Here is a 65,817-nt window from a genome sequence, read left to right on the forward strand (position 1 = left end):
CCAGCAGCACTTCAGAGCCGAGCCATGGGGCCAGCGACCACCTCCACCGTGGGCCCCACCCACGGGCAGCGGACAGCTCAGCTTACACCTACTGGGGACCCCGACTGGCACCCAGGGGCTTCCAGCTGCGCAGCAGGGCCGGGCCGACTCCCGGAGCCCTTGAGGGGTGAGGGGTGAGGGCTTGGGGTGGTGGCTGCTAGCAGGTGTCCCTGGGCTCCCATGCGCCGGCCGTGCGTGTCCTTGTGGGGGCACCGAGGGAAGCCCGGGGCCAGGGCCGGCAGCCCTGCAGCCTGCCACCCACCTGGCCCCAGACGGCACCAACACCCCGAGGCTGAGGGCGGGTGGCCGGAGGGGCCCTGTCCTTCCTGCTCAGGCGGCCTGGGGTCTCCCCCGAGCTCGAGCCGCACGCCGGGGGGATAATGCAGAGAGAGCACTGAAGGTGCTCGGAGGTGTTGGCACGCTCGGTCTGTGGCGGGACGCGGGGCTGCTCGGCCCCCAGGGTGGCCCGCAGGGCATTCGGCTCTGTCCCGGGGGACCTGGCAAAGTTCCGCGGCGTGCTGCCCGGCAGCCACTGTCGTGCCTGTGCCCTCACGCCTGCATGGCATGAGCGGCCAGGCGGGCCGTGCTGGGTCCCAGGAGGGGCTGCTTGGCCCCCAGCCCACCGGGACGGGACATGGGGATGTGGTGGGCGCCGAGCCCCTCTGAGGAGCCATCCCCCTGCCTTCCGCCCTGGGCCGAGGGGCAGGAGAGCGTGGGGCTCCGTCTGCAGAGTCGCGCCGAGGACAGGAGCTCCCCGACCTCAGGCCCTTCCAGGCTGCCCGCTGGTTCCCAGCTCCCGGACAGGAAGGGACCAGGCGCCTCCTCCCTTAGTGCTGGCAGGTGCACGGCCCCAGTCCCTGCCCGACCCGCCGAGCAACCACCATGGTCACCAACAAGCGGCTGTGTCAGGGGCGGCCTGGGCCGTGGAGGGCAGCGCGATGAGCGGGGGCGGATGGGTGACGCGCCCGGGACGACCCGCCAGCCCCCGGGCCCCGACTCTGGCCGGTGGCCTCCCTTTCTTTGCTCCCCTGTGAAGCAAGAATGTGCGAGAGAGCTGGGCGGCGGTGCGGGTGGGTCTCACGCCCCTCTCTTCCTGCGCAGCGCGGACGGGGACTTTGCGGTCACCCACCTGACCAAGGCCCACCTCTTCTACGACGGCCGGGTCCAGTGGACACCCCCCGCCATCTACAAGAGCTCGTGCAGCATCGACGTCACCTTCTTCCCGTTCGACCAGCAGAACTGCACCATGAAGTTCGGGTCCTGGACGTACGACAAGGCCAAGATAGACCTGGTGAGCATGCACAGCCGCGTGGACCAGCTGGACCTGTGGGAGAGCGGCGAGTGGGTCATCGTGGACGCCGTGGGCACCTACAACACCAGGAAGTACGAGTGCTGCGCCGAGGTCTACCCGGACATCACCTACGCCTTCGTCATCCGGCGCCTGCCGCTCTTCTACACCATCAACCTCATCATCCCCTGCCTGCTCATCTCCTGCCTCACCGTGCTCGTCTTCTACCTGCCGTCGGAGTGCGGCGAGAAGATCACGCTGTGCATCTCCGTGCTGCTCTCGCTCACCGTCTTCCTGCTGCTCATCACCGAGATCATCCCCTCCACCTCGCTGGTCATCCCGCTCATCGGCGAGTACCTGCTCTTCACCATGATCTTCGTCACGCTGTCCATCGTCATCACGGTCTTCGTGCTCAACGTGCACCACCGCTCGCCGCGCACGCACACCATGCCCGCCTGGGTCCGCCGGGTCTTCCTGGACGTCGTGCCCCGCCTGCTCTTCATGAAGCGGCCGTCCGTGGTCAAGGACAACTGCAGGCGGCTCATCGAGTCCATGCACAAGATGGCCAGCGCCCCGGGCTTCTGGCCCGAGCCCGAGGGGGAGCCCGGCGTCCCGAGCGGAACCCAGAGCCGGGGCCCCTCGCGCTCCCCGTCCTTCTGCGGCCCCGTGGACGAGCCGGCCAAGCCCCCGCCGGCCTGCACGTCGCCCTCGGGCCAGGCCCCTGCTCTGCGGCCCTCAGAGGCGGAGGAAGCGAGCCCCCGCCCCTCGCCTGACTCCTGCCGCCCCCTCACCAAAGCCCGGTCCCTGAGTGTCCAGCACGTGTCCGGCCCTCCCGAAGGGGCGGAGGACGGCGTCCGCTGCCGGTCCCGGAGCATCCAGTACGGCGGTCCCCAGGACGCCGCCGCCTCTGAAGCTGGGGGCCCCGTGGCCGGCTCCCCCGCCTTGCTCAAGGCCAGCTCGGCCGAGCTCCCGGCCCCAGAGCAGCCCTCTCCCTGCAAATGCAGGTGCAAGAAGGAGCCGTCCCCGAGCGCCGTGCCCAAAGCCCGGGGCACCAAAGTGCCCCCCCGGCACCTGCCCCTGTCTCCGGCCCTGACGCGGGCGGTGGAGGGCGTCCAGTACATCGCGGACCATCTGAAGGCCGAGGACACAGACTTCTCGGTAAGTGTCCGCCTGTGGCTCAGTCCGGAGGCGTCCCTGGCGCTGTCCCTGGGGGGACGCTGCTTCCTTTCCTCTCGGGAGGAGGGCGTGGCCCCCGACACCCAGCACTGGGCCCCGGAGCTCTGGGGGGCCTGCAGCCCCCCCACCCGTCCTTTCCCTCCTCCCTGAGCATCCAATACCTGCGGGTGGCCCCTGGGGCCCCGTGTGGCTGGTGCGGGCAGGGGCGTCCTGTGTCACCAGGGCGGGGAGCCTGCAGGCACAGGGAGGCCTGGCCTGGGAAGTCCCTGGCCACCGGAGTGCCTTTGGGAAGGTACGAGGGGGCTGTGCCCCGGGGCAGGGGCGGGAGAGGGGAAGGGCAGGGGCTGTGTCTGGGGGACAGCCCGGCCTCGGGGGCCAGCACCCCGCATGTCAAGCTGGGGAGAAGGGGCGGTAATACGGCCGAGCTGCAGGAGCTGGGCCCTGGGGACCCGGGGCAGCAGGAGGGACGTGGGGTGTCTGCAAAGGTCCAGGCTGGGGGGCAGCCTTCGGGTCGGGGGGCGGGCAGGGGGAGGGAGAGCAGGCTGCCCTGGGCCCAGCCCCTGCCCCGCGGCGTCCCCCCGGTCCTCGTCGGCCGTGTCCTGCCATGACGACGCTGCTCCTCCTTGTCCCTGCATCCACCGCGGTCACAGCCCCGGACCGCCCAGGGGGCCCTGCGAGCGGCCGAGCCGCTTCCCCAGACGCCCGGCTGGACCTCAGGAGGCAGGGGAGCCATTCTGGAGGTTTCTGGAAGGTCTGCCTGGGAGAAGCTGCTTCTCGACCTCATTTTGCTGCAGCTCTTGAGCAGCGGGCAGCGGCCCTGAGCCACTCAGGGTGTGACCCGGACCCCGGGGAGCCTGGCGGGCGGGCGGGTGGCGCTCGGCGGCCGGGCCCAGCCCCTCGTTTGTGTGCGGGGCACGTGCGGCCGCCGCGACCTGGTTCTGGCTTCGGGCGGCGGAGGCCCCGGGGAGCGAAGTGCGGCCGGGGACGGGCCTCGGAGGCTCGGGCGGCTTTGTCCACGAGGCTTTCATCCTCGGGTGGGGGACGCACGCAGGGGACCAGAGACAAAGCGGAGGCCGCTGCAGCTCGGCCGCCCCGGAACGGACGGTCCTGCACGGACTTTTTATTTATAAGTGACCTTGCCTGCTCTCCGGTGTCGGCTTGGTTTTAAACCATCGGGGAGTCTCGGATTCCATGAAAAAACAGCAGAAGGTGGCAGCGGAGAGCGCTCTGCACCCTGCCACCCCTTCCGGAGCCCCGAGCTGCGTCCTTTCCCATCCCCCGGGGCCCGGGAGGCTGAGGAGGGGGCTCGGGAGCCAGGGCCGAGGAGCGCCCGGCCTGGTTGGGGCCTGGGGTGTGTGACCGTGGCCCGCCCCAGCCCCCCTGTGCCACGGGGTCCGCGGGTGCACGTGGGCGCACCGCGGCCTTTCCCCAGGGGGGTGGCCCAGGGCCCCTGCTCAGTGGGCGGCATGTGACCTCCCCGCTTGCCCTCTGGCCTCGGCGTGCAGGACCCACCTCAGGCCGGGCCTCTCCCTCAGCTCCTGGCAGCTCTGCCCCACGCGGGGCCTGCCCGCTGTGCCTGCCCCCCCACTTCTGCTCGTGTCCCCCACCCTGGAGGCGCTTTAGGGCCAGAGCTAGGAGACCCGCCGACCCAGGAGGGCCAGGCTGTGTGGGCGTCCCCCGTCTGGGCCTGGCTGTGCTCATCTGCTAACTGGGGGTCGCGGGCGGCTTCCCACGGGGCCCCTCCCAGCGTGCTGCAGTGAGAGCGGATTCCACCGTGAGGCAGCCTGGACCCCGGGGCCCGGGCAGGTGAGGTCAGGTGGGCCCAGCTCCGACCCCCGGCCGGGGTGGCGGTGGACCCAGCGAGGGCGGGCCTCGGCTGGGCAGCCACGTCCCTGAGCCCCTCCGCCGGCCACCTCAGAGCAGGGGGTCGCCGCGCGGGGTTGGCCCGTGTCAAGGAGGGGACACGGAACCCGCCTCAGGGTCGTCAGGCTCTAGGAGGCACCCGTGGCAGGAGGCCGGGGGCGGCAGGCGGGCGGTGACCCGTGTGTCTGTTTGCAGGTGAAGGAGGACTGGAAGTACGTGGCCATGGTCATCGACCGAATCTTCCTCTGGGTGTTCATCATCGTCTGCCTGCTGGGGACCGCGGGCCTCTTCCTGCCCCCCTGGCTGGCCGGCATGATCTAGCGGGGCGGGGCGGGCACCCGCAGGCCCGGCAGCGGCTTGGGGAGGTCACCGGGGGTCTGGGTCCAGCCGTCCAGGGACTGCTGTGTTCTGTGGGGTCGTGCCATCTGCCAAATTGTCCCCCAGTTTCTGCGTCCTGCAGGGGGGCCTTGGCAAGGGCCACTGTCCCCGGGGGACCCTGCTGGCCTCTCGCCTGGACGGCTGAGTCCCACCCACGTCTTATTAAAGTTGATCCGGAGCATGGTGATGGTGGCTTCCTGCCCAGGGTGCGCGTCTGCCCGGCGGTCCCGGGGCGCACTACTCCCAGCCCCCCAGCCCCGAATGCCCCTCTTCCCTGTGGGCTCCGACCCCGGCCTGGCACCCTCCGTTGGACGACCCCAGGGCCTGGCGGCAGACCCTCACATCTCATCCTGGGGGGCGGGGGGAGCAGGGATGTTTTGTGTTATTCTGGGTAAATTAGGAACCAGGCGAGTGTTGTGCTGAGGGTTGAGTCCTTGGGCCTGGGCAGGCCTGAGGGGTCGCAGGACGTCTGCCATCCTGGGTCCTGGGAAGTCCTGGGCCGGGGTTGGCGGCCAGAGTCCCAGGGGCTCCGGGGCACGTGTCTGAGCCTCCCAGGCTCCCTCTGTGCACAGCCCCCTGGACGCCCGCCCGAAGCATGGACACGGCAGCGTGGTGAGGGGTCGCTGGGGACGGCTGACCCGGCTGACCCTGGGACCCTCGGCAGTGTGGGCGCCTGAGAAATGTCACGGGGGTGGGGGCGCCCCACGGTGGCCAGCACAGCCGAGGAAGCCCAGGGGCCCCCAGCCTGGGACCTGGTGCCATCCCCCTACGACCCTGGAGCCATGTGGGGTGGGCTCTCCCGGGTTCTTCAGAGGCCTTAAGCCCTGAGTACCAGGGAGGGGGGTGAGGACGTTCACGGGGGACAAGGCCCAGGAGGCTGAGGAGTCTGGGCCCCCCGTTGATGCTCAAACCCCACCTCCCCAGACCCCCTTACTTCAGGGGTGCAGGTGGGAACTGGGCCCGCAGCCCTCTCCCTGCCCAGAGGTGCCCGGGTCAGGAGAGCGGAGCGGATACCGACGTTCAGAGCCCAGCGCAGACTGAGCGTCCGATGGACCTGGCTGCTGCGGGACTGGGGTGCGGGTCGGCTGGGGGCAGCCACACCCTCGCCCCCCCGGGGCACCTGCGCAGCATGGACCCCAGCTGGGGCCCGGAAGGTCCTGGAGCCCAGGGGCGGGGCAGGGAGCCCAGGATCCTAATCCCGCGAGGTTGCCTCCCAGCCCCAGGGCATGTGGGTCCCCAGGGGGCCGTGACCTGCCCCTGCCCCTGGGCGGCTGGTCCCCCGGAAGCACCTCCCTCCGTCCACGCGGGCGGGGGCTGCGGGGAGGGGCCCGGGCGCTCGGCCGCCCATGTGCTTTCCTGGGCGGGAGGGGAGCACGGTGCTGCTGCAGGCGTCTCTCTCCTTGTTTTTGTTGTTTGGTTCTGATTTTTTGACTCAAAAATCGACGTCTGAGAATCCCCTCGAGAACACGCAGGTTCCCGTCGCGCCCGGCGAGCCGCAGCCACCATCCTGCGTGTGTGCCTGCAGGGCTCTTCTCTGCATGGAGGCAGGCTTCCCAGGTGGCCGAGCGCCTGCTCTCCAGCCCTCCCGTCAGTGAGTCTCCCACTCAGTGCGACACGGAGGCCCCCGGGCCCGGGGCACAAGGGACACTGACGCCGCCGTGGCCGGGAAGGCGCAGCCCTGCGGTGACCCAGCGTCTGTCCTGTCTGCCCTGAACTCGTACCAGAAGCTGCAGGGCGGCGTCCCCGTGTGCGTCCCCCGCTCCGGGTGTCGCGGCTCAGCGGCGTGAGCGGGTTCTCCTCTCCCTTCCCGTTAACCACGTGTGGATATGGGGATCGGGTGTCACGAGGACATCCGGGGCCTTAGGGGCCAGGAGAGGGACGGCCCGGGGTCGCGGTCCCCAGGAGCGGCACTGGCACTTTGGCGGTGGCCGGGCCCCACCCCTCCCCGAGCCACTGTCGCCTGCCCACTGCGCCGGGGCCGGGTCCAGGCGACGAGGGGCAGCCCGTGACCGAGGGCCCTGCGCTGCCCAAAGCAGCCGGTCCCACCGCCCCCGGCCGCCCTGGCTGGGGCGCTAGGGCCGCCCTCGCACAAGGCTGCACGCGGCTTCCCTTGGTCGCCCGCACGGCGGAGGCGGACATGGCCGTGGGCACAGCCGTTGTGCTGCTCGGTCACGGGTGCAGGTGACCATGTGCCTCTGCTTTCCTGGCCCAAGTGTCTTCAGGTCCGCTTGTCCCCACCCTGGACGGCTCAGGGCCAGCAGGGCTCACCGGCCTCGGCACGCAGAGCTCAGGGCGCCGGCGCCTCCAGGAGACCTTGTGGGCCCCGCGGTGGAAGCTGCTCCCGCCGGAACCCTCGGGCTCGTGTCCCCGGGTGCGCCTCTGCAGCGCTCACCTGACCCTCCTACGGCCTGGGCTCTGGTCCTTTCGAGTCTAGAATTTTCCCTTCTTCTGAATAAAAACGGGAACTCGGGGCCGGGTTTCCTGACCTGCGCTCGGCTGGCACCACACGGCAGTGGCATGGCTCAGCAGGTGCCGGCAGGTCGCCGCAGCCTGGGTCCCGGGCGCACCGCCCGACGCCGCAGCTTGACGGCTCTCCCTCACGGGCCGACCGGGCGCCCTCCCCGCCCTGCCCGCTGTTGACCTTCGCGCAGCCACCCTCAGTGGGTCCCTCGGGCTCTGTGGCCCTGCCGAGAGCACAGGCTGCTGCGTCTGCATCGTGCTGGTCGCTCCGCGGGTCGCGGGTGGCGGGTGGCCCCGCGCAGGGAAGGGCGTGCACCCGCCGAGCGGGCTGTGGTCGGTGGCTCGCCGGTCGCTGTGTCCCGTTGCCTGCCCGCCCCCGCCCCCCGCGGCTTCTGGCCTGGGGGACGCGGCTCGCCGCGCGGTCACCTGCATTCCTGCAGCTCCGCCGTGAGGCCGCCTCTTACCGGCCGTGCGTCACCGGCTCTGCTGCGTGTTCTTGAGCTGGGCCAGCTTCCCGGCGTCCCGTGCGGCCTCCTGCCGCAATCCCACTCTAGACAGTTCGGTTCTACATTCTTGACACTTGTTTGGGGCCCAGCGCGTGCTGGACAGGGGGGTGTGGCTTGCCGCGGGGAAGGTTCCAGAAATGCCAGGCAGGTGGGTCGGGGAGGGGTCTGCTGTGGGCTCTGCAGACCCGTCTCGGGTCTACTTTCCCTCCCGACTCCTGAGCGGGTGCTGGTGTTGCAGGGTCGCTCCAGGGTGGCCGCGTCCTCTCCGCCCGTTGCTTGGTCACACGGAGGGGGGCTGTCCTCCCGGCAAACGTCCCCCTTCGAGTCTGGCGCTGCCTGTGTTCTGGGTCCACCTCTTCTGACGATGACGGAGCCGTTCGGCTTCCTCTGGGGTGAGTTTCCACGTGTCACGGCCAACCTGGCTCAGGTCCGTGGACCTGCGGACGCCGCGTGGCTACCACCCGAGCCGACAGACGGGGCATCTCCGTCCCCAGGAAGCCCCGCCCCTCCCCGGGAGACCGCGGCCCGGCCGCCGTCACTCTGGAAGCTCGCGTGTTCTAGAACCTGGTGGACGATCCTCCTTTGCGGGTGGCCCTTCGGCCCAGCGTGTTGGGGCCGGTCCCCCGCAGCTGTGTGTGCGATGGCTCGAGTCCCCGCACACGCCGCCATTTGTCCATCCGCTGGTGGACACGCGGGTGGTCTCGTGTGCGGCGCTGTGGTGGCTCATGCTGCCTCGCACACTCACACACGCGTCTTTGCGGGGACGTGTTCGCGTGTCTGGGCCGCACGCCTGGTGGGATTTCGGGGCCGCGGGAGCCTGGTGCTTCGGTCTCAGCGAGGAGCTGAGAACCCCCGAGCGCCCCCGCGGCCACCCTGACCCCCACCCCTGGGCCAGTGTCGCGGCTGCGGGCCCCTCCCTGGGGCGCGGCGCGGCTCGCTGGCCGGTGGGTGTGCAGGGCGCCCTCTTCGTGGTTGTGGATACTCCGTCCTCGTCTCTGGCTGTGTTTTTCACTCTCTCCATGGCGTCTTGAAGAAAAGCTTTTAATTTCGATGAGGCGCATTTTATGACTGTTCCTGCTGTGGTTACCGCCTACGGCTCCTAAGAAATCTGCTCATCCCGAGGCGGCGTGTGCTTGTGTGTTTCCTTCCAGAAAGTTCTGTGTCAGCTTTCGTGTGTCCGTTTGCGGCGTGTTTGGAGTTAGTTTCCGTGCGTGGTGTGAGGGGAGCGGGGGTCGGTGCTGCTGACTCCGCGCCCAGTTGTCCCCGCAGCGCCTCCGAACGCCAGCGGCCGCCCCGTCCAGCCCCTGGCCTTGGGGGCGGGCGTCCGTCCGGTCCTGGCCGCTCCGTCCCGCGAGACGCAGAAGCTGGCTCTTGCCTCTCGACGCAGTCTGGAGAGCTCACGTCTTGATGAGTCGAGCTCACTCACATTTATTGTGACTTCCGCGACGCTGGGACAGGTTGAAGCCGTTTCTGTTTTCTGTTCACACGTTCTATCCCGACCCGTGAGAGAAAACTTGGCCCTGTCGGCTAATCCCGAGGGCTGTCCGTTCTGTTTTTCCCTCCTGGTGGCTGCTCCCAAATGTCCTAAGAGTAATAGGTCGATCCCACACCGCCCATCGCCAGGGGAGCCAGCGCTTTGGTTGCTTTCGGGGACCTGGCCGCCCACACCAGCCACGCGGAAGGACCTAGAACCGTGGTGACCTGTGCGTGTGGAGAGCTCCACTGTTCACCTGGTAGCGAATCCCATCACGTGTTCCAGTGCCTGTGGGTCTGCTACGTATGGGGTCTGATTCCTGGTTATTCGGCCCTTTTTGCAGAAGCCCCCCAAGTGGGCTGCCGAGGAGGGTCTCGTTTCCCATGAGGCTCCGAGCACTCGCGCATGTCCTCGCAGGCTTCTCATTTCGGTGATGATTCCAGGGGATCTGAAATCTGAGTCTTGCTTCCTCAACACTCTGGGTCATTATGCTCCCGGGACATCGAGCTGACTCATTCTTCTGCAGAAAGACGTCTAAGGAGTATTTCCATGATCTTTGTCGTGTTTTGCATTAGAGAATCCAAGGGTGGTTTATTTGGGGGGCGGGGGTCAGAGGGAGAGAACCTCACGCAAACGCCCTGCCCGACCCTGAGACAGGACCTGCGCCGAAACCAAGAGTCAGACGCTTCACCGACTGAGCCACCGAGACGCTCCTAAAATTCTAATTTTAAGTCACGTCCTCGCCCAGCCTGGGACTTGAACTCGCGGCCCAAGTTCGGGTCCCAGGCTCCACCTACCTACTGCGCCAGCCGGGCGCCCTCTAAGGGTGGATTTTAGGAATTGACCCATTTGGCCTTTGTGAAGTCTCCGATCTTCTCCAATCCTCCGGTTTTTAAAAATCACGTATTTCAACATTCCCGGTCCTCATTCACTCCCCGCCCCTTTCCTCTCGCCACATAGATGCTGACACATTCTCCCTTTTTCAACTTTTTCTGAACCTCGGGGAGACGTCTTCCAGCTGACTTGCCGCTCAGGTTCCCGGGCGGCCGTCACCGCCCCGCTGGCTCATTGCTGGTAGCTCTGGCTTCGTGTCATTACCGCCCATCCTTCCCTCTTTGAAGGTGTGATGTCCAGGTCCGCGGGCAGAAGGGGACGTGTCCCTGCCACTTTGTCTCCTGGACCTGACAGTGGTGCCGCCTGTGAACACGTGTGGGGCAGTACATTCGGGCACACGTGTGCGTGCGTGTGCGCAGGGCTTGGGGTGCTGCAGCGGCCCACGTGACACGTGCAGTCAGCACACGGGGGTGCAGGAGGGCGGGAGGGCGGGCGGCAGGGATGCTGCGTCTCCAGTCCAGCGGCACGTCGGGGCGGGCAGGGCGGGGACCCGGTTCCTGCTCGGGCTGGGCTCTCTGCTGGACGCCAGCTCCCGGAAGAGGCGCCCGGCTCCGCTCCCCGGCCCCCCGACAGCGCCCTTCCCGGGGGCACCCACAGCCAGCCCGAGGCTCCCATCGCTGTGAGATGGCGGCCCCCACGCTTCTGTCCCCATGAGCCCCAGACTCCCACCCCTTCTGCACGTGGCTCCCGGGGGGCACCCACAAGCTGCTCTCCCGCCCAGACCGGTCTCAGGCCGCTCCCGCCCCCCAGGGCTCGGCCCCCTGCCTCCCTCCCCAGCCAAGCCAGCAGCCCACCCCCACCTCCGTGTCAGGGGACGATGGGCGAGGTCCCGGAGGTCAGACCCATGGGCCACGTAGAACACACACCAGGTGCCATCGGGTCCCCGCTCAGAGTCCAGCCCCCCCTCCCCCGAAGCAGCCCCCGTCGGGAGCTGACCCCCCCCCTGGCCGTGGGCTCAGCCTTCTCTGTCCCCGAGCCACCTGCCGTTTCTGGGCGTGCTGTGGTCCAGGCCTCCCGGTGTCCCGCTCCCGTCCCCGCTCCCCCGTTTCTGCCTCTGCTCCACCGTCACCTCGGATGCCCACGTTGGCCTCCGCAGCTAACGGACGCCCCTCCCAAGTTCTTCCGTGTATGTAGGGAAAGACGTGGTGGTAATAGGCCCACTGCAGGTGGGGGGGTAGGTGTGGCCCTGGGTGCTTCTGGCAGCAGCTGTGATGTCCAGGCTGCGGGGTGGGGAGTGGGGAGGGGGTGGGAGGGACGAGGCACGGAGCCAGCAGGCCGGGGTCCCCATGGGGCCAAGTCCTTGGGAGGTGAGCTGGACGTTGTGACGGCTGCTAGGGAGGTGGGGAGCCCCCGAGGCCTGGCTGGGCCCAGGAGGTGACGTCAGCAGGTGTTTGACGGAGGGCTGGGTGCCGTGCTCGACGCCCCCACCCGGGGGGTCAAAGTGCAGCTGAGAAACCGTGTCCGGGCCGGGCCTGGGGCCGCACCACCAGGACACGGGGGCTCAAGGGAGACTGGGGGGAGCCTTGGACTCCACTTGGCAGGGCCGAACTCTGGGCCCTGGGACACCCCGCCCTGCAGTGAGCAGCCCCGTGGTGACAAGCATGTGGCGGTTTATCTGAGTGCGGAAAGCGTACAGAGGAGGGGCTCCCCACCGCCCTCCTCTCGCTCCAGGTCGTCCCGGGACGTCTCGGTGCTGGAGTCTGGGGAGAGGTGCAGGCTCACTGTGGGGAGCACGGGGGCTGTCCTGGCAGGAGACAAGGGAGGGCAGGGCTGAGGGAGGTGCCAGGCAGCTGGCCCCCAGCCCATCCGGAGCCACAGATCCGAGCTCCCGGGTCTCCGTGGGTCCAGGTGGGCCAGGAGCCCACAGCATGAATCTGCTCCTCAGGGTGCTGCTCCCACGGGCCCCCGCCCCCGGGTCAGGCGTTCCTCGTGCCCCCCGGGTCAGATGCTCCACATGCCCCTCCCCCGGGTCAGATGCTCCACATGCCACCCCCCGGGGCAGGTGCTCCCACGTGCCCCCCCGGGTCAGGTGCTCCCACGTGCCCCCCCGGGTCAGGTGCTCCCACGTGCCCCCCCGGGTCAGGTGCTCCCACGTGCCCCCCCCGGGTCAGGTGCTCCCACGTGCCCCGCCCTCCGGTCAGGCGCCCACTGTGGTGCACACCCAGTCTACCCTCCTGATGCACTAACAACCAACATGGGCCCTCCTGGCTCCCCCACATCTGCCCACGGGCTTGCAAGTCTCCCCCAAGGCCCCTGAACCCCCTTGTGCCCAGCCAGCCAGAGGCCCTGCTTCTCGACAGCTGCGTGTTTATCTGTGCTGCACCCCCACCCTGCAGCCCCCCTAGTCTCCCCTCCCCTGGGTGGGGGCTCACCCGTTCCTGCCAGGGGTCTCGGAGGCTCGCTCCCTTTCGGCCTAGGGCTGCCCATGGGACCGAGGGTTCTGGGCTCGCCTGAACAGAAAGGGGGTGCGCTAGAGCCAGGAGGTGCAGATGGGGCTCTGTTCTGGGGTGGTGCCTGAGCCCCAACAGACACCAGCGGTCGGCTCAGTGGCCCAGGCTGACTGTGGGGAGCCGGGTGGGGGGCCCGGTGGGGGTTCTCACCCAGCACTTGCCAGCCTCTGGGAACTACGAAGGGCCGTGGAGGGCAGGGGGTCCCATCCCCCAGCCCAATGGCTAGCCCGAGGGGGGGCCCTCCTTGCCCGCAGCGCCCCAGCGGCCCCCTGCCCCTCTATCTTCAACCCTACCCGGGCCCACGAGTGGTGTCCCCCCAGGGGCCCTACGTCCATCCTAGCACCTGGGCTGTGAGCAGCGCCGCAGCCCCAGTCAGATGGAGGGACGCCCGACAAGGTCACTGGACCGAGCCTCCTGCCGCATCAGAGCGAGGAAGGAGGGCGCGGAGGACACAGGCGGGAGGGGACAGCAGGGCAGGAAAGGGCCCTACTCCGGGGCTTCCTGGGAGAACGGGGAAGGGGCCTCCTTGAGAAGCCAGGGAGCCAGGCAGCGTCCAGCCCTGCCCCGAGCGCCCTGTGTGGGGGCTCTGGGGCCCTGCGTCCACACCCCGGCTCCGGAAGGGAGGGGAGCAGCGCACAGGATGAGCACCCCGTACGGGGGCGAGCTGCGGGGCCCTAGACCCTCCCCCAGGGGGTTGGTACCTCTGTCCTCGGGGCGGGGACTGTCCTGTCCTCCTTGTCCAGGGAGCTTGGGCGCCTCCAAGATGGGCCGGGGGGGCCTGGCGCTCTCGTGGAGGAAGGAGTGGAGCTTCAGCACGTGAGCTGGGGGGTGGGGTGCGGGCATCAGCGGGGTGGGGCAGGGGTGGAGGGCTCCCCGCTTGCTCTCCCGGACCCCGCGGTGCACGGCCTAGGAGAACGGCCACCCAGGAGCCTGCTGGTGTGTGCAGGGGCTGCGGGGTGGGGGTCACGGGAGGTTGTGGGGTCCTCCCGAGGGGGCTGCACCACTCACTCTGGATGGCAGACTCGCAGGCCCGGCTCAGCAGCTGGGAGATGGTGGCCAGGGACTGTGGCTCACCCTGCAAGGGAGGACGGGCCACGTGGCCAGCTGCCCCCCTGCTCCCCAGGAAGTGCCCAGACCCTGGACAGGGGCCGCCTCACCTTCTCTCCTCGCTCCCCTTTGGGTCCCGGCAGCCCCTGCGGTGGAGGAGAAGGAGAAAGCCGGTCGGCGTGGTCAGCGTGGTCAGGGCAGGCGGCCGGGCTCCCCTCCGGGTGGGGGCCTGCTCCCCGCGGGCGGCAGGAGGGCCAGGCGGCACAGCCCACCCAAGCCCGGGGCGCAGGCCAGAGTCCACCAGGCCTGCGAGAGGAGCCCCCACCTAGCCCGCGGCCCCCGTCTGTGCCCCGACCTGTGCAGGGGCGGCCCCAGGGAAGCCCCAAACCCAGGCTCCTCGCAGGCCTTGCTTTACAAAGCGGCCTGAGTGGCCGGAGGGAGGCGTTTGCTCACATCTGCTCCCCGCCTCCTCCCCACTCCTGTCTTTGCTGGGGGGCTGCTGAGAGTGGGCAGGGGACTTACCGTGGGCCCCACGGCCCCCGGGGGGCCTCTCTCCCCTGCGGTGCCCCTGGCTCCCACCACGCCCTGGAAGCCCTGCAGAGGTGCAGAGGTGGGGATTCGGCCGCAGGCCCCGGAGGACGCGGCTCCTCCTCCCTCCGGCCCTGGCTCCCTGTGGTCTGGGGTCCCCGCGGCCCTGGACCAGGACCAGCCCCTGCAGGCCGCTCATCACCCGCCTCGGAGCTCGGCCAGGCCCCCTGCACAGGGCACAGCCCCGCCCGCCCTGCCCCTCCGATGATTCTTCACTACCACACCCCTGCCCAGTGTCACAGCTGTCCTCTCGCCCCGGGGCGGCCCCAGCCAAGGCCGCCCTGGACCTCCCCACTCAGGGTAGTGTGGACCCGCTGGCTGGGGAGAACGAGGAGGGGCCCAGCTCACGTCCTGAAGCCAGCCTCACCCATGCACCCGGCCCGGGCCTACCGGGAGCCCGGGCACCTTCCCGCCGTATGGATCTAGTGCAGGGGGCCTGGGGCCACCCGCCCTGCCCCGTGGAGGCCAGAAAGAGCCTCGCTGGGCTCCCCAGGGCTCCTGGGGTCACCTCCAGGGGTGCCTGCACTCTGGCTGTGGCCTTGCAGACTGCTGTGTTCACCCCGAGGAGGCTGGGGGAGGAGCCTACCCTCGGGCCGGGGGGTCCAGGCAGGCCAGCGCTCCCCTCCAGGCCTCTCATTCCCTGAGAGCAGAGGAAGGGGCAGGCTGGGGCGGGGAGCGCTGGGCACCCCCACACGCCCCTCCCGCGGCAGCGCCGGTGACCCCCACGAGTGACCGCACCAGAGAACCTGGACACCCGGCCACCCGCCCCTTGAAGCCGTGGCACCCGCGAGCCTCCCCCTGAGAGCCAGCGAGGCCAGCCCAGCGCAGCGCCCGCCTCCTGCCCGGGCAGCGAGCACACGCCACCCCCCCTGCTCCCCAGGCCACCGCCCCCACGGCTCTGTCGGAGCTCTCCCACCTTTGGTCCCTGGAGGCCGACCTTCCCGGGGGCGCCCTGGTGACCGGGGTGGCCCTGGAAGGGAACGGACACGCTGGCCAGGCTGGGGCCCCGGTCTGAACCAGGCTGGGGCCCCGGTCTGAACCAGAGGAGGAGGCCCTGTCCCCGAGACCCAGGTCCCCGGCCCAGGCCCACCCCACCCACGTGCCCTGAGCGGGGTCTGGTGCCACTACCTGCAGGCCCGGGAGCCCATGGTCCCCCTTCTCTCCTTTGACCCCCGGCGGGCCCTGGAGAGGAGAGAGCCTCAGCGGCTGGTCCGTTGGGGAGGAAGGGGGTGGGGGAGGGGCAGCACCTACCACAGGTCCCTGCACAGTCCGGCCCTGGGTCCCTGGCGAGCCCTGCTGACCTCCAGGACCCTCCGGTCCCATCTGTCCGGGTGGCCCAGGCTCTCCCTGCAAACGCAGGTCGGGGAGGGGCTGAGGAGGCCCCGGGCCCCCCTCCCGGCCTCAGTGGCCCTCCTGACCCTCCAGCTGACCCCGGACCCAGACCCGGGCTCCTACAGAGACGTCGTCACCGTCACCGCCCACCCTGGGCTGCGCCACCCCCTCTACAGCCAGGAACTGAGCGAGGCCACTGGTCCGGGCCACAGAGCCGGGGAGCCTCCTCCCCCTTGGCGGCCGGGGGCCCGGGGGCGCCTGGACCCTCACGGAGCTCGGAGGCCCGAGCACTCCGCCCCCGTGCAGCGGGACGGGGCGCCCGCTAGCCCCACTGTGAGACCGCGGGGAAGACAATGCTTCGAATCGTTGCGGTGACTTAAGCACATCAAGGTCCCGACCTCCGTGAAGACTGCACGGTTGTGCGTGACCACGCGCGAGAACACAAAGGCTGCGGCCCTCGGCGCCCGGGGGCGCACGCGGTGTAGGCGAGGCCGGGCAGGCCCGGGGACGCCAAGGCCATCCGCACCCGGCGGCTCCAGGAGAAAAACCATCTGGCCGTGTCCCAGCAGCCGCGGAAGCACCGAATCCTACTAAACATCCGCACTTGAGGTTTTAAGTCTCCCGATAAGACCAGAGCCCACGGACGAGCCAGGCACACTCCGGCCCGGCCGCCCCGGGCAGCTCCACACAGACGCCGCCCCGACTCCCGGCACACGGCGGCAACGGCCACGAAGGACGCGCGCCGAGGGTTAGTAGGAACGGTGACCCGGGGCACAGGGCTCAGAGGACATTCGTCCCACGAGAAAATCCCAGCAACTTCCAAAGGGTGTTGGAGCTGCTTTGGGAGAAACGCCAATTAAAACGGCGTCAGCACATGTCACCTGTCAGAGTCCCAAGGGCAGGGACAAGACGACTTGTGATTGCCGGGCTGGGGGGCGAGGGCCCGTCCCGGGGAGGACGCCCGGCTTCTAGCTGTGGGGCTCACTCCTGTATTCTCAGGAAGGTAGGGTCCCCGCAGGGCTCCCCACAACTCACCCTGGGCCCCGGGAAGCCCCGCTCTCCTGGGGCTCCGCTCCTTCCAGGGAGGCCCTGCAAGGGCAGGCGGGGCTCAGTGCTGTCCACCCGCGGGCCCACGGCATCGCAGCCCCGGGGCCGGGTGGGACAGGAAGGGTCTTCCAGGGTGAGGGGGACCTGGCCCACCCTTCCCTCCCACAGCCTCTGGGTACAGCAGAGTCCAGGCTCTGACACCCACCGGCCACACAGCACAGCCACAGACAGCTGGGCCTGGGTCCCCCCCGGGGAAACCGGGGGGACGCTGGATCCCACAGCAGAGAGGGCTCGGCCCAGTGGAGGGCAGCCAGGTGATGGAGGGGCGGCCGGGGGCCTCGTGAGCACGTCCCACGGGCGCGGCCGCGTCAACCGCTCGGTGCCGTGGTGGCGGGATGTTGCGGGAGCCCCTGGTCACCCCAGGGGAGGGCGGGTGACTCACCGGAGGTCCTTGGGGCCCCGGGGGCCCGGGGGTCTGCGAGGCGCAGGTGCAGGCAGATGCGAAGGCCGGGCAGGTCTCTCCGTCCTTCTGCAGGAAGGACACCCCACCCAGTAAGTGGGCCCCTCGCCGGTCCCGTGTGGACTACAGCTCGGGGTACCAGTGCCCCAGGTCCAGGCCTGGGAGGTGGGGACGGGGGGGCCCATGCTGGTGCCACCCCGCAGGCTGCCTGGCCGCGCCCTCTCCCAGTGCCGCACGAGTCCCTCACCTGCCCAGGCCCCACGTGGGTACAGGGTGCGGAGGCCACCGGAGCCTCTGGCTCCCCCCGGCCTTGCGGGCGAGCCCCTTGCTGGTCTGCTGTGTACACCCAGCTGTGCCCAGAGGACAGGCAGCGGCCACCCCTGACTCCCCGACACTGCGGCCCGCCTTGCCCCCAGGGCCTCCAGGAGACTTGCATCCAGCTGCCCGGGGCTCTGGCTCTGGCCCAGAGGCCACCTCCTCCAGGAAGCCTGCCCTGGCCTCTCCCAGCACCGTGACGACGGGCACCCTGTGGACCCCCAGGCTCCGCGACCCTCGGCGGCACCAGCCGACCTACCGACGCAGGGAGCTCGCAGCACACGTCTTCGTCTGCCCAGGAGTCACTGCACACGACCTGCAGCATCTGGAGCTGGAACTGCAGGGGGAGCGGCCCCAGGTAAGGCCGGGCTTCCGCGGCGCCCCTGCCAGCCCGCAGCACAAGGCCCACGCTCACTGAGGCGGAGCTGCTCCGGGGCCCGCGCGCCTTGGCCAGCCTCCCCAGCATCATGAAGCCGGCGGCAGGCGGGCTGCCCGCCTCCCCGATGGGCCTCTCGGCCACCTTCCTGCAGTCCACGTACAGCCCGACCTTGGAGCGGCCCACGGCCACGTGCACCTGCCGAGACACGAGCTCCCCTGCAGCCCCCGCCAGGCGGCCCCGTCTGTGCCCGCAAGGCCAGGCGTTGTGACACACCTCCCCGGGCCACTTTCCCCTTTACCCCACGGACCAAATCACACCTGCTGCAGACCCCTCCAGGGAGCCGTGGGACCAGTACAGGGGACCGTGGGGGCCGCGGGGGCAGCAGCGTCAGGGACAGGGGCTCCCGCAGCCCAACGGGGCTTTCAGGGAAAATGAGAGGGGGCAGGGAGGGGGCGAGCCCCGGGTGACGGCGGCCCACGGTGGGAGGCAGGCACGGCTTGTGGGTCCGGGGGGCTCTGCTCCAGAGCCTGGGGGCCGGGGGAGGGTCTTAGGGGACGTGCGCTGCCGTCTTTCAGGAACCTTCCAGGACCTTGTGGAAGCTTCCGAAGAATATCCTCTTCACTTCGGGCAGGTCAAAGGTGACCTCTTGCAAGGTGGCCATGCGGTCGTGGTGGAAGTAGGTCAGAGACCTCCTGCCCGCTGCAGGGGAGGGGCGACGAGCTCAGCGGCCCGGGGGGGCTGCACACAGACCGCCCGGGACCCGCGAGCTGCGCCACCGCCCTCGCCCCCGACTGACCATCCAGCAGGACGCCCAGGACGGGCTGGAAGTCGTCGGCCGTCATCTGCCACAACGCGAAGGTCTCCCGGGGGGTCTCGGGCAGCACGCGCAAGAGGAAGACCACCGTGTGCTCGGGCGGGGGCGCAGCCAGGTGGGGGGCACTGTCGGAGCACGGGGGCATCTGCATCGCGGGCTCCGGGGCCAAGCTGGCCGCTCCCGCCCCCGTCCCCAGGAGCAGCACAGGTGCGTGAGGGGCAGAGCTGGCGGGGTTCAGCAGGACCCCACGGTCCAGGGTCTCTGGGCCTGCGTCCTGGGGTCGGGAGCCCACGAGCGGCTTCCTCTGACCCGAGCTCGTCGGAGCGCTCAGACGGGCCAGGCGGGTTGTGCCCCTGCCCACTGGGGAGTGTGAGGGCTGCGAAGGGCAGGGAAGGTTAGGTCACCCAGTAGAATTGCTCCTAAAGGCCAAAGCCTCGCTCTTCGCCCTTCATTTGCTCTTAGGATAGCCAAGAACTCCAAGGACCCGGCCTGGCCCATTCCTGGGGTTCTTCAAGCAAACTGACCCCAGGGCCTTGGCACAGGCAGCTCCTTTTCTCCAGGGCCCTTCCCCTTCCCTGTTGTCTCTCCAGGGGCCCCTACTTCTTGCTGCTTCCTTGGGGCACCTTCCTGGCCCCCCGCCCCAGGCTCCTGCTCTGGGGGCCCCTCCCACTCACGCTCTTTGTGTCTCTGTCTGCAGTCAGTCAATACAGTGTTTACACAGAAAAGGCAATGCTGTGCCTATCACAGCTCCCGCCTTGACTCAAGACCGCTCCGCAAGCAGGTCGGGGCCGTGCGATGTCGGGAGCCACACAGCCTTGCTCAGGGCCTTGCTCGCTGGCCCCGCGAGCCAGCGGGACCCTCACTTGGACGACGAAGGGCCCGGGGAGTGCAGGCCCTGGGGGGTCCCGGTGGGCAGTGGCTGCCCTCGTACTCCAGGCTTGCTGCACACGCAGGCCGCCGGCAGAGACGCAGGGGCTCTCAGGGCACGGGGGTCGGGGCCTTCCACGGGGGAGTCGCCCGGGAAGAGGCCCCGCGCCAGCCACGTCCCCCCGTGGGCCCCCGGCATCAGTGCCCAGGGAGGGACACGGGGGAGGCGGCCGCCCCCCGCAGCCGCCCCGTCGGACCCCCGCCCGTCCCCGCTGTCTCACCTGGCCCGGCGGCTCAGCTGGGCGTCCCTGAGGATGGTGAAGGTCCTGGCGCGGCCGAAAGCCGAGGGCTCCATGGCGACGCCGCGGACGGAGGCGTACTCCTTCTCCACCAGCCCGAAGGCCCTCATGAGGTCGAAGCCTGGGAGGCCAGGCAGCACGACGTCACCGTCCCCGAGGAGCAGCCAGAGAGCGGGAGGCGCAGGGGCGGGAGGCACCGCACCGGGAAGCACGGGGGGGGGGGGGGGGGGGGGGGCGGGAGGGCATCTCGGCCGCGCAGACACGGGAAGAAGGTGACCGTGGAGTCCGCAGACCGCAGACGGGCACAAACTCGAGCCCGCAGGCGCTCGGGAGCCTGGGCCTCCTGCTACGCTCCATGTGGACCCCACACCTGGGGGCCTCCGGGGCCCAGCACCAGCCACACCACCTGCCCCTGCTCAGCTGGCTCAGACCGCCCACACCTCCTCTGACTACAGTGGGGAAGGGGAAGGGGGTGCGGGGTGGGGGGAGGGGCTCAGCTGTCACACGGGGGCGGGAGGGCCTACCTGGGAGGGAGCTGTCAGGGCTGAGCGCAGGGCAGGCTGCTGGGGGGCAACGGGGAAGGGTGAGTGCGAGGGGCCTGGCCTCCACCTGGAGCGGCCCCGTGCCCAGGTGCCCGGCCCCGAAGCTCACGGGTGCGCTGGAGCCACTTGCAGGTCTTCAGGCCCGTGGTCCCCACTCCCCAGGGAGGGGACAAGGAAGGGACAGGGATGGCGTCCTGCTCCCTGGGAGACAGTGCCCAGCCAGGGCTGCTCCACGGGGTGCTGCACCCCAAGGGGGCACGGGCCAGCAGCACGCCCCAGGTGGCAGGGGCGTGACATGCCAGCCTGGGCCAAGTGCAGGCTTACTCCACCGCCGGGGACATGGGGGCGCTCAGAGCTTGTCCACCGGCCAGTAAGGGCTCACCATCCCCAGAGGCATTCAAGCCAGAACGAGGTGCCCCACGGAGGCACACAGGGACCCTGGGGTGGCCGGCTGAGTGGCCTCGGAGGGTGCCCTGCTCTGAGCGTCTGTGATTGCCCAGGAGCCCAGCAGACAGCGGCCACGCACAAGCAGCGAGGTCCTCCCGGTGGGTCCCGGCTGTGGGCAGTCCTCCAGGGCCCACGGGTGCCATGTGCGTGGACTCAGTGGGCGCAGAGACGCCAGCCTGGGCCTCCCTAAGTAGCCTCCCGGGCCCCTTGCCGGTCCCGTCAGTGATCTGTGTTCGGCTTGCCCGGGACTCGCCGGGCTGCACGTCTGACCTGCGCCTCCCGAGGCAGATGTGCAGTCCGGGGCCCATTCCCAGCGGTGGGCATCTGCCCGCGAGGTTCCAGCCAGGAGCCACCCCCCGCCTCAGCCTGCACACTTTTTATTGGACTGATGTGGTCTTAACCCCTGGGTACTGGTGGCCCTGCACGGGGGAAGGTTTCAGGGAAAACCCCAATCGGCCCTCTGCTAGCTCTGCAGGGCTGGGCTGTGTGCGGAGCATGACACGTAGTGCAGGTTCTAGAGGCTTCTGGGGGCCGGGCTGGGGGTGCGGGTCGGGGGCCTGGCTGGGTCCTGGTGGTCTTGGGGTCCGCTCACCGGTCCGGCCCGTGGCAGACACTGTCAGACTCTCCCCTGCTCCGTAGACGGCCGAGACCAGGACCCTGTATTTGGTGGCTGCCAGTAGGTCAGGCAGTGTCACGTGGCTCCTGGGTCCTGGGACAGAGATCTGGGGTGGGGGTACACGGTCACCTAGGTCCCCCTCCCGCTGGAGCATCTTTGCTCATCTGGGCATCTGAGCTCTCATGGTCTGTGTCCTGCCACAGAGGAGCTGCCACCCTCATCAGGGGGGCTGTCTGCCCCCTGCACCCGGGACCCGGGGGCACGAGGGGCCACGGCCTCCCCGCTCCACACCCACCGACTTCTCGGGTCCTGAGCCCGAGGCCAGCGCATAGGTGAGCCGGTAGTGGAGGACGGGGCCGCTCGGGGGTGTCCAGCTGACTCGCAGGCTGTTGGGCGACTCGGAAGCCAGGGTCAGGTCAGACGGCGGGCTGCGGCGCGCTGGGGGGAGGCAGCGCCCAGGGCTCAGGGGGCGGCCACGCGCCCTCCCCCAGGTCCTGCCGCTTCCTGGCCCCAGCTCCGCTCCGCGTGCCAGGTGCGATACCAGGTGACATGAAACCTCGGCCAGCCCGGGACCCCTGCCTAGCGGGCTCAGGGGCGGCCTGCGGGCCCCGGGGTCAGGCCAGAGGGCCGGGTGCTTGGGGAGCTGCCCGCCAGCAGTCCTGGGAGGGTCTGGGTCCCCCCGGGCTGTCATTGCTGCTCAGCAGCTGAGGGCGGGGCAGGGGTCACCTACGGGGGCTGTAGCGCAGGGACACCGGGTCGCTGCGGGCCCCGTCCCTGTAGTAGGCCAGGATGGTGATGTCGTACTCCAGGTGGCTTCGCAGGCCAGGCAGGACCGCCATGGCCCGGCTCCCGGGGACGGAGACCTGTGCAGGGAGGGACAGGTGTGCGCCCCGCAGACAGGCCGGCTCACAGGGCTGGAGGGCACCCTCCCCTCCCCACCCCGCACCTCGTGGGCCTTCCCGTCTCCCAGGGGTGTCCACTTGATCTGATAGACGAGCACTCCGGAAGCCGCTGCCCACTGCAGCCGAGCCTCGTCCCCGGGGAGCCCGGTCACCACGAGCTGGCTGGGGCTGGGGACCTTCCCTGGGCGACAGAGCAGGGACACAGGGCTCAGGGCAGCCCACCAGCGAAGGCTTCACAGCTGCGGGGCCACGCCTGAGGGCTGCCAGGGCGTGGGCAGGGGACCCAGGCCCACACAGCACCCACGCCCACGTTGGCCCCCCCCAGGGCCAGCAGCTCAGCAGGCGGAGCCGAGTCATGTCCTCGAGGCCCCGACGCCCCGCACCCCACCTGTGCCCGCCTGACTCAGCAGCGCACACAGCAGGTGCCCACGCGGTAACCTGGTCATTTGAACTGTCCATCAGGGGAGGGATGCAGCCGTCCCAGGGACCCCCCAACCTCAGCCCACTCACGTGTGGTCAAGTGGCCGGTCAACGTGGAGGAGCCGCCCCCGGGGTAGAGGCAGGTGACGCGGACAGCATACGTGGTGGAGGAGGACAGAGGGCCCAGAGAGGCCGAGGTGGCATTCCCGGGAACCTCCACCTGCCAGGCAGCCAGGGTGAGGCGTGGAGCCCCGTCCCCAGGTCACGGAGGGGCCGGCCCCGGGCAGGAGGGACACGCGCCTGGGACCTGCCAGCCCGACCACCCATGAGCACCCCCAGAGTGGGGACCCTGGACATGCGCTAGGGGGCCTCCTGGGGCCTGGATGCCCTCACAGCACCCCCTGCCCCGCGCCCCTTCACGATGTCATTTGCGGGTTGCTGATGCCTTGCTTCATGCCTGTGTGTCCCCCAGCCCTGCAGACCAGCCCCCAAGGACCGGAATGGTCAGGGCTGCCCTCTGTGCCCCATGCCAGGCCAGACACCCACCAGCTGTGAATGTGGGGTGTGGGGCCTGGGCCGTCCCCGTGGGGTGCCGGGCCCCCCAGTGGCCCCCAGGCAGGGCTGCGCTCACCTGCCCCGAGTGGCTGCCGTCGCTGGAGACAAAGCTGACCCTGAACAGGCGGACGGGCCTCGGGAGGCTGTCCCAGAACACGCGTGCGGAGTCGTGACTCACATCCGAGAAGCCCAGGTGTCTGGGGGGCGCCAGGGTGGCTGTGGAACACATGGTGGCCTCAGGGACCAGCCAGCGCCCTCTCCCAGCTGGGGGGTGGGGGCCTGGGGGCAGCCGGGGGGGCACTCACAGGTCCTGGCGCGGACGCCCCGGGCCTCGCTGGCCTCTGTGCCCTGCAAGCTCTGCACCCGGACATCGTAGTCCCTGCCAGGCTCCAGGCCGTCCAGCAGCACCTCGGGCTGCCCCACCCGCACCTGCAGGGAGGTGGCACCTGCTGGCCGCTGCCCGCGCCCCGCCGCCCCCGCTCTCCCTCCTCGCCTCCCCGTCAGCTGGCCGCGGACCTCTCTGCCCTCCTCCTGGCCCGCAGGGGAGGCTGGCAGGCATCGCACCAGGTACTGTGTGGCCCCGGCCGAGGGCCGCCAGGTGAGGCGGATGGTTCTGGGTGTCACCGCAGCCACGGTCAGCGCCTGGGGCGGGGGCAGAGGCGCTGGGGGAGGGCGGACACTTTAGGAAGGTGGCATGCGGCACGGAGCACCCCCACGAGCCAGCGGGACCCTCACTTGGACGACAAAGGGCCCCGGGGAGTGCAGGCCCTGGGGGGGTCTCGGGGGGCAGACGTCGGCAGAGGAGCCACAGACAATTCTGACTCTGCCCCCCCGACTTCACGTGGGGCCGAGTCTCCAGCTCACATTCCCAGGGAAACACGGTCACCTGTGGGGTTTCTGCTTAAAGCCCCTGCCCTGAGGGTGAGGGTGCCAGGCAGGCCCCCAGGGCTAGAAACCCCACGAAGAAGCCAGTCAGTGGTGCCGTCCACCAAAACGGCAAGTCCATGGACACAGACGCCGACCGGGGATTGCCAGGGGCTGGGGGACGGGTGGGCCGTGGGGCGCAGGCCTTCCCTCCAGGGGCGACGGTTCTACAGGCCGCTGTGAGGCGCTCGCGGGAGGTAACGGGCAGGCCGGGGGGCGGGGGGGGGTGCATATAAGGAGTGAGCGACTCAGAAGAGGATCCTGAGGGTCAGAGGGGCCCCGCGACTGGGTCTTGGCCATGCAGCGCCGGGCTGGGACGGCCTGCCTCCGCACCGGCCTCGTGGCCCGGCCCCACCCCACCCACCTGTGGTCACCAGGCCCCGCAGGCCCTCGCCAACCCCGGCCTCGCCGACGGGGATCACAGACACCAAGTACTCCGTGCCGGCGGCCAGGTCGTGCAGCTCCGCGGACGAGGTGGGCCCGTCCACCACCACCTGCCACGGGGGCCACAGTGGAGCCGCAGGGTGGGCGCCGGGGCTGCGGCCCTGGGGGCGCTGAGGTCGGGGCTCACTCCCCACGGTGCCACCGCGGGCGCCAGCACCCACACGCGCCCCATCTCCTCCACTTGGCCATTGGGGCTCCCGCCGGGGGGCTGCCGCGGCTTTGGCAGGGCCGCCCTCACCCGGCTCGCCCCGACTTAGCTGGGGGCAGGCAGAGAGCCACCCCTCACCTCCCGGGGCGGGCCACCCCTCGAGGGCCGCCACACGATCAGATACTTGAGGGGCAGCTGGGCGGCTGGAGTCCAGGACAGGTGGGCGCTGGAGGAGGTCACCTGGGTCAACAGCAGGCTGCTGGGAGTGAAGAGGGTGTCCAGGGCGGGGGTGGCTGCCGCCGGCCGGGCTGGGTGGGGGGAGAGGACGGTCAAAGGCCCGAGGGCAGCCTGCATTCGCGCTGCACCCGCTCTCCCGGCGGCCCCCGCAGGTTCCCCAGGCCGCAGGCCCCTCGGCCGTGAGAACCGAGGCGGGAGCGGGTGCGGGGCGCACCGTACAGGGGCCCCATCCCTTTGCCCAGAGCGGCCAGGCTGGGCCACGGCCCGTGAGGGTGACTGCTCACCCGGGTCCCTGCTCCCGCCCTGGACCTTCTGGCAGATGAGGCGGCCGAGCAGGCCGGCCAAGGTGCCGAGCTGCGGGAAGTCCTGCACGTTGTGGACGGTGATGTCCAGTGGCTGGGACGCCAGGAGCTGCAGCTCAGCCTCGTCCGCGTTCTTCACACCTGCTCCCGGGCGCGGCGGTGAGGACGCAGCTGACCCCGCCCACCCAGTGCTGTCGTCCCGTCTCACAACCAAGACCGGGGCCCCTGCCCGAGTCACCCGGGGGTCTGAGGGGGCCTCCCAAGCGTCGTGCCCGCGATCCCACAGGCCCCTGAGAGACGGCAGCTTGGTGCTGGCACAGGTGGGGCTGGACCCCGGCAGACCCCTCGCAGGCCGTGCCGTGCCTTCTGGGTCTCCACGGGGCTTGGGGCCCGGAGGGAGGCCAGTGTGCTTTCCTTGGAGGCCGACCCAGGAATCCGGGGCCTGAGCAGGGGACCAGGATCATCAAGGAAGTCCCCTGCCCCCAAGAGCCTCCCAAATGTGCAGATCTCTTCCCAAGGGACAGAGATAGGAACTGACCAGTGACGTGAGCAGGAGGTCACTGGGGCACCGGGCGCTGTGGGGACGTCCACATGTGGCCCCCAACTCGGTGTGTTGCTGGGAGCCCCACACTATGTGTCCCCCTCCCCGCCCCCCAAGTGCCCGTTGGCCCTCAGCATCCGGAGCAGAGACCGGTCCTCACTGTGGCACAGATGCCACAGGACCTCCAGCCCAGGGTGCAAACTGCCCCTGCAGCCAGGGGGACCCCAGGGGAGGGCTGGGGGCTGCTCACCCACAGCAAAGATGGCAACACCCAGGTCCTTGAGGATGCGGCCAGCGGCGCGGGCATCGTCCTGGGATTTGCCGTCCGTCACCAGGATCAGCACCTTGGTGGCCTCAGGCCGGGGCCCCGCTGTGGGCCGCAGGTTGTGCTCGAGCACGTGCGTCAGCGCCAGGCCTTGGGCACAGCCAGAACCGAGGGCATGTGGCTCGGGTCCCCTCCCACCCCCGCCACCAACCCCAGTGCCTGGCCCACCGCATCCTGACCCCGCCGGCTGGGGGCTGCTCCCCTCCCTCAAAGGCAGCCTGAGACCCAGGGGGTGCCCGGGCGCTTCCCGCAGGGCCTCTGCCCCGCCCACGGGCGCCCCCTGACAACAGGGGGGCTTTGCTCTTGGGGGAGGTGTTTACACCGCCCGCGGGACCGGCTCCAACAGCGCCCAGGGGTGTGTCCCTCTGAGGGGTTGCGGGGCCCGGGCGCACCGGTGAACGTGTTTCCCCCTTTGTAGCGCAGACGGCGGACAGCTGCCAGCACGTCCTCCTTGGTGCGGAGGGCGTTGAGGTCCCACTCGGTCTGGGGGTCTCCGCTGTACTGAGTCAACCCTGGGAGGGGCGGGGCTGGGAGCTGAGCCGCGCTCCCCGGACACCCGGGAGGACGCAGCCCTGCACTGGGGAGGTCAGCGGAACGGCCCCGGGCCGGCTGTCCCAGCAGCCCGTGGGGACCGCCCCCGCCCGGGCTCCCCAGGAGCCCCGTCCTGAGTGGGCCCCCCGGGGCGCTGGGAGGGCTCGTGGGGACGCCGGGGGCAGGGCGCAGGTACCCACCGACTTGGACTTTACTTGGCCCGATTTCAAAGGGCTCGATGACGCTGGCCAGGAAATCTTTGACCTGCTGGAAGTGACTGTGGCCGATGCTCCAGGACCCGTCCACCAGGAAGATCATGTCCACGGGGCTGGGGGGTGTGCAGCGGAACTGGGGGCCGGCTGGGCGGGCAGGGAGGGCGGTGAGCAGCTGGGCCAGGCCCACGTCACCGGTCACCGCGCGACCCCCCTCCCAAAGCCCCCGGATCCCCTTCCCGGGGTTGGTGGAGGCTGAGGGGCCGCGGGGCTCATGGCGGCGGGTGCTCAGGTCTGGGGGGCCCTCCTGGACTCAGAGAACGCCACGCGACCCTCGATGCGTCGTGTCAGCCCCCTGAGCGCCCCAGGGCGGGTTACTGAGACCCAGGAGCTCAGGGCCTCTGCCCTCCGGTGGCCTGGGCCAAGGCGGTGCCGACCGGGGTGGGGACAGCATGGCTGGTGGCTCTGGGCTGAGGCCTCGCTGGCTGGGACAGTGGCTTGTCCTGACGGCCCAGGAGCTCTTCGGAGACAAAGCCACCGCCGGGGTCTGGGGCTCCCTGAGAGTCTACACAGGCAGCGCCTCCAGGCCGAGCCCCAGGCCCGGGACAGGCCCCCGTGAAGACTGCTGGGCAGGGCGCGGCCCCGTCTCCCCGGCACAGCCTCGCCCTCAGAGCCCTGTGTTGTTGGGGGGGCCGTCCTGGAGACCCCAGGCCACGGGGATGGGAGGGCGTGGGGGGACGCGTCCATCTGAGGAGACAGCGGTGGGCCCCCCGGGGTCTGGGGAGGGTCTGGAGAGGGGGCCCAGCCGGCAGCGCCCGGGGCCGACAGAAACGCGACCCGTCTGCCCGGCCTGGGTCGCCGCCCCCGCCCCCCCCCCCCAGAGCCCGCGGAGGCTGGCGCCCTGGGGGCTCTACCCAACGTCTCCCTTGCTCCCGCGGAGTCCGTGGCATGGCCCTGCCTCTCGGGCCCGCGGTGCCTGAGAAGGGCCCTGCCCTCGGAGCCCCTGGGTGGGCGCTGCTCCCCGCCAGGCCATCCTGGGAGGTCACCGGCGCGTCACCTCTCAGCTGCCACCCGCGGGCTGGGAGGCAAGGGGCGGGTGACCTGCCCCCTGAGGCTGAGCGACTCAGGACAGTGAACCTGCGAAACCTTGAGACGCGGGGGTCACTCCGCCCGCCGGACTTACCCTCGCCCCAGTCTGAACCAGCAAGGGTGGGCGGGTCTTGGCTTGGGGACGAGCTGCCCAGTGGCTCAGGGTCTGGGCGCCCCACGTCGGGGGGCGTGGGCTCCAGGGCGGCCCCCAGGGGCGTCCGGTCGCTCCTGCTCCCAGAGTGACTCTTCAAATCTTCGACTGCGGAGAGAGGCAGGGTGGGAGCAGGCCCGGGGGCTGCGTGGGGGCCCAGCTCCCCCAGAGCACAGCCAGGTGCAGGACCGCGGACTTACTCACAAACTCCCTCTGCGCCAGCAGGGCGTTCCCTGAGCCGGTGAGCTCGAAGATCTGCACGGTGTAGCCCTTGGAGGGGCTCAGGCCCCCCACCGTGGCCTTGGGGGTCTTGGTGGTCAGCATCACCTCCTGTTCCGCGTCCCCTGTGGTGGGGGCGGGGAGAGACGGAGGCCGCCGGGGGGCAGGTGTGCGTGCGTGTGTGCCAGGCCCCCCCACCCCGCTCCTGCCCTTCGGCCGGGAGAGAAACCAGGGACAGGTCTTTGCGACTCTCCGGGGACCTGGTGGGAGGGACCTGGGCGCGTAATAAATTGAAAAACAACGCATCTCAGTGACAAAATTAGTCTGTCCTTTAGGAAACCTCCCCGGAGGGATTTACCCCCCTGAGAATCCACAGGCCCTGCAGGAGCCCCACACGGCGTCGTCGCGGACACCGTGAAGACATGAAGGGGGGGGCACGCGGGGAGCCCTGAGCACAGGGAGGGGACCCGTGGTGCCGGCAAGCCCGGACCAGCCCCGGCTCCAGACTCCATGAGCCTAAGCAACTTCCTCGTTGTCCTGCTGCCCCGGCCCCAGGGTGGCTCCCCGCAGGCACACGTAGGTGCTGGGGGGCAGGAGGGGGGCACAGAGCAGCATGCTGGCCGCCAGGCCGCACAGCAGCGGAGGGACTGGCCCCTCACCTGCCATGGGCTTCACCTGGACCAGGTAGCCAAGGCTGCTCCCCTCCGACTCCCTCCACTTCATCTGTAGCCGGTCCTCGGGCAGCACAGCCAGCCTCAGGCGGCCGCTCGCTGGGGAGACAGGACGGGGCGCTCAGCCCTGAGCCCGGGACAGCTGCGGGGGGGTGGGGGGGGGGTCCCGGGGGCCAGCGCCACCTGCTGGCTCGTGAGGAGGCTGCTCCCACCCAGGGAGGCCCACCTGGCCCTGCTAGGGGTACCCCCCGCCCACGGGACCCAGGCTTGCATCCAGGATCGGTAGGAACAGCCCCGTTGGCGACCTCGGCCTGGAGCCACTCGAGGGCCCTGCTGGGTGCCGTGGCCGTCCCGGGAGGAGGAGGGGCCGTGGAGGACAGAGCCCGGGGACCCAGCCTGGCCTCCCTGGGAAGTGTCTGGGAGCTCCATGGCAGGGGTGGCTATTTTTGGAAAAGAGGGACAGAGATGGGCTTCTTCTGGCCTCCCCACCGAGAGCCGGGGCGTGCGGAGGAGGGCGGGCTGGGGCGCCCAGGACGGACACAATGAGCAGTGGTTCAGAGTGGGAGCAGCTGGCCGGCCCCCGGATGCGCCCACTGCTCCCCGGGAGCACCAGGCCGAGCGGCAGGAATGTCGATGGGGCAGCTATGAAAAGCCGTTTGTGAGCGGGGCCCCCCCCCTCCCGCCCATGAAGAGCCCTCTGTGTCTGCTGTGCCTCTGACGTGGGGGCGACACTCCCCGCTGCCTTCGGGGTCTTGCTGGGGCCCAGGACGGACGCGGGGGCCCGCCGGTGGGAAGGCCCCCGGGAGCGCCCCCTCGCCAGGACGGTCCCCAGGGAAGGCAGCCCGGACATGCGGCCCCCACCCGCCCTGCCCTCCTAGGGACCGGGGGGCCCGGGGGCTACCCAGAGGCTGCAGGGACCCTGCGGGCAAGGGCACCCGTGTGCTGAGTCCCGGGCTCAGACGGCCCCTGGGCTCACTAGTGACGCGGCCCCCCTGGTGACCCTGTCATGTCACGGGGACCCGGGGACATGCCCTGCTGGCCGTCGCCAGTGTGCACGCAGACCCAGACCCGAGGGGTGAGCAGGCCGGGCGGCCGCGCTTGGGGTCAACAGACCGGGAGTCGGCGGGCGAGGCCCTGGCGGGGCAGGAGGGGAGTGGCTGGGGGCTGACGCGGGGCGAAGGGGGTGCCCGCAGCCGCGCACCGGCCTTCCCAATCCGTGGGAGCTACAGTCCTCGGGGAGCTGGGCCAGGGCGCACCATGGGCGGCTGCGTCCCTTTTGGGGCGTTACTCCAGGGTCCCTCCGAAGGGAAGCCCCGTGAACACCCGGGAGGGAGTGGTGAGAGCGAGGACGCGCGGGCTGCATGGTGGCCCGGAGGAAGCGGGGCGGGGGGGGGGGATGCTGCGCCCCGGGGACAGGGCCTCCCTCCCGGCTCTGGCTTCTGCTGCCCGGGAACACGCAGAGGGCTCGCAGCAGTGCCCCCCGGCTGGGCTGACGGGCAGAGGGCACGGGTGGCCTCGGGCGTGGGTCCCCCGGAGCGGTTTCCCCTTGGGACGGCCGCTCCCGGGGCATCCCCCCACCCCGCCCCGCCTTACCTGGTCCCTGGCCGAGTCCCAGGGCAGCACCCAGCCACAGGCAGAGGCGGAGCCCGAGCCGGGGGCCGGCGGGAGCAGTCATGGTCACTGCCTGCGGGAGGACAGGCCGTCGGGCGACTTCCTCGTGTCCAGCAGTCTGTCCGTCCAGCCACTCCCGAGCTTCTCCACCCACACCAGGCGCCCCACAGTGACCGGGGACACCCCACAGCTGCTCCACGCCCCGTCCACAGAGGGCCGGCGTCCTGCAGGGCCCGGGCAGGTGCTCCCTGGGGCGAGGGCTCGCTGCCCCTCCGCCGCCCACCCCCCGCGTCTGGCCCTGTCACAGCCTGTGGCCCCGCAGCGCGCCCTCAGGACGCTCACAGGCCAGCACCAGGCCGACTGCGACCCGGGCACGCACTCACCACTGGACAGACTGGGATAGCCGCTGCCAGGGCCACGGGGCCTGGGTACGGGCGGGCCTGGCTGCGGCCCGAGGGCGTCAGAGCCGGGACCGGGACCCCAGTCTGAGCACAGCTGGCCCCTGCCAGCCCAGGAGGGTGTCCTGGGTGGGGACTGGCCCAGAACCAGCCTCCAGCAGGGGGAGAGGAGGTCCGTGGGGGCGGGGCTGGGTCACCCTTCCATCTCCGGGCTGCACACGATGTCACACCCAGGGAGGTCGCAGAAGTGCTGAGCCCATGGGTGTCTGTGGGGCGTGTGGGGCTGGACGGCAGTGCCTGGGAGTCCCCTCCAGGCCCCCTGCTCGGTGGGACCTCTTCCCGGGGCACGGGGGTCACGGCCTTGAACCAGGGTCCTCTGGGCACCACCTGCCCTCCTGGCCCCGGGCCTTGGCCAGAAGGCAAGGCCCCCTCACGTCACAGGCCTGGGCAGGCCCCTGGTGGCCCTCCTCGCCCACCCAGCCCCCCAGGACCCCAGGCCAGTCACCGACCTTCTCCTGGGCGAGGGGGGCATCCCTGGGTCCCCCCGTGGTCCTGCCGCAGCCACAAGAGCCCGGGGCTTCTGACGGCCCCTTTCCCTCGGACGTCACCGGCTCAGCCCAGCCCCTGGCCCACCCCGGCCTCCTCCCTCCCCAGGCTCTCCACCCTTCCCAGCTGCAGCCCGGGAGCGGGAAGGGGGGGGTGTCCCAGCGTGAAGGACACATGCGGTGGGGGGGTGCCCCAAGGAGGGGCTCCCGGGGCAGGCACCACCACGCGTGGACGGACGATGCGCCTGGGAGCCTCAGCAGCAGCCCCCAGCGTCGGCCGCAGCGCCCAGGCCCACACTGGCCCCCCGCAGCTACCCCCACAGCCCCAGCCGGGCCCCCAGGCCTGACACTTGGGCGGGACACTGGCCAGACCACACCCTGTTCCAGTCCCTGCCCCACACCCACCTGACCCGGGACCACCCCCCAGGCAGCTGAGGGCAGGGGGAGCCGACGACCAGGAGCCCGCGGGACTGGCGGCCGCCCTGGGTCCAGCTTCTGGGGAAGAGGCGGGATGGGGGTGGGCACTGCACGGGCTCCAGGGCTGGGACGGGCCACGGTCCAGCAGGGCTCACCGGGCCGCGAGCACTCGGTGGGCAAAGGTGGGGGGCGCAGGCTGCTGGGCAGGGGGCTTCCTCCCATGTGGGCTCATCCCCTCCCCAGACTCCAGGCCCCCGGGAGGAGCCAGCTCCAGGGCCTCACCCCTGCCAGCCCACAGTCCGAGCGTGGGGAACAGAGCTGGGGGTGGGCGCACAGGCCTGGGCTACGACACCGAGGGGGCTTTGTCCCTGGTGCCGAGTGCCCCTCTGGCTCCCCCCGCCCCCATCCCGCTTTGTGAGCCCCACTTCCGGCCCGGACAGCAGCGCTCCTGTGGCGAGGGAGGACCCCAGGCCCCGGGCCAGGTGGAGCTCCCTGACCCGCCGTAGCCCAGGAGCTGCCCGAGCCTGGGGACCCATGGCTGGACCCCAGGACACGACAACGCTGGTGGACGCAGAGCCCAGGCGCCAGTCCTGGGACCAGCACCCGAGGGGAGACCAGCAGAGGGCGCTGGGCCCAGCAGCCACGATCCTGCACTGGACGCACCGTGTCCATCCGTGGCTGTGGGCGCTCAGGGCACACGTATGCACTCGCACGCACCCCGAGGCGCCACCCTCCACGCGTCCTTGGCTGGAGCCTGCCCACCCCTCAGCCACGTGCCCACCCTGGGGTCCTGCACAGAGCAGGAGCTCATCACCTGTGACCCCGCATACCGCCCAGCTCACGGTCGCTCTGTGCCAGGGGCCTGTGTGGGGACGACCAGGGAGGTGGGACGGGGACATGCTCAGGCCCCTGCACCGCCTGGGCCCCACCCCAGGCAGCATCTACCAACACAGGACACCTGTCTCCTACCCGTGGGGTGGGGGCGTCTTGGGCCACCACGTGAGCACTTCCCCCCCCCCGCAACATGTCGAAACACCCAACACCGTCCTAATTACACTGGCATTGCGGGGGCTCCCAAAACAAAGGGCAGCTCAGTCCCTACGTAACGTGTCCTGGTAACGTGGCCTCAGGACGAGCAATTACAGGAGATGGGCCTGGTACCCCCGAAGCCTCTAGAACTGCCGGCCAAGGGATAAGCTCCCCCCGGAGGGCGGCCCGGGCACACCTTGTGCTCCTCTGAGGATCATCACCCCGGGATGCCCGGTCGCGGGCTGGCAGGCTGACCATCGCCCCTGGGCTTCCCCGAACCCCGAGCTCCTGGCCTTGGGGGCAGCAGGCGACTGGGTCAGTGACTGAGGCCCTCACGCCGCTGCTGCACACACGGGTGCTCCACACGGTGCGTCCTCAGGAGAGAGCCGTGGGCTAGGGGACTGTCCCGGGGCGGCCCCTCTGCGACTGCGGCCCAGACGCCCCCACACCCGACCCTGCTGCTGCAGCCTGGCTGGCGGTGCCCACGCTGGGAGGGCCCGTCCCAGGACGTGAAGGGCCAGCAGCGTCCAGGGCCTGGAGTGCGCACATCCCACGCAAATCACACAGGAGGACCCGGGGCCACAGCCGCAGTCACGGCAGGGCCGACAGCAACGTGGGGGCCAGAGAAGGGGTGCACAGAGGACCCACCACAGCCTCGGTCAGTTGTCAGATGGGAGAAAGGCCCCTCGTCAGCAGTGGACGGCGACCCGGAGATGGGGCTCGGTGCCAGGTAGGCTCCGGTGGACAAGGAGACCCACGCGACACCGCGAGCCGAGCCAGGGGCACAGCTGGGACACCGCCACGGCACAGCGCGGAGCCGGCAGGGACATGGCGGCCACAACCCACCCGACAGAAACGCAGCCCTTCCCCGGACACCGCGTGGGCTGAGGAGCCCCCCCTGCCGCCAGGGGCCCCCAGGCCGGGTGCTCCCCCCCAATGCCTCACTTTCACGTCCTGGTCCCGCAGCCGTCTGGGGCACCCTGGGGGCGCTGCCTCGGCTCCGAGGAGCACGGCTTGGTGCAACCACAGACAAGGGCCCAGGGGTAGGGGACAGCGCAGGACAGCGGCACAGGCAGGGAAGCGGGAGGACCCTGCGCACGTCCCTCACGCGGGAAGGCCAAGGCCGGCCTGGAACAAGCCTGGACCCGCCTCAGGACACGTGCCTCACACAGGACACTGCACGGGCTGTGCTGCGGCCACTCGGGAGGGTTTATTAGAGGACGTACGGGAACGATGGTGCGGCCCGCCTCCCGCGGGGGCAGCCCCTGCCCTCCGCGTCGCCCCGGCCAGATTTCTGCGGGCTGCCCGGGAGCCACGGGAGAGCCGGGACCCGGACCGTGGGCAGCACGTGGCCTTGCAGGGCGGGCGCCCACCCAAGCCAGCAGCACCACCCCCGCACCCACCCGAGGTGCTGTCTTGGCGCCACGGCTGGTTTCTGGGGTCACACAAGGAGGCATGAGGGCAGAGTGCACACACGGGCCGCTGCTGGCACCGGGGCGCGGCGCGCCTACCAGTCCTGGTTGTCCCAGCCCTCGTCAACCGGCACGGCCGGCGGCGCAGCCTTCTTGGCGGTCTTGGCTCTGCCCTCCCCGCCGCCCCCCCATGCCTCCCCGAGGTCGCTGTGGTCGCTGTTCTTATTGTTGGACGCGGAGCCCGAGCCCCACACATCCCAGCTGTCCGAGCTCCTCTTCTCGGCCGAGGCGTCCGCGCACGTCCAGCTGTCGCTGCTCGGGGACCTGTGGCCCTTGGCAGGGTCCGTGCTCCCGAAGCTCTCCCAGAAGCTCTGGTCCATGGTGCGGTTCTGGAGGTGGTCCCCACCACTGTTCTGGTAGCTCTGGCCCTCCAGGGGCCTGGGGGAGACAGGAGGACGCTGAACGACAGCCCGAGCCATCAGGCCGTCCCTCGGGGTCCCACCCCCAGGCCACGATGCCCACAGGAGCACAGGGCCTGGGAGACGCTGTGTGCACGGAGCCCGCCGGAAGCATCTGGGTGGGCCTCCTGCCAGTCAGGCCCGGCTCCAAAAGTCCCACCCCAAAAGGAGCGTGTTGTGAAGGAAAAGGTACAAGACTGGTTTTCCGCGGCGACTAACGGAACAGCGCAGCCCTGAGCACGCTGTTGAGCCTGATGGGCCCCGCTCAGCAGTGGCCCCCACCACGGCCAGCTCCCACCCCCTACACCCTGCAGCTGGAGTAGGGGAGCCCTAGCCAGATTGGGGTTCCAGCACACAGGTGTGGACAGTGAGGGCGGGGACGGGGTTGCTGCGGGGCCCCTGCCGGCCCCACCAGCCCAAGATGGGAGACAGTGGGATCAGTGCTGGCCCCTCTCGTCTCCAGGCCCGAGCGGCAGCCGTAGCCACAAGGTCAGTATCTCTAGGGTTCTGGGAGCCGCCCCTGGGGGTGACAGGCCTGTCGGCCAGCGGGGATGCAGAATGCCTCTCAGAGACCTTGTAGGAAGGAACCCAGGGCACAAGGGCGGGGATGGGGGACCAGCATACCTGTCCGTGTCCTCCGCTCTCCCAGAAAAAAAGGTGGTGACGTCTCGCCATCCCCTACTGCCGACCCCCTGGACCTGGAAGGGGACGGGAGGTGGCTGCTCAGGGTGGGTCCTCACAACGCACACACGGTCCCGCTCAAGGTCCCGGCAAAGCTTAGAGACCCAAGCAGCATGGCTGGGCTCAGGCCCGAGGCCTTCGTACGCTCCTCCCGACAGGAACGGTGCAGGGGACGCCCGGTGTGCACACGGTGGTGGTGGCAGGAGGCCCTAGTGCTCAGCTCGAGGAAACAGCATGCAAGCAAAGCCCCTGCAGCAGGCTGGGGAGGGGGGGCCACGCGCACCCCAACCCGTCTAGAAGACGGCGAGGCCCCGGCCCATCAGATGGCACTCACCGGGGCAGGGCAGCGGCGGCACAACGAAGGCAGAAGGAAAAGAAGCAACAGTTAGCAGACCTGACAGGGCCCCCACCAAGCTGTGTCCACATTCCTCGGGCAGCGGCACCGGAGCGCTCTGCTGAGCCGCCTCACTGCCCAGCGGGCACCTGGCGGGCACCCAGGCTGCGGGAGCGTGCGGGGCGCAGAGGGCCCTCCTGCTCTCGGCCCGGGCGCCCCGGAATGTGGAGACTGGCTTCCAGCTGCGCCCAAGCGCCAGGGTCTGCCCTACCTTGGACGCCAACTGAGAGACCCCACTGGACACATCATCAAAAATCTTTCCCTCTTTCACCTGCGTGGGTTAAAACACTGCCATCAGCCCAGGGGCACAGAACACATCGTCGCCGTCTCTGACCAAGGACAGTGCACGCCGGAAAGAGCCGTGGCGGCAGCTGCGTGCAACGTCTCCCCCGGGCAGCCCCCTCCCCACGGGTGAAGGGGCCAGGGCCGCCGACCGTGCCCAGGCTGCTGTAACGCGGCGTCCTCCCGGGGGGCCTCTGGGTCAGCCACAATGTCCTGCGGACAGGTCGGCACCACCCCCCGGGCCCCAGCCTGCTGGGGGGGCTCCCTGGCCGTCAGCCACCTCCGCACTGCCCACCCAGCCCACCCTGAGGAACGGAGCACAAGGCTGGGCCTCACAGAGCCCAGGGATGGGGGCCCAATGGACGGAGTTGGGACTGCTGGACAAAGCCCCCCAGCACCCGCTGCTCCCTTGGAATGAGGGCCTCAGGGGGCGGGGGGCAGACAAGGGACACCGGGCATCAGGGGCGTTACCTTCTCCTGCGCAGGTTTGAGAACGTTCTCGTTCAGGCTGTGGCCCAGCTCCGAAGCCTGTTTGATGAGAGGGAAGTCAGGTGAGCTCAGGCAGCGTGTCACCCAGGACACCGGTCGGCACAGTGGCCACGAGCCCAGCACCCAGGATGCCCCCACCCCACTGTCATGGCAGCCGCGGCACCCGAGGCAGCCACGTGGAAGTGGCCCGCAGGCGCCGTTGCGGTGGGGCAGCCAGAGACCACTGCCCCAGGCCTCCGCGCTCTGGAGGGAAGAGGCCCAGAGTGGCAGCAAGGCCTCGGGAGTCCGTCCCACCCAGCGGCCACCTGTGGGTCTTCCCATCAGAGCCACGCAGTCCCATCCCCAGGATGGCCCACGTGCTGCAGCAGGTCACATGCTACCCCTCAGCTGGAGTGCAGGCAGGTGCACCTCTGGTCACTGGATGAGGTTGAAGCCCACCTGCCCTCCAGCGGCCACCTGACCCAGAAGGAAGGGGACAGAGCCAGAGGATGAGCCAAGGTGGGTGGGGTGGCAGCAGGACGATGGGGCAGCTAAGAGGGAGAGCACCAAGCAGCAGCAGCCTCGAGGCACAGGGCAAGCACACAGCGTCAGCACCTCACTGCTGCGATGACACCCCCTCTGCGTACTTAGCAGGAAGTGATGAGGTCATGAAATGAAAATCCTGCCAAGCAGCTCCCGGCACCCCAACAGGAGCAGTGCCCCCGGCCCCGGCCCCAGCAGGTTGGTGAGAAGCTCCGAGGGTGAGCACACGTAAGCGAGGACACACACAGGCCACGGTCCAGGAACGCTCAGGGCAAAGCACGTGGGCAGCACAGAGAACGGGGGAGGCATGCACGAGAACGGACGTGGCGCCTTACCAGCTCGGGCTGCTGCTTGGTGCCCCAAAACTTTACCCAGATAGCAAGGGAGCGGGTTGGGGCGGGGGGGGGGGGGAGAGGGAGAGAGTGAGAGGCAGAGTGCGCACGAGCAACAAGGAAGCACCTCCAGACACCTTAATCAGCCTCACGTTCTGGTGGCGTCACCCCAGCGGGCGTCCTCAAGAGTGCCCTCGGTGCCCACCTACTGCCACCGACCCTCGCTGCTTTCTACTCTGAGGTACAACTTCCAGAACCACGTGAGCAAGTCAGGAACCCCAAACGGGGGCGCACCACGCACGGAGAGCGACTGCCCTCCCTCCTGGGACAGCCTGCAGGGCTGCTGCCTCCGGCCCGAGTCCTAACCCCCACACCGGGGGACAGGCAGTCCAGCGCCCTGGCATCACCTGGGGACTGCAGGGCCACCAACCAAGATTGGAAAAAAAAAGACAAACACCAATCACCCCAAACCACCACTCACAGTGAGAAACTAACGGGGAACCGAGGTATTTCCGCAGAACCCAGACCCACCGCCCCAAGGAGGGGCTGCCCCACGGCCCACGGCCCTCGGCCCTACCAGGCTTCCCTCCCGCCGCGGGCAGGAACCACACAGGAGCGGTCTGGCCGGCCAGGTGCCCAGGCAAGGATGGACAGGGGACCCTGGCCTTGCCCCGCAGGCCCTGAAAGACGCAGCCTCCCACCCCACCTGCTAAACCCGCAGGCGCCGGGGCACAAGTCTGTGAGCACAGGCCTGAGCTGCAGAAACGTCCCCTCTCCAAGCACAGGGCCCAACGACGGCAGCCCGGGCAGCGTCCAGACGCCAACCAGACGGCACACTAGAAATTTTAGCAACACAAAACGCAGAAGCTTCCTTTGTTACCTTCTGACTCGCTTGAGATCCGAATTTGGTGGCCTGGAAAGAGACACAGGGTTTCCAGCTCGCCTGTCCTGACGCCCGGCCCCAGGTTGCGCTTCCCACCCTCGACAAACGCCCTGTCCAGGCCTGTCCCGTCAGCCACACCCCCGGGCGCCCAGCAAAGCTGCCCGCTAGGCCAGGCCCCGAGGGAGGGAGGCCGTCGGGAGGGGCAAGCCCGCAGCACACAGGCCGGGGGGAGCAGGCCCATGGCAGGGGCGGCACCCCCCAGCCCCGGCATCTATGGGTGTTCCTGAGGCCCAGGCCGTGCACCTACTTGGCGCCCAGTGCGGCCCCGTCCCATAGCTCCCCGCAGCACAGCACCCCCACCCCCAACCGCGTTCACGACAAAGAAGGAAAAGGCCCGGCCAGGCGTTCCAGCTGGAAGGCACCTGGACCTCCGGGCTGTAGCCCTCCAGAGGCCACGAGCCAAAGCTGCGGTGCCACAGGGCCTGCTGCTCCTCGAGGCTCCTCCCGGGCCGGACAGGGGAGGATGCAGGGCACATGCACCCACGGGCAGCACAAGCAGTGTCCGTGGGGCCTTCGTCCCAGCCCAGGACCAGCCCTGTGGCTCCTGCGGGTCACGCGACGGCAGGCACCATCTGGCCCACGGTCTCCTGGCCCTCGGAACATTCCTGTCCCGGTTCTGCGTGCCAGGCAGCCCCTCGACCCTGCCCTGGGCTCTCCGTTCTCCAGGGCACCTTCCTTACCAAGGCCACACCTGCCAGACCCCCCAGTACCCCCAGGGTGATGGCCCCAAAAGGTTTCTAGCCTGTTCCTTTCTAAGCCCAAGACCACTGTCCACCTGCGTGTCCTGACAAAGTCCCCAACCCTCCCATGCTTGGGCGGAGGAGCAGGCAGGGCTGGCGGGACCCCTCTGCCCGCAGGGCTCACAGGGGGCGGTGCCTTGGCACGGCACCCCTTCCAGAGCCGGCCGGCCTCTGCACACAGCTCACCCTGATGGGCGGGCGGGTGCCTGCTGCTAAAGCAGCCAACAGCGGGCCCTGAGACTGGCCGTGACCTCGAGGACCCGAGAGCATGTCTGGGGGCCGGGAACGCCCCCCACTCCTCGTGGAGTGCCCTCCAGACCCCAGACAGCACCGCCTGTGAGGGGCTGGCGGGCGGAGCGCTGGGGCGGGTACTCACACCCTCCTTAGCGGCCGAAGCAAACTTGCTCGCTCCAGTGGTAAAACTGCTCCAGCCCTGCAAGGAAGCAAGAGGGGCCACGTCGAGGTTCCACGGCGGCGGCCCAGCAGGCTGTCGGCCATGCCACCCACGGCCCAGCACAGAGCCGATGGACTCTGCACCCAGCTCCGCAGGGAGGCCACCTCCGGGAGGCCCTGTGCACGGCCGCAGCCCCGCTTCCCGGGAGGAGCGGGCATTCCTGCCGCAGCACCGCGCACCCCACCCCGGCCCCCCTGTGCCAGGCTGGTGGGCAGAGCGCTGGGATCCATGTGCCCAGTGCGCTCGCGGGAGAGCAGGGCCCGGCAGGTGCCCCGATTTGGATGATGCGCCTGCGGACTGGAAACGCTTCCCCTAACAGCAGCTACACCCGCTGGGACCAGAAGGAAGGCGGCGAGCCGGTCGCACAGACAACCTCACTGAGGGAGGGGAGGCGTGCGGGGATGGTGGGGCTGCGGGGCGCGGGGTGCAGGGCAGGGGACTGTCCTCACCGAGCACAGGGACGACACGGCGCTGCTGAGAAAGTCCTCTTCCCTCTTCGGGGGTGGCACCGTGTTCCCGAACCCCACATAGCGGTTCTCCTGGGCCCTGACAGGAACACGAAAGGCAGCACCCTGCTGCCCAAGGGGCTCGAGGCAGGAGGCGCCCAGACCCGGGAAGGATGGGGTCCGCAGCGAGGCGGGCACACAGGGCAGGCTCTCCTCTGCTCCCCGGAGAAGACCCTCCTGCTGCATTTGGGCAGGGAGCCCGGCGCGACCCGGCAGCCCGCTAGTGCAAGAAGCGTCAAATGACTTCCTCGGACAGCCCCGGGGACAAACACGCGTCCACAGGTCAGCTGGCTTCCAAGAAGGAAAAGCATTCTTTTTCCCTCAACTGAGGTTTTCCCTCCACTCACACTCTTCAGACCCGGGCTAGCCCTGGGATGCCACAGTCAGCGGCGCACGGCCTGCACGCAGGACCCCAGCCCCGAGGGACCCAGAGTCCCCGAGCCACCAAGCCCCCTGCTGCCCACGCCTCACCCCTGATAGGAGCCAAGGTCGTCGTTAAGCCAGTCTTCAAAAGCCTTGTCTGAGGACGAGGTCGAGTTCTGCAGGTGGCCAGAAGCTCTGAGAGGGAGGATCAAAGGGCACTGAGGTCAACGGAGGACAGGCACGCGCAGGGACCGTGCGGCGCTCCAGGACATGCTGTCACGTCCCACAGCACGGAGCACCTAAGGCCAGCTGGCCTCCACCTCTGAAAGGCGGCTCACTGGCCGTGGCGGACAACAGCAAGCGGACACACTCCGGCCCAGAGAGGACCCCACGGGCCCCTGACCGCTGCTCCAGGCCTGCCCACGCTGGCGGGGGGCAGCACAGAGGCCGGAGAGCCGGGTGCTGAAGCAGGCATGTCAGCAGCGGCCCACCGAGCTCCCACAAGATGCACGGTGCGGGCGTGGGGTGGGGGTCCCTGGGCGCCCATGGTGCAAACACGGAGCCTTCCCTGACCGGTCACTGCAGATCACCAGCCTGACACTTGAGAGGACGCAGGACGTCTGCCATGGGGATCGACCTGTCCACACCACGCCTGCGCTCCGGAGGCTGGGTAGTGCTCGGGAGGACAAAGGATGGAACCACCACCCAGCAGGGACGTTTCCTACAGAAACTTACGGTCATGGGTTCGAATCTGAAAGCACTGTCCCAACGGGCTATGGAGAAGTGCGGAGCTGCCCCCTTGGCCCTAGACACAGCTTATGGGGCGCTTTTACTGAAAACACCTATCGCTAAGACAACCTATGAAGCTGTTTTCCCACTGACTCCTGGGAGTAGCTCACAACGGGAGCCGTTCCCACAACTGCACGGGGGCCCCAAGCTATGGCTAAGATCGGGGCTGGGCCCAGAACAGCCGGGACCCGGAGAGGCCAGAGAAGTAGCTACCGGTGAGCAGCGGACGGCAGTGTCTTGGGCTGGGGTGGGGTCCAGTTCTGGGCAGGCGAGGACTCCAGACACCATTCTCTGCCCTCAGCCAGGGTGGCTACCTGCCAGGGGACACAGGGATTTGAAAGCCGGGACCGTCAGGACTGGTCAGCGATGTCACCCACTCTAGCCCATCCTGCTCGCTGTCCTTCCAGGCTCAGCGGGCACGGGCCGGGGTCTCTATCACATGTCAACACGGGGATGGGGACTCGGTACAGAGGGGCCGGCACACGATGCTCCCCCCGAGGGCAGGGAGAAAGGCCCATCCTCTCCCCGGCTAACTACATGCCGCCTGCCTCCCCCGGGGTGGGACAAGGCAGCCCACACGTCCTGTCTGTGCACGGCAGTCCCAGAAGACTGTGCGCGGCCCCCGCAGGCGTGTCAGAGCCCACAGGAGGACGCCAGCTCCCAGAGCCACCCAAGCTGCCAATGGGCAGAGCCTCAGCACCACTGGCTGGCCGGTCCCTACCTTGTCCCTGAAGAGGGCCGCGGCCTTGCTGTTGTACTTGTCCTGCAGGGACCAGCAGGGGTCATAGTCCTCCTGAGACTCCAGGAACTCCCGGAATTTCGCATTCCCTCCAGCTTTCATCTTCTCAAGCTCCACGTCCTTCCACTTGTCCATGGTCACCGAGCGCACGAAGCTAGAAACCAGAGCGCCAACCTACTTATCAGCACTAGGTGTCCAGCAGCCCCCACCCCAGCCAGGTCATGAACCCGACACATGAGCTTCCCGTGACAGAAGCCCCTGGCCGTGACACCTCCGAGGGCAGAGCTGGCAGAGCAGCACGTGTTACCCCGTCACCCTGCACCCCACAGCAGGCCCTGACCGCAGCTCAGGATCCCTGCGGAGCCCAAAAGGCACGAGGGGCAGGGCACTGACCTGAGGTGCACGCCAAGCCCGCGGTGCTTCCCCGAGCACTCCAGGCAGATCCAGATGCCGTAGGTCACACTCACCCACTGAGGGTTGAATGCACCACACTCAAAACACACCTGCAGGAAGAGCCACATGCAACTCACCCAGGCATTTGGGGCAGGACCCAGAGAACTTGGGGAACAAGTTGCCCCAGAGACCCAACAGGTGGCCCCAAGAAGGAGCAGAGGAGAGGCTGGCCCAAGCCTAACAGCAGCAGGGAGAGCTCTGAGGCTACAAGCAACTTCTGGGAGGTTTGCTAAACCTCAAAGCATCAAAGCAAAGCGGAGACGCTTACGTTGTTTTCATCTTGCACCCTGACTTCTTTCAGGACTTTCCTGGTTCTTGGGCTGGCCATGATGCTGCAGGGAAGAAAAACAAAATTTTAAAACTTACAAGTAGGTTACTTTACAAGAAAACCCATTGGTGCAAAAACACGACAACACACAGCTTCAGAGAAATCCCACTAAGCTGCTGGAAGCTATGGGGTAATGTCACTGCTTACTACAGGCAGCATCAGGGAACTACTCATGGGACGATTCTGTCCTTTACACGCTGAAGAAAAACCCAGAGCAGTCTGGATGTTTCCAGGCCAAACACAATGTAATTACCGAGAATAACGTAATTATCGGTGTCCGCTTTGCCTAACCGTCGTGAACCGCCAACACTACAGAATTTACAAAATGTCCCTCCACCTTGTGATGCAGCCCACAGCAAGGGCCGACCTCCACATAACATACAGACTGGCTGCTAAACCGGGCGCCCACCCGAGTTGCCAACGTATCAGACTCGGGCCAGCAACCTTCGAGGACAGGGAACCCCAGGTTCTCTGCACGCGGTACCTTCCTTCCCCTCCCCAGCCTGTGGCGTGAGGCCGAAGTGCTCCCCGTGACCAGGAGGTGTGCAGAGGTTGGCCTGCGGGAGGGTGTACAGGTGGGTCCTCCATGGGGCCCCCGTGGAGGGTGGAGTGACCGACAGCATGACCACAGCAGGGCACACCTGCTACCATGCCTCACAAGGACACGCTGGGGCACAAGAGCCACGTAACTCAGGCTGAAGACAAAAACCATTTCTCTTTATAAATCTCCCAGCTCCGGCAAAACCCAAGTTCAAGCCACAGCGCACTGAACTCATGACCAGGAAAACCGACGTAGATTCAAGCTGGAGAACGCGCACGGGAGCAGGCAGGGTGCTGGACGCAGAGCGACCCCACGGTCCTGCACGCACCACCTGGCCCTGCGCCTCAGGCCACCTCTCCCACCACCAATGCACAACTGTGCGGGGGCCTCTCTGAAGCTCGCCCTTCTCTCACTTCTGAAGGCGCCTGTGAGCTGTTGCCCTAATTCACGGCAGCACGCACCCGCCGGGGACCCCACCAGCACCCTGGAAGTGGCACGGATCCGACACCCACGCGGCTGCTGGACGTTTCACGCAGCCGCTCTGCTGCCCGGCTGCACAGCCAGCCTCCCCGCTGACAGCGGAGCTGGAGCTTTCCACGGACACGCAGCCTCAACAAGCCAGGAGATCCTGCGCCGTCCCTCACCCGTCATCTCAGTCCGTGGGAACAAGTCATGGGTGGCAGGCCTGACTCTGCACAGCCACGCTTTCTAAACCTAGACGGTCGGGACTCCCGTGGTCGTCAGCGCCCACCCCCACCCGGAAGCCAGCTGAAGACGACAGACGCGGTTATCTTCCCATAACTGACACCGAGACCCGAGGCGCAGCTCCGACTCCTCTGCACTCCGCGGTTTTCCGTGCTACGCAGACCGCCTACCGACGCCGAGGGCACACTCCCGAGTACGGTGCCTGGCCGGCCTCCTTTAAGTGAACGACTTTCGTCGCCGCCGCACACGAGCTGCACGGGGGCGTCCCCAGGTACACCCACACTTGGGGCCATCCTGCCGGGTCTGAATGCACAAAGCCCTCTGCACACGTCCGTCTCATGGCGACCACCGGAGAGCCCTCTGCGGGCTGCTGCGCGGGGCTGGCACGCGGACCTGCCCCATCGGGTCTCCATGCCCAGCCCCTGGTCTGTCCAGAGAACCGTGCCTTTCCTCAGACGTTCACATCCTGGTCGAAGGGGCACCAAGCAAACGAGAGCCAGAACTGGGTTGAATGTGCCCTGAATTTCTAATTGTGTAAAATAAAATGAGGCAGAGCCAAAGTCTGCAGAACTAGCGGCAGGTGACCTATGAACAGGAAATGACCTGGATTGAAAATGAATGAGAGTGACCAGTTTTGATGGGCGTGACCTTCAACTCCCTGAAACACTAACTTGGATATGTGAAATGCGTCCTAATGTTCAAAACCGCAAACACGGTTTATCTCGAAAAACCATCCAAGGATTCTTTAGTGCCTGAAACCAAGGTGGTAAAAGGTGGCTCCCTGCAAGTGGCTGTAACTTCAGGGAACGCTGACCAAGTGAGGTCACTTCCTCCCGTCCGCCCTGTAAGCAGCTGCAGAACCTGGTCCTGGGGTTGGGACTCTGTCTGCATCCGAGATTCAAAGGGATGACCGGGGAGCACCGCTGGGTCCCAGGATGACGGGGATGACCAGTGGGCTGGGTCCCAGGATGACTTGGGGGCACTGCTTGGTCCCTGGGATGACCAACGGGCACCGCTGGGTCCCCAGGGATGTCTGGTGGGCTGGGTCCCAGGATGACCAGGGGGCACCGCCGAGTCCCAAGATGACCGGGGGCACCGCTGGGTCCCCAGGATGACTAGTGGGCTGGGTCCCAGGATGACCAGGGGGCACCACCGAGTCCCAGGATGACCAGGGGGCACCACCGAGTCCCAGGATGACCAGGGGCACCGCTGGGTCCCAGAATGACTGGGGGCACCGCTGGGTCCCCAGGATGACTGATGGGCTGGGTCCCAGGATGACCAGGGGGCACCGCCGAGTCCCAGGATGACCAGGGGGCACCGCCGAGTCCCAGGATGACCAGGGGGCACCGCCGAGTCCCAGGATGACCAGGGGGCACCGCCGAGTCCCAGGATGACCAGGGGGCACCGCCGAGTCCCAGGATGACCAGGGGGCACCGCCGAGTCCCAGGATGACCAGGGGGCACCGCCGAGTCCCAGGATGACCAGGGGGCACCGCCGAGTCCCAGGATGACCAGGGGGCACCGCCGAGTCCCAGGATGACCGGGGGGCACAGCCGAGTCCCAGGATGACCAGGGGGCACCGCCGAGTCCCAGGATGACCGGGGGCACCGCTGGGTCCCAGGATGACCGGAGGCACCGCTGGGTCCCCAGGATGACTGGTGGGCTGGGTCCCAGGATGCGGGGGGGGGGGGGCACCCCCGTGTCCTGGGATGACCGGGGGCACCGCTCGGTCCCTGGGATGACCAGCGGGCTGGGTCCCAGGATGACCGGGGGCACCGCCGGGTCCCGGGGCTCCTCCCAGAGACCGCCCGAAGCACTCAGCACAGCCGCTGTCCGAGCACCGAGCACCGAGCACCGAGCACCGAGGCGGAGGCCCCGCGGCCCGGGCACGGCGCGCAGGAGCGTGGGGCCGGCCCTCCGCTGTCGCTGCAGCCTCCGGCGGGGCGCGCACCCCACGGGGCCCGGGGAGGACCGCCCGGCCCCTCCCGCCCGGGGTCGTCCGCGCGCGGGGCGAGCAGCGCGGGTCCCCGGGCCGCCTCCCCGCACCCGCCGGGCGGAGGAGCCTGCGCTCCGGCCCCGGGGCCGTCCGTGCGCGAGCGGGGCCGGGCGGGCTGCGGGGGCGCTCCCGGGCGGGGGCGAAGGGCCGCGCGCCTACCGGGGGGTCCGGGCTCGATCCCGCGCGCCGGGGTCCGCCGGGTCCGTCGGGTCCGCGGTCGGGCGCTCCGCAGGCTGCTCCGGGGACGCGCGCCCGCCGCCCGCCCCGCCGCCACCCGCTTCCGGCTACGTTGCGCCTCGCGGGGCATCACGGGAAGCCGGGGGCGGGGCGGGGCGGGGCGGGACTTCCGCCTCCGTCCCCGAGCGGCAGCGCGGCCCCGCCCCCGTCGCCATGGGAACGCGGGGGCGGCGTCGCGGACCGCGGGGCTGGAGCGGGGCTCGGGGCGGGGCTCAGGGCCCGGCGGGGGCCGCGGGAGGCCCGCCCACAGCGGCGGACACGGAAGCGCAGCGGGAGGTGCGCGGGAGCAGGACGGCCGCAGGCAGGGGGGACCCGCCTGGGAGGGACCGAGTCCCGGGCCGTGCCCGGACCCGCCGAGACCCCCGCCCTTGGGGCCGCCGTGGGGGCGGGGGCGGGGCCCGGGCCGCGAGGCCCCGAGCGGCGGTGCCGGTTAGAAGAGCTGGTCCCGGGACGAGGGGACCCGCAAATGATTTTCGGTTTGCTTTGCACTCGGTGCTTTTTTGTGGATTTTGGAAGGATCACGTGTAACGTTTTTTCAGATTTTTTAATCTTTATTTATGATAGTCACAGAGAGAGAGAGAGAGAGGCAGAGACACAGGCAGAGGGAGAAGCAGGCTCCATGCACCGGGAGCCCGGCCGGGGACTCGATCCCGGGTCTCCAGGATCGCGCCCTGGGCCAAAGGCAGGCGCCAAAGGCTGCGCCACCCAGGGATCCCACGTGTAACGTTTTTATTAAGGTGTAAGTACAGTCTGTGACATGTCCAGGGCCATGACCTGACGGATGCACGCCCCGGGCGGCCACCGCCAGCAGGTCACCATGAGGGACCGCTGGGTCGCAGCAGCCACCGCAGGCGTTAGGCCCTCACCTCTTAGCTCGGCTAGTGTAGGCATCTGTAAATAAACAGTGTGTCCTCCCAGTGGCTCGCTCCGCTGGCTTAACCAAGACCCCCTGGCTGCGGGGTCCGTCCCAGGCCTGGCACAGAAGGGCCACCTACCCTGTCGTCCACTCAGCCGGCGTTCGGGGACTCATCCGTGTTGCAGTGGCCGCCGCTCCTTTGCATCGCTGAACAGTATTCCGCCGAGTGCAGTCCCCTCGTTTGTCCATTCACCTGCTGGACACTGGAGTCACTTTTAAGTTTTCCATGTTACGAATAAAGATGCTCTGAAATTCGCCTACCAGCTTTTTTGAGGGCATATTTTCGATTCTTCTCGTGTAGTCCCCTAGAAGGAAAATTGCTGGGAGATGGGTGGGTGTCCTTTGAACTTTACACAAAGTTGCCAGTCTTCCGGGTGTGGGGTGTGTGTGTGTGTGTGTGTGTGTACCATTTATTTTTCCACCCACAGTAAGACAGTTGCTCCACCGCAGCCTCTGTGGGCCCACAGTAGGGTCGCAGCATCTCCCTTGGTTGTTGGGTGACAGCTGCCCCAGTGCTCATCCTCCCAGCACTCCCCGCCTGCCTGTGCCGGCTTGAGCATCAGCACCCTCCTGCCGCCAGAGGAAACCCTCAGGAAGGAGCCAGGAGCACTCACGGGAATGACAGGCACACCAGTGTCTACACAGTGGCAATACGAGACTGGATTTCAGCACAAGAGCCTGGGGTCAGCAGTGTTGCCTCCCGAGGTTCAGACAGTGAGAGCCGTGTGCTGCATTTACAGTGGGCCTCCTGGAGGAGGTGGGCTCTGAAGGCTGAGCGGATGCTGGAGGAGAGGAGAGGAGGGGAGGGGAGGGGAGAGGAGGCTGTCCTGGCAACGGCACAACTGGGACCAGCACTGGGCACCAGCCAGACCAACCAGTGGAGGCTGAATGTTGTTTCCTGATCACAAAGCATGAAAGTCGATCACATCACCCACTGCCCTAGGCTCCGGGAGGTCTGGGGCGAGGTTCATCCCCAGAGCAAGGGACACGTCCTGGAGCCAAGACCAGAGGGGGGGCCTTCCAAGGACAGGGCAACACACGGCAGCTCCTTCCTCCACCTCAAGGCTCTTGCAGTGTCCGGACGGACGACAGGAGCAGAGCGGAATCTGGGTGGTGAAGCGGTGAGTGCTGCAGAACGCGTAGCTACAAATTGGAAACATTCTATTACTCCATCTTTAAAAAATTTATATTTTATTTATTCATGAGACAGGCAGAGGGAGAAGCAGGCTCCCTCCGGGGAGCCGGATGCAGGACTAGATCCCAGGACCCAGGGTCACGCCCTGGGCTGAAGGCCGACAGACGCACACCGCTGGGCCCCCAGGCGGCCCTTTATTACTCCACCTAAACTATTCAGACAATTTGCTTTTCTTTTAGAACCGCCGCGGGCAGTCCGTTAATTTTCAGTTACAGTAATAGGATCCTGTCTGTGGTTTCCTCCGGGGCAGGGAAGCCCTGGGTGTGATAGGACATGGGAACTCCCGGGAGCGAGCTGCAGGCCCGTGGGCGCCCGGAGCTCAGGGTGAGCAGGGGCAGGAGTGCAGGTCGCCGTGGAGCGCAGCGGGAGCCGCGTCATCCCGCTACTTGGCCCCAGCCTCCGTTTCCCCAGTGCTGACGAGAAGCCTGCAGTTAGTTCCCTTTCAGGCCAGGAGCCCACACTTCCCCACACTCTGTGGACATCAGGCCCCGGGCTCGAAAGGCAGAGCCTGTTAAGCTGCACAACCACCGCGCGTGCTCTGGTATGAACCCATTGCTCAGATTTGCCCGCGGTCCAAAGGGCGGTTTAAAGGGCCAAGGACCCAGCCTCTGTTACAGCCCTCAGGGGAGAAGCAGGCGCGTGGAGCTGGGCAGCCACGTGGGCAAGCGGGCATGTGTTCAGGTCAGGACACCCAGCACCAGTCTCAGCGGCCTTGTCTGGGCCCCAGGGCGGGGTCAGCTGGGTCCAGGGGGTCCGGCCAGCTGCCGGCAGCGGTGGCAGAGGCTGAGGAAACAGCTGGAGCTCCACCCGGCTAGTGAGGGCCGTGGGTGTGCACATGTGTAAGTGCACATGTCTGTGAGCGTGTGTGGGTTTGCACATTTTCGCATCGTGCACTTATGTGCCTGTGATGTGTGTGTTGCTGTGTGTGCTTGTGCGTGTAGGGCGTGTGCCTTCAAGCGTGTGAGGTGCGTGTGCACACAGACGTGTACACTTGTGCATATGTGTGCTTTTGGTGTCCGTGTGTGCATGTGAGTGTGCACATGTGTGCATGGGTATCGCGTGTATGGGTCTGTGCCTGAAGGCTCCCTGGGCTCAGGCTCGTCCAACTTAGTGTCCTGTGTGCAAAGCGGCAGCAGGTGCGGGTCTGGTGTGTCCCCGGGTAGAGCCATGACCAGCTTCCTTCAGAGGCAGGTCCTGCTGTGCCGCCTTTGCACAGCGCAGAGGCTGAGACGGTCCCGACCCACGCGCCCGCCGTGGCAGCAGCTCCGGGATGTGGTCCCGGCAGCTCCGACCCCAGAGGCCCCAGGAGGCGGCCTCATTGGAACGTCCCCTGAGGAGCAAGGGTGCAGCCCCCACACGCGGGCGCACCCCAGCAGCGGTGCCCGGGGCTCCAGGGCATGGGGAGAGTAAAGGCTGCCTCCGCCTTCCCAGCGCTTCTCCATGGCGCGTGCTTGGCCCAGACCCGGGGTCTGTGCGGCCCAAAGCCAGCGCGGGCGCCGGCGGTTCCCTCGTGCCGTCCCCGGAGGTGGTATGGGGCCTCGTGCGCTCCCGCTGAACCCCACGCGCTCCCCGATGCGCGCTCACGCCATCCTGTGCACTCCTGTGCCAGCCCTCAGGCCGCGCGCCTTCTGGGAAGCCCACTACCAGCCTCAAGGCTCAGCCGGCTTGGGGAGGGCCAGGAGCCTCAGATGTCCCTGGAGCCCTCAGTGTCACCCTGGACTCTCGGTGTGGACTTGGCATTCCTGCCCTCCCAGGAACTTGGGCGCTGCCCTGGTGGCTGCCCTGCCCCTGCGTCCTGGGACTCAGGCCTTGCTCCCCGTGCTCCGCTCTCATTCCTCTGGGGCCTCCTCCCTGCCCTGCCCGGCTGCCTTGTGGTCTGGGAAGGCCAGCCCCGGTGGCTGGGGGCGAACTCCTAAGGCCCAGCCGCTGGGTCCCACTTTGCCGCCAAGATCACAACAGGTTCAAGCCACGGTGGGTGGGAACGGGCCGAGGCTGGGAGCCCATTTGCCGTGTGGCCGGGCAGTGGCCTCGCAGGGCTGGAAGGACCCGTCCCGCTGCCCCGGGGTGCCATGCGAGGCCTCCTGGGTCCCAGGGTAGGCCCTCCAGAGCTGGCCACGGCCGCAAGTTTGGGGTGAAACGACCCAGCCTGGTTTTCCCAAAAAGACCTACATTCAGACCTGGCTCCGTGGCACTTCGTGTCCTCTGCCTTTACAGCGGGACCTCATTCCTCCTAGCTGCGCGTCCGTGTATAATTTCTCGAGTGAAATTGTGCACTGGGGTTCTCGTCGCCGTTATTGCTTTGTGATTATTTTGCTTCATCTTCATGGTTTACTGGACATCTGTGTGCAGCGACCTCCCTGTTTGTGTACGTGTCGTTATGGCATCGATCCCTGGAAGTGGAAGCACTGGGTACATTCCGATTATCCGTCACTCCCAGAATCTCCGTACCAAGTGCCCTGCCGTGAGCATGCCTGTGTCCTGGGCCCCCTCCCTGCCGTGTTCCCCAGGCGCTGGCCCTGTCCTGCTATAAGCACGTACGCGTGGACACTGCTGCGTTGGTCCTCATTCCGTACTGGTGGCCGGGCCGACGACCGTGAGCGTCCCCTGCTGAGGACCTCGAGGTTTGTTGTCCACCACCAGGACCTCCCTGAAACAGCTTCGTCCTGCCTGGAGAGAAGACCTGGACACTGGTTGGGGTCCGCCCAGTCCCGGGCTGGCCCACCCCGTCTGACTCCCTGGCATTGCCATGATGTGAAGGATGAGCCTAGGCCCGAGGCAGGAGACAGAACACGCGGCTGTGCTAATCTGAGAGGCTGTGCAGATGCTGTTCCTGAAAACCCGGAGCTACCATCCCACTCGCACTCCCCCCCCAGCCCCCGCAGCTGAGCCGAGTGACACCTGTCCACGCTGGCTCAGGAGTCACGGCTAAGAATGTGTGGAGACTGGGCCCGCTCCTCAGGTTGCAGGCCTGATGGCTCAGACCCCGGTGGAGAGTGAGGACCCCACACCTGCCTTAGCTCCTCCCATGCTTATCGTAGGAGTATTTCTAGATGCGAGTTGACAGACACGGAAAATCCAACTCCAAATAGCTTAACAACAAAGCCAAGCTATTGATTCATGCGCTGAAAAGCCCAATCAGCCGGGAACTGGCTTTTGGGCAAGGCTCGGTCCGACGGCTCAACCGTCCTGTCGGAACCGTGTCTGCCCTGCGGTTCCTTCTTTATCCTAAGGCCCCAGGGTGCAGCTGCTAAGGCTGCAAGCTCCCTGGTTCACACCCAGCTTTGTACCAGCGTCCCCGGGATGCTGGCCTTGCCTCTGATTGGACTAGCTCGCGTCACGTGTCCACCGCAAAGCTAAGCACGGGCCCAAAGGATGCTCTGTGCCAACTGTGGCATCTGAGCGCCACGCTCTGGCCCTGGGAGCCCGGGGGGAGGTGCGTTCCCTGGGACCCGAAGGACACCCAAGCAGAAGTCGGAGGAGCTGGGGAGCCAGAGGGCAAGGCTGGAGGGCGACGAGTCCATGACCCCGCACCAACATGCAGCCCGCTTCAGTGCCCTCTGGGGCCCGGGCCAGCTTTCCCCGGGGCTGAGGCTGAGGCAGGGTGTTGTGGCCCCCTTCTGTGTGGCAGGGTGCAGCACGACGCCAGGAGGTGACAGCCAGCGTGGTACAAATGCTGGTGACGGATGGGCGGGGCTCTGCCTGTCTTCTGTCTTCTGTTTTCTCAAGGCCAGGCTGCTGCTCGATGGAAGAGGCCGGGGCAGGGGGACAGCTGCATCTCAGGAGAGGCGGGAGCTTGGCCGGGTTGGGGGAGGGGGTGTGGGTCCAGATGTGGGCGAGTCCAGTTTGGGGCACCCAGGGAGGCTGGAAGGGAGAGGACGTGCGCGCTGGGGGACCTCCAGGAGACAGAGCCGCTAACTGACCCGCGCTGACCCCCAGGCAACAGGACCAGTGAGGTGCCGATCAGCAGCACTAAATGCAGTGCACTGAAGACCGGGGGCCCTGGGTGCTGCCCCCAGGGCTGCGCCAGCCGTCACAGAGGGAGCCTGCGAGGGGCAGATCCTCCTCCCGGGCGCCCTGTGCCGCTCCTCCCAGCTCCTAGGTGCAGCGGTGAGGAGGCACGTACTGAGCTCCTGCTGGAGCCACACCGGCCTGGAGTCAAATCCCACCTCTGCCATTTCACTCAGTTTTCCCATCTGTGAAACGGGGCACCATCCGGCCCTCCCTCCGTGGACCTTGTAGAATTAACAGAGATGGCGGAGGATGAGGGAGGGGGCAGGAGGGAGCCCCGCTGCAGCTCCTCAGGGCACGGAGGGGCCTCCCTGGGCCTCTCGCCACTCATCACCCCGCACTGGGGGAGACAGAAGCAGGGGCTTCTCCCGGGGGCACGGGGGTTTCTTCCTTGAGCAAATAGAACTAAGGTGGGAAGAGCATGGCAGCTGCGGGGCACTCCGTGCTGCACAGCGAGGGGTGCCGGGGGTCATTCCTGTCCTCCCTGCAGCCCCCGACACTGGCTTGTGTGACACCTATGTGCTATTTGGGGAACCATGACCCCACGCCAGAGCCTGCTCTGCGAGAGACAGACAGAGAGACAGAGACAAACGGAGACAGAGGGATAGGGGAGAAGGCCCGTGCAGAGGCGGAAGGCCGCTGACCTCAGGGGAGGACAGACAGGCCTGCAGACCTGCTTTCCCTCTCCTTGTGTTTTTCCTGTTTGTTTAATGAGCCACGTGCTTAAGAAAGAAACCCCAGCCCCCTGCCCCCGCCTTGCTTTTCCTCTTTGGTTGCTCAATGGCTGAGAGTAATGATGAGGCCCTGGGGGGACTGGCCGGCGCATCCTCTGGGCTCTCCTGGCCAGGAGGGCCTGGGAGCTGCAGGCCTGGGCTGCAGCAGCCCTGCGTCCAGGTCAGGGCATGTGAGGCCTGTGGCAGCAGCCCCCGCTCCAAACAGGCAGAGACAGCAGCTTGCTTCCAGTGCTCCCATCCGAGTGGCCGTGGGTGGCGGCTCGCCTCCCTGAGACTCCTCTTCCTCTTGTGAAACAGAAGCATCACCTCCGGGGTTCCCGGAGAGCACGGTAGACGGAGCAGATGGTGGGACACTGGGTCCCCAACTCATGAGTAAGTTGGTCAGTATGAGCCTATGCCAGCCCAGCTGCACCACCAGTGGCCTGTGACACTGTGACGATGGCACACAGTTCGGGGATCTGAGCTCCAGACTGGGGTTGGGTGGCCTGGAACCCACACCTGCCCGGGGGGCCAAGGGAGGAGCAACAGGAGCCCTAGCCTCTCCCGGGGCCATCGTGCGTGTCAGCAAACACCCTCTCCAAGTTTGTTGGGAGTTTATGGTCCCCTCTTCCCAGAGGCTGAGAGCTGGCAGGCAGGGAGGCTCTGGCCAGGCCGGGGAGAGGCTGCACCAGGACCCAGGGGACTGCAAAGCGCCAGAATCGGAGGTCCTGCAGCTCCGGTCTGCCAATAAAACTGTCAGGGACACGGGATGGGCCGGCCTGAGGTTCAGGGAACACAGGTGGGACAGCAGAAGGCTCAGCCAGGACCGGGGCAAAGTCCCTACCACGCCTGGTGCCAGGGGTTGGCCTGGGCCGCCGGGGCGGGAGGGGAAGCAGGGGTTTCCACGGCAAGAGCCCCCAGTCAGGTCAGCGCACGGGGGCGGGGGTGTGTGTGTGGGGGGGTGGAGGAGGAGGTGAGCTGAGGTGGGGGGGGAGCATGTGCAAGGGCGCTTCCCAAATTAACAGCCACTGGCGAGACGCCCCTCTGTGTGGGCACACCTCTGTGATGCTGCCCGCAAGCGCCCGGAGCGACGCCCAGGAGTTGCGATGTGCTTCTGTCCGTGCACCCCCAGCTCTTGGGCAGAGACCCCTGAAGGGGAGGGCAGGGGAGCCGGGCCAGCCGCAGAACCCGCCTGAAGCTCGGGGGCCGGGGGGGCAGGAAGGCCAAGGAGCCCGGGGCGCAGGCTCAGTGCACAGACCAGCACCTGCTGGCTTCAGGGGCCTCGCGGTCAGCTCGGGACCCGCAGTCCCGGGTCAGCGTCTGACGGGTCACGCTCAGCCACCCCGGGTGTGAACCAGCCCAGGGGTTGGTACAAATGCTGGTGACGGCATTTGTATTTGTATCAAGACTCAACCATCTGCTGAGCTGCACCGGCCACGCTGCCTGCTGCAAGCGGTTCTGGGGATCCGCCTCTGTTTCTCCCAGTGTTGGTTGATAGAAATTTCTCCCAATTTCATCCGAAAACATTCGTGTGTGTGGCAATCTCCACGGCTCTGGGTGAGTGGGGACATGAGATGTTTTGACAGTGGAGAGCTTCCTCCGGCCCGGGGTGAGCTGACCCCACGCAGGCACCCAGGGGTGGGGGCTTTCCCTGTCGTTCTGGTGCGGGGAGGGCCAGGCTCTGCTGGCCGGGAGGGGCAGGGGTCCCAGACCCTCCATCCCGCCTCTCCAAGTGGAGCAGCTGAATAGTGATCCCCAAAACGTGTCCCTAATGCCTGCAACCTGCGGTGTGACCTTTTCAGCAAAAAAGATCTTTGTAGATATGATTGAATTAGGAACCCTGACAGGAGACTGTCTAGGGTTAGCCGGGTGGGACCTCAATGGTGTCACGAGTATTCTTATAAGGGGACACGCAGGGCGGAGACATAGAGGAATGCCACCTGAGGACAGAGGTGGAGGGATACGGCCACAAGCCCGGGGCGCCTGGAGCCACGTGAGCTGGAACTTAGGGATGGATCCCCACCCCAAGAGGGAGCACGACCCTCCCAACACCTTGATTTTGGACTTTCGGCCCCCAGATCTGTGTGAGAATGAACGTCAGTTGCTTTAAGCCCCCAAGTCTGTACACTGTAAATTGTCACAGCTGCCACAGCAAACACCACACCGGGTCTACGCAGGAAGAGGAAGAAAGAGCGCAGGTGGTCCTGGCCGGAAGAGCTCTGGTGTCCCGCAGCCCCCACCTGAGGCCTCCCCCGAGGAAGAAACAGTCCCCGGAAGCCAGGGGCACCCCCCAGTGGCTCCAGCCTGCCCTGCAGCCCCCAGCACGGGGTTCCCTGACTTCTGTTGGCTGAGCCCGTGGACAGTGTAGACACCTGCAGCCTGGTCCGGTGACTGGGCCCTCGGTGGGGGCGTCGGGCTCCCGCCTTGTCCCCCAGCCGCCAGCCCCCCGCACGGTCTGGAGCGAGGACTGCGGACAGCCCACCTGTGCCTTGGTTACGACTCACCACACCGCACTTTCCGGGGGCCCCGAATGCGACTCGGGGGAGGCCCGTGGGGCCCTGACTGCCATCTTCTCCTTCGGGCACCTCTGTGGAGTGAGGCTTGGCATCCCTGCGCCTCCCAGAACCGTAGCGCTCAGCCCGAGGCACGTGAAGTGAGGTGCTCTGCAACCCGAGGTGGCCAGGTCCCAACACTGCACAGGGATGCCCACAGTGTGACCTGGGCCTTCTTACCTCTGAAACGGGTGATTGCACCCTGGGGGTCCCACAGCCCTGCATAGCAGTGTGCACCCCACCATGGCAGGCGGCGTGGGCGTACGCACCCCACCGGTGCCTGCAGACCCCCCATGCCAGAGGTCCGTGTCACAGCCGCTCTGGGGGCCCCCAGCCCCTCCACCAGGACTGGGACTTCTGCAGCAGGTGGTGGCTGCCAGCCCTGGCACCGCATGGCGCCGGCAGGAGGAGGCTGGCCTGCTTCCATCCGACCTGGTGTTTGATTTCAGGAGGAAGAGCCGACCGTGGCTGTCTCGCTTCGTGTGACGTTTTCAAATTTTTTTTTAATTTTTTAATTTATTTATTTATGACAGTCACAGAGAGAGAGAGAGAGGCAGAGACACAGGCAGAGGGAGAAGCAGGCTCCATGCAACGGGAGCCCGACGTGGGATTCGATCCCGGGTCTCCAGGATCGCGCCCTGGGCCAAAGGCAGGCGCTAAACCGCTGCGCCACCCAGGGATCCCTCGTGTGACGTTTTCAACGTCCGCGCACAGCATGGGGCGCGTCAGAGCTGGATTCCTACTGATACCGAGGGCCACTCCGCTGTACGGATCTTTTAAAGATCTGCTCATCTGTCCGGGGGCACTTAGGTGTCTCCCCTTTGGGGCCTCGCAGATGACACGGCTACACACAGGGTGCACCAGTGTCCGCGTGGCCACCCCTTTCCTTCTGCCGTAGGCCTCGGAGCGGAATTGCTGGTTCCTATGGTAACTTTACAGTCAACCTCGGGAGGAGCTTGCCAGACGGTTCTCCACGCAGCAGGCGGCTGTTCGGCTCACAACCGCAGCGGCGTGTGCCAGGCTCCGCGCTTGGATTCCAGCCACCCTGGTGGGTGTGAAGGGGTATCTCACGGTCGTCCTGACGCGCATTTCCCTTCCCAGGTGTTTAGCTGGTCTCCTGTGTGGACCTCGGGCTGTCGGGCCTCTGGCTGCACCTGGGACGGCGACAACCATCGCCCACACGTCCTGCTGCAGGTGGGACAACGTATCCGGGGGAGACATTCCGAGAAGCCAAGGAACCAAGGCCTTGCCTGCTGTCAGGGGGTCACCGGATCTGCCATCCGGCCCCCAGGAGCGTGCATGGACTTTCCCTTTGATAACCCCGAGACCACATTTCACAGCCGTGACGGCTGTCCCGGGGGACATTCGTGCGTGTCTGGAAACATTCCTGATGGCCGTGACTGGTGTGAACACCGTGGCACCGAGCGGGAAGAGCCCAGGCGTGCTGCTGGACCCCCATAGTGCCCAGGACCCCCACAGCACAGAGTCACTGTCTGCGGTGCTGGTTTTGAGGGGCCCCGTTGCATAGAATCTTTTCCCACCTATTCTTTTCACTGAATAATTTTGTATGAACGTCTTCCTAGAAGTCCCTTCATTCTGTGTCCTCTAAAGGTCAGGACTTGTGGGGCACCTGGGAAGCTCAGCGGGTGAGCACCTGCCTTCAGCTCAGGGCGTGATCCCAGGTCAGGGGATCGAGTCCCACGTCGGGCTCGCCACTGGGAGCCTGCTTCTCCCTCTGCCTGTGTCTCTGCCTCGCTCTCTGTGTCTCTCAGGAATAAATAAATAATATCTTAAAAAAAAAAAAAAAAAGGTCAAGACTTGCAAAGAAGATCAAAGACCTTGGGTGGTGAGTCCAAGCTTCCCATGCGTAGTCTTGCCGCCAGAGAGCCCCCCACGCAGCCCAAAGCCTGCTGAATCATCCCGTCGGGAACTGGACTTCACATGGCGGCGGGGGGGGGGGGGTTGCTTCAGAGGCCCCTCCTGGTCCCCGAGCGCAGCCCCACGAAGGCTGACCTGCGTGATCTCCAGGGGCCTCCCTGGGCCCATCCTGCATGCTCCCTCCTTTCCATCTGCAAACACCCCCCATCTGGGAATACTCTCCCTTCCACCAAACCTTTCCTCCCAACTTCTCCTGTTTACTGGGGTCTGAGAGCTGCACCCCTCAGCAGAGCCTGCTTAGAGACCTGGTGTGGCTTTCCCCTCATTTGCTGGAGACCTCAGGAGAACTTGAGCTTGCTCTTCTGTTAAGTGGACCATGGGACTTCAACCAACATCAGACAGGTAAAAACCCAGGGTGGTTTGTAAATCCCACGAGTGGGGTCAGGAGTGAGGTCACCTCCGGAAACTGATTTCAGTTCAGCCCCCTACAAAGGGGCTACCGACACTGGGGTGCTCCGAGCTCCTAGGAGCCTATAGGGTGAGTGCTCTGCAGATGCCCCTTTGGCTGGAGGAGCTGCTCAGCCGTGGAAGGCCTTTCCTGTCACTGCCATCACCACGGGGCTGGCACCTCTGGCCCTGGACTGCTGAAGCCAAGGTCAGTGGCCCAAGGCTGAAGTGTCCCTTGCTGTGCTACCCTGGAGGTGGACCCTCGTCCCCACACCCCTTTGTGCTCTGTTCAGGGACCTCTCTAGGAGCTGACCAGGACCACTTCCCGGCTCCGAGCATGAGATTCACTTCCCGAGGACCCCTTGATCGTGGCCCCTATGACTGAGGGATAAAATCCAAGCCAGAATGTGTGCAAAGCCTCTGCATCGCACCTCACTTGCCTCCCGTCTCCCATCTGCCCCCTGCCCTGGGTCCCACCTCCACACCTCTGCATCGGGGGCTGTCCCCCAGCCCTCCCTCCAGCACAAGGGACCTAAGCCTCAAGGCTGCCTGCAATGCTGGGAGCTCCCCAGGGTCCCTACCCCTCAGGCCTGACGCTGCCCTGGCCCAGACCCAGTGGGAACAGACTTGGTCTGCGAGGGTCCCCACATTCCCTGGGCTGGTGAGCTCTTGACAGACTATCCCATCTGTGCTCCTACCCCTGAGTCCTCCAACGGGGAGGAGGACCTCTGCGTGCCTGGGGGATGGGGTGCCCCTGGGGCTTCAGGAGGGAGGATGCTGATGGGGGGCACACTGAGGACCGGGTGCGGGGGGCGGGGGGCGGCAGGCCCCGGAGGTGCCCAGCGGGAGGTTGTAGGCAGGGAGGGGGCTGCGGATTGTCTTCCGGCCCGTCGGCGAACAGGCTCCCGGCGCCCGGACGCTGTCCTGGGGCCCCTGCGTGGCCGGGCCGCAGCTCCGAGCCCCGCCATCGCCCCTTTAAGAAGGGGTCCCGCGTCCCTGCCCAACCGGCACGAAGCCCCCAGACCGAGGGAGGGCGGGGCGGCGCTGGGCCGGGGCGGGGCGGGGGCGGGGCGGGGATGGGGCCGGGGGCGGGAATGGGATGGGGCCGAGGGCGGGGACGGGGCCGAGGTGGGGACGGGGCCGGGGATGGGGATGGGGTGGGGTGGGGGCGGCGATGGGGCTGGGGGCGGGGCTGGGGCCGGGGGCGGGGTGGGGATGGGGCCGGGGGCGGGGGCGGGAATGGGATGGGGCCGAGGGCGGGGACGGGGCCGAGGGCGGGGACGGGGCCGGGGCGGGGGACGGGGCCGAGGTGGGGACGGGGCCGGGGATGGGGATGGGGTGGGGTGGGGGCGGCGATGGAGCTGGGGGCGGGGCTGGGGCCGGGGGCGGGGCGGGGCTGGGGCCGGGGGCGGGGTGGGATGGGCGGGAGCGGGGCCGGGGGCGGGGATGGGGACGGGGCCGAGGGCGGGGATGGGGCCGGGGGCGGGGATGGGGTGGGGTCGGGGCCGAGGGCGGGGGATGGGGCCTGGGGCGGGGGCGGGCCGGGGCCTGGGCGGGTGGGCCCTGCAGGACGGCTGCCCAGTGTGCGGGGCGGGTCCGGGGGCGGGGGCGGGTCCGGGGATGGGGCCGGCGGGGGCGGCGGGGTCGCGCGTGGCGGGGCGGCGGCCGCGGGGCGCGGGCACCATGGGCTGCTGCTCGGGCCGCGGCGCGCTCCTCTTTCTCTGCTCCTTCCAGCTGGTGAGTGGCGGCTCGTCCTCGGGCGCGCGGGGGATCCGGCGCCGTCGGCTGCAGCCTCGGCGGGGCCCCCGCAGGCACGTCCGGAGCCGGCCAGTCGGTGCCCGGGGGCGCGTGCGCTCGTGGGGAGGGCGCAGCGGCGGGCACCGGCGGGGACAGGCGCGGGGCGCGGCTGCAAGGGGCGCGCGAGAAACGGAGGGCTCGGGCCGGGCGTGGGTGCCCTCGCGGCGTCGGCGGGGAAGGCGGGGCCGGGTGCGCGCGGGGCCGGGTGTGCGCGGGGCCGGGTGCGTGTGGTCTGCGCGCTCCTTCCCGGGCGGCGCCGGGCGCTGAGCGAGCCGCGGCAGCCTCGGGTGGGGGGCGCCGTGAGGGTGCGGGACGGTGCGGTGCAGGCGGGTGTGCACCTGCGGGCGGGGCCCCCTCGCCCTCCCCGGTCCGGGAGAGATGCGGGGGAGAGAAGAGGGCGCGAGCTGGCGCCCGGACCTGCACTTGGGCCGCTTTGCGTCGCGGATTACCTGGTGCCCTGGGCCCAGAGCTTTGTCAGAGAACTTGGGCATCTCCCCGCCAAGTGTCCACTTAGCCGTGGGAGCTCCAGGCCGCCTGGCGGTTCCCACATTCCCGGAGCCGGCCGAGGCCCTGGTGGGGGTGGGGAGTGCTACGCGGAGGTCTGGCCGCAGGGCTGGGGAGGGGATGCTGGTGGGTCCCTGGGCTCCCATCTTAAGCAGGAAATCCTGCTTTGTTGAGACCAGGCCGGGTGGGCTTCTGGCTCAGCGGGGCAGGGGGCTTTCTCCCTCTGAAGCCTGGAGGCCCAGGGAAGACGCAGTTTTAAGCAGAAGTCCTCCAGGCCTGTGGCCTCCTGTCCTTCGCTTGCCCTCTGTGTGGGGGTGAGGGTTGCTGCCGGTTGGCAGGGGGCTGAGATACCAGGCTGCTGGGTCCCACGTGGAGGAAGGAGGGAGTTTCCAGGGGTTCCCTGTGGGTGCACACCCAGTGCTTTGGGAGCTCGGGGTGGGGTGAAGAACAGCATGGAGGAGGTGCACGTGTGCAGGGTCTGGCTGCACAGGTGAGGCGGGGAGATAGCTCAGGGCTATGCAGGAGGCTCCGGCTGAAGCGCTCTTCCAGGGGCAACAGGGAGCTCCCGCCGCCGCCGCCACCGTGCAGCGGAGGCGTCTCCTGCTACATTTTGGTAGGAGGCTCCCTTAGTGGAAGCCCTGGGGAGGTGCCTGGGGGTAGGGAAGGGAAGGTCTGAGGGAGAAGGACGCTGAGGAGCCCAGGCTGGTCAGAAGCTCTCCAGCCTGCTGGCGCCTGGAGATCCTAGAGCAGAGTGGCCTTTGGCGCTGGTGGGACTTTGGTTTTCGTGCGTTAAGTTTGGCGTGTGGGACGTACTCAGGGCTGACTTGTGACCTGAGGTTCAGGGCCCCAGAAATAGATGTCCCGGGTGAGGGATGTGGCCTCGGGTCTGGAAGGCTCGGGTAGGGTCATGCTGCGTGTTTCACCGCTGCAGCGGACAGTGGACCGTGCGCAGGGGGCACCCCCACAGCCCCTGGAGAAGTTGCTGCGACCAAGGGCGAAGGGTGACCCAGGCAAGTTCCAGAGCCAGGACAGAGCTGTGTCCCCACGTGGCCAGCGGGGCCCAGCAGAAGAGCAGCAGAGAGCTTTGAAAGGCCTTTTGTCCTGGCCCCCCCCCCCCCCCGTGGTGCTTCCTCTGCTGGGGGGAGGGGGCGGCAGACGGGAGAGCTCTGGTCACCTCTGGTCACCGCGTGTAGGGTGGGGGCGCCGTGGGGGGAGTCCTGGGACTTTTGTTGCCAAGCTTGAGAGTTTTCTCGTTACCAAGCTACTGGACAAAGGCCCGAGCACCTCTTCTGGGAGCCTTGTCCCTGGAGAATAGCGTGAACTTGGCCCGCCCTGAGCCAGCGGAGCGTGCTGTGGGGGTTCCCAGGCTGTGCCACGACGTGGACAAGAGGGAAGCCTGCGCTCAGTAGCCGTGTGGGGTGGGCGGGCCCTGCAGCGAAATCTCTCCCTGTTCCCTGCTCGAGCACTGCCGGGGCGTGCTAAGCCCTCTGGTGCGTGGCTCAGACACGAAAAGGTGCCCCTACAGCCCAGCACCTGCGCTGGACACTGTGCCCAAGCTGTAGGGTCCCTGGGGAGCACAGCCGTTAGCGGGACGCTCCTCCAGTCCCGGCATGAGCCTGGACCTCGGAGAACGGTGCCAGCAGCGACATGGTGCCAGGAGTGAGGGGAGGTGGCAGGGGAGTCGGGGCCGGCTCATTCCGTCTCCCCTGAGCGCCTGGCACTGGCGGGGGTGCTGAGGCAGGGCACATACCCCAGCCCCTGATTAGGGTCATCGGTGCAAAAGAGGCGGCCCGGGGCTCACAATGTAATTTCAGTCTGTGTCTGGAACAGGTGGCGCTGGCCAGCTGTGCCCGTGAAGCCTGTGAGGCGCACACGCCTGTGCGCGTGTGTGTGTGTGGGTGTGTGTGCACGTGTGCATTTCTCTTTCTCCTTGCCCCGCAGGGACACCCGTCACCGTGTAGGCCTGTCCTGCGTGGGGACCCCCCTCCCCCAGAGCTTTGCTCCTCATACCAATCCCTCCACTCACCCCCACCACCCCGACCTGAGCCGGGCCAGGGCTTCCTCTGCCCTCCTGGGTGGGAACACCCAGTCCCTGACCCCTCAGTGGCCGGGGGTCCGTGGGGCTGTCCTCCGTCGGGCTGGCCAAGAGCTGCCGATCCTCGGCTGTCCCTTCAGGCTGGGCTCTCCTCCTAGGACAGAGGCAGGGGGAGGCAGGATCTCTGCCCTCCGACGCCGGTCTCTTTCTCCCACATCTCTAACTAAGGAACGAATGTTTGGGGGCCTCCTCTGGGCACCGGGACCCACGCTGGGATGGGGCCGCTGCCCCCTGACCAGCAATGAGGCACATTAAGGGCCGGGCAGTGGGCCCTGCACAGAGACAGGCCTGTCCCTGCTGCGGGTCAGCTCCGCTAGCACCTCAGGGGACCCTGGGGAGTGGGCTGCCTGCAGGGGATGTACCCCAGCCCCTTGATTAGGGTCATCGGTGCAAAAGAGACGGCCCGGGCTCTTTTGGGTGCAGAGCAGGGGCGTAGGCCTGAGGGACAGAGGAGTTGGCCCCGGGACTTTCCATCACGCACACACAGCCGTGTGCGGGGGTCCCCGTGGGGCAGCAGTGACACGTCTGCAGGGCTTGGGTGGCCGGGCCGTGTGAGCCAGGGGCATCCCTGAAACGGGGCCAGAGGAACATGCGTCCCTCAAGGCGGGGGGTGGGGGGCGGCAGTGCCACCCTCTCTGGGACAGAGGCTTCCGTGGCCACAGGCCGGAGCGGACGGGAGGGGGCTTGATTTCGGCTTGTGCTCGCCCCGGTCTCCGTTCTCTACCGCGATTCGTAGCCCAACGCACGCTTCCTTCCACGAGGGAGCTCGGGAGTCTCCTCCTGTGGGCTCCTCGCCTTGGAAGAGAACGTGGGTGGGAGGAGGGGCAGAGGGAGAGGGAGAGTCTCCCGCAGACCCCGACGCGGGGCTCCATCCCGGGACCCTGAGATCACCGCCTGAGCTGAAGCCAAGCCCCTGGTCCTCCTGCTGGGCGTTGGGAGCAAAGTAGGAAACAGCAGTGAGGGGCTGGGCTGGTCTGGTTCTCCTCAGAGACTGTCCACCTCTTAGGAGACGATGCCCATCACCGAGCTGCCCGGTCTCGGGGGGTGGTCTGGAGCAGGCCACCATGCCGGGCCTGCAGGGTGGGGGGCTGTGGCGTGCAGGAAAGCGGCCCAGAGCCTGGCGAGTGCCCGCTGGACGCTTCCTGTGCCCTGCCCTCGGGCCCGCTCCTGCTCCCCACGCCACACTCCCAGCTGTCTCCTAGGACGGACCCCAGCCTCTGCAGGGCATACTTGGAATGTCCCCCTGCCAGAGACGTCCTGGAAATAGCTGCCACTCCTCTGGGGCCATACACAGCAGCTGGCAGTGCCCGGGATGCCCCCACAGCAGCTGCTCCTGGGGCCTGGTCGGGCTCCTGCCAGGAGCCAGCGTGGAGGAAGGGCCAGGCGCTCCTGCTGGGGTCGGGGCGTCTGTGAGGTCCACCAAGGCCCGCCCTACTGGGCTCGTCCGTCCCTCTCTGCTGTGCACGCCCTGCGTGCTGGCTCATGGTTCCAGCCGGTGGGAGGGACCCGAGGGGGGCTTGCTTGGAGGGGCTCTCCTCCCTCTTCCACCCTTCAGAGTCCTTCCAGGGCTCAACACAGCTGAGGTTGCTCTGGGTTGGGAACCGGTTCTCAGTGCCAGTGGCACACTGGTGCGTAGTGGGCCTGCGGTGGAATTGTGGAACGCACCCACGAGCTCCGCCAGGGTGCTGTCCCTTCCCTGCCCGTCTCCCTTCAACCCTTGCTGGACTCGCCTTGTCTCGAACATGGACGGGAAGGTGTCAGGTGCAGCGGATTTGGCCCTATTTTCTCCCGGTATGTGCTCCTGGTTTCTGGGGTTGGGCCAGGTCCGCAGAATGAATGAACGCGTGAGTGCGTGCGTGTGTTCTGGAGTCGAGCTTGAGCTCAGAGCCGGTAGGTTCCCCCACAGACGAAACATCAAGTTCCCGGGGCACCTGGCTGGCCCAGTCGGTAGAGCGCGTGACTGTTGATCTCAGGGTTGTGAGCCCCACGTTGGGTGTAGAGATTATGAGGAAAGGAAGGAAGGAAGGAAGGAAGGTAGGTCTAAAAAAAAATCAGGCCTCTACATGTGCCTGATTGCTCTGGTTGGTTCTCGTTGGCCAAGCCTGCAGGCGAGAGGGCAGGAATGTCCTCCAGGTGAAACTGCTTTGCCGCCACCATGGAGTCCATGGAGGAGGGGGAGCCCAGTAGACAGGGAGGGTGCTGACCTGCAGGCCACAGAGCCCCAGCCCCACCTCCTGCGGAGAGCGCCCCAGAGCCCTCGGCCTCCTGCGTCCTGCCCCATGCGTCCTGCCCCGGGGGTTTGTTGTCAGGCCTTGACCCTGTGAGTCAGGAATGCAGCCCCGGTTCCCACTCTCAGGTTGAGGGAATGGAGGATGGAGGGGCCACTGCTCGCCCACAGAGAGCCTTTCAAGGTAGAGGGGCACCCCAAGGTGAGGTCTGAGGGCCGAGCAGACTCAGGTGGAGATTTTGGTTGGAAGATCCAAGACGGTGGCAGATGCTGGACGGTGATGATGAGGCAGGAGAGGCCGGCCTCGGGGGTCTGCTGGCCCTCAGGTGCCCGCACTGCTCCTAGGTCACTGCCCTGGAGCGGCAAGTGTTCGACTTCCTGGGCTACCAGTGGGCACCCATCCTGGCCACCTTTGTCCACATCGTCATGGTCATCCTGGGGCTCTTGGGCACCATCCAGTACCGGCCTCGCTACGTTGTGGTGGTGAGTTCATTCTGCTCCCACACCCCTCCCACGGGCAGGCGGGGGATGACCGGCTGGGGCCTCCAAGGGCCGCCTCCCAGAAGCCAGCAGAACCCAGGAATCCAGGGCCCGTGGCTGCACTCCGAGACCTGTCCCGGGGTGGGCTCGGGGGAGCCTCCCTCCAGTGGAGCGTCCTGGCTGCCAGACCCGGGAGCAGACGTCTCCTCTAAGGTGCTACGCAGAAGCAGGTTGCTGAGTTGGCCTCGTCCACCCCCTGCCCCCCTCCCGGCTTTCTAGTACGCTGTGTGGGAGGCCGTCTGGGTCACCTGGAATGTCTTCATTATCTGCTTCTACCTGGAAGTGGGTGGACTCTCAAAGGTGAGTAGAGTCAGTCCAGGGGTTGTGGCCAGGCCACAGTGAGCATTGTACGGCCTGCTTGTCACCATGTCCCCCCCGCCCCCCCCGTGGTCTGTTGCGGCTCTGGCCCTGGCACCCAGAATAGCCCTAGCCCACAGGGGTGACTCAGTAAAGGTCTGGGGAGGACTAGTGACCTGGAGAGGGGTGGTGAGCACTGGCAGGCAGGTGGCCTTGGAGGATGGGCCTGGGAACCAGGGCAGCACCTGGAAGGGGAGGCAGGGCTGGGCGCCAGGGGCAGAGGGACCGGGGCTGCAAGGGGGTGCAGCTGGGAACACCTCTCAGGGGCACCAG

At 67.8% G+C, this 65,817-nt stretch overlaps 4 protein-coding genes across 14 annotated transcripts in view; 2 read left to right on the plus strand and 2 right to left on the minus strand.

Moving 5' to 3' along the window:
- Nucleotides 1–4,925, plus strand: part of CHRNA4 (cholinergic receptor nicotinic alpha 4 subunit) — an 11,492-nt gene extending 6,567 nt beyond the window's left edge. For both annotated transcript variants that reach the window (XM_041732970.1, XM_041732971.1), the window contains exons 5-6: nt 1,141–2,485; nt 4,562–4,925. In XM_041732970.1, coding sequence (XP_041588904.1) covers nt 1,141–2,485; nt 4,562–4,687 — 1,471 coding nt within the window. In that variant the 3' untranslated portion in view covers nt 4,688–4,925. The remainder of the gene's footprint in view (nt 1–1,140; nt 2,486–4,561) is intronic.
- Nucleotides 4,926–11,671: 6,746 nt separating this feature from the next.
- On the minus strand, nt 11,672–31,543 carry COL20A1 (collagen type XX alpha 1 chain). 5 transcript variants are annotated; one of them, XM_041732175.1, is made up of 37 exons: nt 31,471–31,543; nt 30,546–30,636; nt 28,941–29,051; nt 28,263–28,406; nt 28,006–28,170; nt 26,811–26,969; nt 26,472–26,591; nt 26,005–26,169; nt 25,196–25,354; nt 24,813–24,982; nt 24,447–24,576; nt 23,675–23,820; nt 23,464–23,587; nt 23,235–23,374; nt 22,694–22,823; nt 22,228–22,364; nt 22,012–22,144; nt 21,577–21,719; nt 21,258–21,387; nt 20,201–20,239; nt 19,659–19,797; nt 18,493–18,635; nt 18,286–18,395; nt 17,733–17,891; nt 17,577–17,654; nt 16,985–17,071; nt 16,531–16,584; nt 15,415–15,510; nt 15,292–15,345; nt 15,080–15,133; nt 14,750–14,803; nt 14,098–14,169; nt 13,686–13,721; nt 13,537–13,603; nt 13,230–13,349; nt 12,451–12,528; nt 11,672–11,822 (listed from the first exon to the last, which is right to left on the minus strand). In XM_041732175.1, exons 2-37 carry the CDS (start codon nt 30,625–30,627, stop codon nt 11,797–11,799), a joined length of 3,954 nt encoding a protein of 1,317 aa, XP_041588109.1. In that variant the 5' UTR covers nt 30,628–30,636; nt 31,471–31,543; the 3' UTR covers nt 11,672–11,796. The 5 variants fall into 5 exon arrangements, with proteins under 5 accessions (XP_041588109.1, XP_041588111.1, XP_041588112.1 ...); XM_041732177.1 differs by having other exon boundaries at nt 30,546–30,632; nt 31,471–31,489; XM_041732178.1 differs by lacking the exon at nt 31,471–31,543 and adding an exon at nt 30,947–31,072 and having other exon boundaries at nt 20,201–20,236.
- A 2,600-nt stretch (nt 31,544–34,143) lies between these two features.
- On the minus strand, nt 34,144–46,373 carry ARFGAP1 (ADP ribosylation factor GTPase activating protein 1). Of its 6 annotated transcripts, XM_041733224.1 has the most exons (14): nt 46,238–46,373; nt 42,778–42,841; nt 42,450–42,559; nt 42,039–42,210; nt 41,531–41,631; nt 40,637–40,723; nt 40,109–40,205; nt 39,582–39,638; nt 38,403–38,435; nt 37,526–37,555; nt 36,651–36,707; nt 36,109–36,168; nt 35,447–35,520; nt 34,144–34,802 (listed from the first exon to the last, which is right to left on the minus strand). In XM_041733224.1, exons 2-14 carry the CDS (start codon nt 42,835–42,837, stop codon nt 34,460–34,462), a joined length of 1,281 nt encoding a protein of 426 aa, XP_041589158.1. In that variant the 5' UTR covers nt 42,838–42,841; nt 46,238–46,373; the 3' UTR covers nt 34,144–34,459. The 6 variants fall into 6 exon arrangements, with proteins under 6 accessions (XP_041589158.1, XP_041589159.1, XP_041589160.1 ...); XM_041733225.1 differs by lacking the exon at nt 37,526–37,555; XM_041733226.1 differs by lacking the exon at nt 36,109–36,168 and having other exon boundaries at nt 35,447–35,514.
- Nucleotides 46,374–59,707: 13,334 nt separating this feature from the next.
- NKAIN4 (sodium/potassium transporting ATPase interacting 4) overlaps nt 59,708–65,817 on the plus strand; it is a 14,477-nt gene continuing 8,367 nt past the window's right edge. Inside the window, exons 1-3 of the mRNA XM_041733382.1 lie at nt 59,708–59,761; nt 64,993–65,130; nt 65,407–65,487. Of these exons, the coding sequence (XP_041589316.1) occupies nt 59,708–59,761; nt 64,993–65,130; nt 65,407–65,487 (273 nt within the window). The remainder of the gene's footprint in view (nt 59,762–64,992; nt 65,131–65,406; nt 65,488–65,817) is intronic.

This window comes from Vulpes lagopus, chromosome 18 (assembly GCF_018345385.1).
Source record: "Vulpes lagopus strain Blue_001 chromosome 18, ASM1834538v1, whole genome shotgun sequence".
NCBI classification, from domain to species: domain Eukaryota; kingdom Metazoa; phylum Chordata; class Mammalia; order Carnivora; family Canidae; genus Vulpes; species Vulpes lagopus.

Excerpts from the sequence above, each read along its gene's own strand:
- COL20A1 (XM_041732175.1), bottom strand. The coding sequence starts at position 30,627 with ATGACTGCTCCCGCCGGCCCCCGGCTCGGGCTCCGCCTCTGCCTGTGG. Across the intron at positions 17,892-18,285 it reads TCTTCGGAAGCTTCCACAAG|GTGCACGTGGCCGTGGGCCG; the intron begins GTCCTGGAAGGT and ends GTGTCTCGGCAG. Across the intron at positions 14,170-14,749 it reads CTGGACCCCCCGGCCCGAGG|GGCTTCCAGGGCGTGGTGGG; the intron begins GTAGGCTCCTCC and ends GCACCTCTGCAG.
- ARFGAP1 (XM_041733224.1), bottom strand. The coding sequence starts at position 42,837 with ATGGCCAGCCCAAGAACCAGGAAAGTCCTGAAAGAAGTCAGGGTGCAA. Across the intron at positions 36,708-37,525 it reads CCAAGCAGCAGCCCGAGCTG|GCTTCGGAGCTGGGCCACAG; the intron begins GTAAGGCGCCAC and ends CTCATCAAACAG. Across the intron at positions 34,803-35,446 it reads AGAGCGGAGGACACGGACAG|GCCCCTGGAGGGCCAGAGCT; the intron begins GTATGCTGGTCC and ends TGTCTCCCCCAG.